Below are 72,089 nucleotides of genomic sequence, written 5' to 3' on the forward strand. Positions count from 1 at the left end.
ATACAAAAATTGAGACTGAGGAGGGTAAAGAATCCACACAACAACAAACTTGCATCTGGGGAAAAAACGGGGGAAGGATGTTGATAGTGAGCGGCAATCAAAAGTTGCTAAGGCCAAGGGAGATGTGTCTGTGGGCAGCGCAATGTTAGTGAAATCAGGGGAAGCATGTGATCTGGAGAAGAAAATGGAGACCCAGAGCAAAGAACTCTGGGATTTGAAGGATGATCTCAAAAAGCACACTACAACAACAGAGTTGAGTGAAATGCTGGAAGCCAATGGTCAAGATTCATCAGGATCAGAAATTGATTTACATGTTTTATTCCGTTTCACTTTTGTGTCTCATGTTTGATAACCATTATTGTATTACATACTATAATAACCTAGTTTACTTTGAGTCTTAAGTAGTGTTTCACTGTCCAAACTTATCATTGATACAGATTTTATAATTTTTGTTGTACAGAGCTTACCTATTTATGTTCATTGATGGTTAGTTTTTTCCCCTCATTTTGACATAAATGAAATTCAATAAATACTTGTTGCTTGTTCTTACCCCCCTCCCCCCACCCATTTTGGCATAAATAAAATTGAATAAATACTTGACTCATGGTGATGACCTCTTAATGAATCTTGACCAGTTCCTCGAATTGCATAGACTCATGGTGATGACCTCTTAATGTAATTGACTCTCTAATTCTAACTACATCAAACCTCTCCAGACCTAAGATTGGTAGCTAGATTAGCCATCCAAGGAAAAGGGTTTGGACACTTATCCTAGATGAAGATGAATATGCCACAACAGATTCAACAACCACAAATATAGTTTCACTTAACTCGCCGTAACAGACCAAGTCTTTTCTAACGTGTGTGTCATGTGCATACCTTACTTGGGGCCCTTTCTAAAATGCTAAGGTGAAATGTCCATGCCAGAATTCCCCTTTATGACTATCTATCCCCGCTAATAAAAGCTATGAGTACTAAGTACCAGCTAAGAGACAACTCTTTTTCACACAGATGTGCAATGCCTATTGCTAGTTCATATGAAATGCCCACCCAAAATTGAATTCATATAAAATTACTTGTCTTTAAAGAATAGTAATCTCTTAAACTCGTGTATACATAGCTTGAAGTATATAAACTATATAATGAATTTCCCACAGTGGGTAGATAATCCTATATTGTCACAGGAGGGGAGACTCGTTCTCATTTTTGTATCATAATTAACACTATATGATCATAATGTTGATATGCATTTAAAAAAAAGTAATTCCTCTCCATGTGCAAATCTAATTCGTTCTCATTTTCACATATCAATGAAGTTGGGTGCCTCGAATTGCATAGACTCAATTACATCACTTTTCTATAATCATATTAATTAAGAGAAGAGTTCAAAATATCTAGTTACATGTTACTTCTAAATACTGCTGAATAAGTTACTCTAATAATAAATATCTAGTTACCAGTTTAGCGTACTTACCAAAATGTCATCCCATACAAGAACTTTTAGAGTTTCTGGGACATCCTTCCAAGTTGTATGAACGATAGGGATTTTCTCCCGTGCCACTACCCCCAGGTAACTATGAAATTTTTCTTTATGAGGGCCAGATCCTCTACTAGTAGAAGGGTTGACGTGGACAGTTGGTCGTGGTTGATCTAAGCTTTTGGCAGTCAACCTTCGCATCCTGGTAGTTTGTCTAGTCTTCTTTTTTGTGGTTTCCGTAGGAGAATCTGGTCGTGGAGGGGACCTCGGGGGTGTTGCCATGCCTGCATAGAAATACGAAAATAAATTAAGCCAACTAAATTACCACAACATAAACGTATCAAATAGTAATGAAATACAAATAATAAGAAATTTAAAATGACAATGGATAAGGTAAACAAAATGGTGTTATATACCGCATTCAAGTAGATGTATTTTCCCATAAACCTTCGTCATGATCGATACGATTTGCATATACATCATCCTCCTCATTTTCATCATTTACGGGAGGCATTTCTGTGGAGAAGGTCGGCATGTCGTTAACATCAAGGGTTAAAGCATCAATATCGGGAGAGATACCAATTGTTTTCCCCTGAAGAACAACTGACCATCTTGAGTCGTTGGGATCTTCAACATAGAACACCTGTCTTGCTTGTGCTGCCAAGATGAATGGCTCGTCCTTATAACCAATCCTTTGAAGGTCAACCAAAGTAAACCCCATTTTGTCTTGTCAGACACCTGCATTTCCATTAACCCATTGGCACTTGAAAACAAGCACTCTAAATTCACCATAATCAAGCTCCCAAATTTCCTTGATTTGTCCATAATAAGGCATGGACGCTCGAATAGGATGGTTATCCACTGCACTACTAAAGTGGTCCGAATGAGCATCAATGGTGACTCCACTGTTTTGTACAACACTGTGATCATCCTGCGATTTTGTGTAAAATGAATAATTGTTGATATCATACCCCTTCCAAGTAAGGACATTAAGATTAGGCCCAACAGCTAACATTGTTAATGTCTTAGAAGCAGTGTTAATTCCAAAAATTGTTTTTCTAAACCAATTAATGAAACTCCTATTGTGCTCCTGCAACACGTGCATCATATTCATGTTTGGGTGACAAGCTGCAACATATTCCTTGTGAGCATCTAAGTATGGTATAACTTCAGCAGTGTTGTTTAGTACATATAAATGCGCTTGTGAGACCTGTTCCCGATCCATGGTTACAACATTGAATCCTCGTGTACCCCTGCCTTGTCTGGTGGACTCGTGACGGCTTTCAAGAAGACCAACAGGTGAACCATTTTCAATGTACTCAGAACAAAACTCAATGGCTTCTTCAGCCACATACCTTTCAACAATGCTTGCTTCTGGGCGATATTGATTTTTCGTATAACCTTTCAATACCTTCATGTACCGCTCAACCGGATACATCCAACGCAGATAAACGGGCCCGCACAACCGTATTTCTCGAACTAGATAAACAACCAAGTGAACCATTATGTCAAAAAATGCAGGTGGAAAATACATCTCCAATTGACAAATGATAATGGAAGCCTCATTTTCCAAATCATCCAACTGTTTTGGGTCGATTACTTTGCTGCAGATGGCATTGAAGAAAAAACACAATCTAGTTATTGCAACCCTTACTTTGTCAGGCAATATACCCCGGATGGCTATAGGCAATAATTGTTGCATTAAAACGTGACAATCATGAGACTTCAAGCCAACCAATTTCAAATCACTCATAGATACAAGGCTCTTTATATTTGAAGAGTATCCTTGTGGGACTTTGACATTTTTCAGACAATGAAAAAAGCTTTTTTTCTCAGTCTTTGACATTGTATGAGATGCGGGCGGCAAATAAGTTCGAACACCTTTTGAAACTGGGTGCAACTGTTGTCGTATGCCCATCTCTACTAAATCTTGACGGCATTTCAAACCATCTTTTGTCTTGCCTTTAATGTTTAGCAGTGTCCCAACTAGACTATCACATACATTTTTCTCAACATGTATAACATCTAAACAATGTCTCACATCTAAATGACACCAGTAAGGCAGATAAAAAAATATAGACTTTTTCTTCCAAAGCTGGTTGTGGGACCCATCCTTTTTTTGTGTTTTCCCATATATAGTGACGATGTTCTTCACCCGATCAAAAACTTCATGACCTGACAAAGGAATCGGTGCACTGTCAAACTCAGATGTGCCATTAAATGCCTTCTTCATTCGCCTGTATGGGTGAAAAGCTTTTAAAAATCTTCGATGTCTTGTATACACTGTCTTCTTCCCATGCTTTAATTGGAGGTAACTTGTGTCTTTCTCACATATAGGACATGCGTGGTGGCCTTTGATGCTATATCCACTCAAATTCCCATATGCCGGAAAGTCGTTAATGGTGCAAAAAATCATTACACGCAACTTGAATGTCTCCTGAGCATTCCTGTCATACACATCAACCCCTTCTACCCATAATTTCCTGAGGTCTTCAATCAATGGAGCAAGATACACATCAATGTCATTTCCTGGCTGTCTGGGACCGGCTATCATCATACACATCATTATGTACTTCCGTTTGATGCACAACCAAGGAGGAAGGTTGTAAATCATCAGCAAAACAGGCCAGGAACTGTGGTTGCAGCTCAAGTTCCCAAAAGGATTCATTCCATCGGAGGCGAGACCAACCCTTAGGTTTCTGGGATCTTGTCCAAATTCCGGATACAACTCATCAATTGACTTCCATTGAGGAGAATCAGCTGGATGACGGAGCAATCCATCTTTAATCCTCCCATTAGCATGCCATGTTAGGTTTTTTGCGTCTTGTGCATTAGCAAACAATCGCTTAAACCTTGGTATTACTGGAAGATACCAACACACTTTTGATGGACAATCTTTGTATGTGCCTCCATCAACACTGCTTTCATCATACTTCACTTTGTAACGTGACGCTCCACATGTAGGGCAGCTGCGCATTTCAGCAAATTGATGTCTATACAAAATACAATCATTAGGGCAAGCATGTATTTTGTGGTATTCCATACCCACAGGGCATAATATCTTCTTTGCCTCATAATGGTTCTTGGGTAATGTGTTATCTACAGGAAGCATATTCTTCAATAACAAAAGTAATTCGTTGAAGCTTTTGTCACTCCACCCAAATCTTGCTTTCAAATTCACCAAACCTAAGACCGCTGATAACCGTGTGTACTTTGTGCATCCCATATACAATGGAGTCGTAGAATCAATATCTAGGCTTTCATAGTAAGGTGAATGTGCTTGCCTAAAACCCTCTTGTCCAAGATCACGTAGCATGTCTTCTATACGATCACCAACTTCTTCGTCAACTGGAGCAGTCAGAGGGCTTGATGACATTTGTGGTAATTCACCATGCCAAATCCATTTCGTATAATTTGGACTGATACCATCACATATAAGATGTGTTCTAATGTCATCCAAAGATTGTCGTCGTCCATTCAAACAATTAACACATGGACATAAGTATAGTCCAGCAATGGGTGCTGCATTATGTTTGGCAAATTGCAAGAAATCTTCAACTCCATTGTCATACTCGTCACTTATGCGTGGTCTTGTCATCCAACTTCGATCCATTTTGGTGTACTGCCATAGCCTGCACATTAACCGATATGCATGTCAACCTCTCTTTTTCATAAAGAGGTATGACCCTACCCCATTCGGAAAGACAATTTTTTACTTCATTCAAACAAACAAGTTAAGACGGTTATGTTAATTTTGACAAAATTTCGGCAGCATTTCGCTTTGGTCTCCAAGTATACAACATGAAAGGGGTGACATCAATTCACGCCTATCATGTATGCACCCAGAGAACAAAGCAAGATGCATTGCTCGAAATTTAGTCAAAAATAACACAACATACTTAACTTATAAGTCAAAATGAAGTAAAAACAATTTGTCTTCCCAAACTGTCCAAACGGACAATTCAAGATTGAATACAACAATTAATCCAAACTGTCCGTATTAATCGTTGTATTCAATATTAAACGGGGAACTATGGCTCACTCAATGAATTACAATGTACTACTAAAGAATAGTAACATGTCAACCATTGCCTATAATACTTAAGCACATAAGTGTGAGAATCACATACATACCTTGAACGATGATAGTAAGGAAATCTTTGTTGTCGGGGATGCAACTTTCAATGAGATGACAATATGCTAAATGGAAGTGTATCAACTATATTGCTATCCTTAACAGTCGCCACACGCCTTAACAGTAACACCTGCATCATAGCAAAGCTTGTAAGACCACAGTAAGAGTAGTGTTGTAGCAGTGGAGAACATCCAACCCCTTATTGTAGCCCCACTGTATGAATTATTGCATGAATAAGAACGAAACTTATAGTGAGATTTAAGGCTTTCAAAATATGAATTACTATATATGAAAAGAAGTTAAAATATCTTTGTATTCAATAACAATTTGATTGTTTGAAAATTGATGACTGCAATACCATGCATGACTACGGAATAATTTCTCCAAAATAAGAAATAAAATAACTAAAAAAAAGGCTGAAAAGGTCTTCATTAAAGGCTTTGCACAATGCACATTAATTAATGAAATAATAATAGAATACGGTAAGAGTGAGGACTCTACCTGGAGGATTGTTAAGGTATTTAGAGTACCACTTGATACAGGACTTCTACTTTGGCACAAATACTTTATCCCGCTCAAGAGAACTAGTGTTGGAGTGGTGATGGCGATGGCTGTATTTCCATGAAAAGTATGGGACTAGGAGACCAGAGTGGAGGACAAGGACAACAATATCATCAAGCAACTGGTAGTCACTGAATGCATGGTGGCCACACTCATGGGCAATGACCCAAACTCCAGTAAGGATGCAACCTTGGACAGCCCAGTAGATTGGCCATGCCAAGAAAGAGAAAGGGCTGGGAAGGACGTGGAAGTAATGGGTGGCAACATAATAGAGGCAGAAGGCTATGGTGAGGTCGCAAATGAATCACATTTCAAACTTAGGGTGCACATTTAAACATTCCAAACCAATTCAAGACAAATAATATCATTAGCAATTTATAACTGTTGGGGAAAGATGAAACATTGTGCAGACAATTCCAAAAAAAAAAATGGAATGCTACAAAAAAAATATTACTAATAAATTGTTTAATTGACAGATATTTTCTTTCTCTCTTCTATATCAAATGACAAACGTAGTCAGCCAAAAGTATTTAACTTTTAAGTCAATTCTTATGTTACTTTCGTACAATACTCTCCCAGACGTTTAAATAAGTATTTATGTGATATGATAAACTCAAATAAGTATTTATGTGATATGATAAACTCAAATAAGTACAATACTCTCCCAGACGTTTAAATAACTATTTATGTGAAACTCTTCCCTATACACTCACATAGTCACATGCAATCCAATGCATAAGCCTTCGCTGCACTGCATATTGTAGGCCCTCCCACCCACATGATACATACCAAATTAACTCTCCTTCACACTGTTTCCAATTCTTTCCTTCTTCACTAACTTTTCAATTCGTGGGGTTCCTTTCTTTCTTTTTTACTAACAAATATCCAAAACTACCATAGGATCTCCTCTTCCTCAGCTTTATAATTATTCCCTCTATTTTTCTATCTAATCTAGTCTAGATATATATGACTACCAATCCGATTACTTGCACTTGAACCACATGCATTTTGAATTAGCTAGAGATAATTTTTTATACAATATTTTTAAATAACGAGGTTATAGTAGTACCCTTTTTATTTATTAATCTATATCTTTTTAGTTGTACTTGCAATTTTTTTTAATGAATTTGTTGCTTTCCTCAACCAGAATCAAAGATTAATAGTGCTATAGATGCAAGATAATGAATTAATGATCCTTATGAACCATTAACGTACGGCTTAACCAGACATGTTTAGTGGGAAGAAATGTTGTTGTTGGGGCAGGAATGGCTTTGCCAGCGGATGCCAACTAACTTAGTACTTTAAATGAGTATAGTTATTAGTTAATGACATTTAATCACTGATATTTTCTAACTAGTTTAAGCATGGTGCAGTCAACTACAATGATATATAACCAAAAGTGGGATAATATATATGCTAATAAAGGCTGTCATGGGCCGTGGATTAGGCGGGTCAGGTGGTTATTATGCACCAAAAAGTATAAGCACTTCATCTTGTTTATTAGAGTATTTTTAACCAGAAATCTTAAATTGAGATCTTAGATGATTTTTATTATCTATGACCCACTGTCAAATTTTGCATAAAACAATTTAATTACCAGCAACATGTAATAGAACTGACAAGCTTTTCTCACTAAGAGGCCCCCGTTTGTCAAATTAGAGGATTTTGATCAGTGTATCACTGGACCTTTACCAGCTTGTTTAAAATGCTCTAAACATATATATATTTATAAACACTTAAAATTAAAGTAAATATTGTAAGACATAAATCTTTTGAAATACTCTCATATAATCATATAGCAGACATCGTGAATTAGTTCAGAATGGAATTACTTACCGCGACACTGTTATTTTGAACTCCTCTGGTCTTCCAAGATAAAAAGCAACCTGCAAAGAGTGTAAAATATGTTCAGAAGTCAAAGCAAAAGCTTATAATTTCTTATTTCTCTAATAACAAGGGGCAATTAGACATGCAATTTATCTGTTAGGCCTTCATTTGGAAAGAATAGAAGTCCAAAAAATAAAAACAAATGGCTGGTTTTTGTAATGCATGATAAAAAAATTTGGCAAGTCTTGGTCAGACAAGTCACAGGGTTTTTTATGCATCCTAGTAAATTTAAAGTATATTATATATTCTTAATTGCATTACCAAATGGTTGCACAAGTTGCGCCTTGGTGACTTGTTGGTCATGGGTTCGAATCCGGAAACAGCCTCTTTGCATATGCAAGGGTAAGGCTGCGTACAACATCCCTCCCCCATACCTTCGCATAACGAAGAGCCTCTGGGCAATGGGGTACGAAGGACGAGGAAGGAATTGCATTACCAAATGGTTGCACAAGTTGCAGAGATATGCTAGCCACAGGAACTAATTCAAGACAAATAATATCATTAGCAATTTATAACTCTTGGGGAAAGACGAAACATTGTGCCCCTGGGGTTTAACAAAATATTTGGATAGAATGTGTATTATATCCCCTGGATTTCTTTATATATCAAAATTAGTTTTTTTTTATATTTTAAAAATAATAATCTTGATTGTTGTATTTTTTTTATAATTAATGACTTTTGTACCTCATCCTGGTATCTTAATTCTTAATTTTCATAATAAAAAATAAAAAGATCAAAAACATCATTTTTTTCTAGTATATCTCCTTCATAAGAATGAGAGAATCATCTCTAAAATATAAAAATTTATTTTAAGACTTTACTTCTCCCAACACACTATTTCATATATACAAACTTGAGAATCAAACTTTAAGAAATATTGTTATCTCCCAAGTGTCAAAATCATCATTTTTAAAGCATAATGATTGAGACTAATTTTGACTAGGAATTGAGAGACCTAAAATCTATTTTATCCAAACTATTTCCTTTTTCTGTTCCTCCACACAGACCCTCATTTATACATACTGATCCAGTGGTTAGGACTAATTAGTAGATAAGAAAGATCACAAGCTAATTAGTTATCAACAGAGAACTTTAAGTGGCCCCATTGGGTTTAAGGCACAGATATGAATGTTAATTGAAGTTAAATAAAGGCAACCAAAACACCACCAGACGTGAAAGGAATCTTGTGCTACTTTTTTTTTATTTAATACTATATATTTTCTTTTTAACAAGTTGTGATCTTAAAGAAATAAACAAGCCTATATATAAAAGAAGAAGACACCGTCTTATTTGAGTTATTTCTGGTGATGTATAATTTTTCATAGGGAAGTAGACGTACGATCCACCAATTCCATGATAGGGAATCTTAAAAATGATACACCAACAGTATGTATTATTTAAGGCTGATTTGCAAGTTGGAGAAGTGAGATTTCTAGTGCTACCAAAAATATACCATGCCAAAGTATAGAGGTGGAGCCAGAGTGTTGAAAAAAGAGACGGATAAATTTCCAAGATCACAAATCAAGCAACCAATTGGGATCAGAACTGTTATCATGTTGTGACATATTTGCTTAGTAGAGATGATGATCAGAGGGGTCCCAATACCATGCAGCTTGTAACATGTTTTGGCAGTGTGGTCACAACGACCACAATACTGGCATGCAGGGACTGAGTGAGAGACATTACCCCATTGAGTGTTGTTGTTTGGAGGGTCAGCAGAAGTAGAGGAATTGTGACTACGAGGGTTTATTTGGCCATGAGTTGAGGATGCGTGAGAACCATTAGTGTAGTTTGTAGTACTGGAGTCTAGGAATGGACTATTGCTGACATTCCTCATGTTGGAGAAAAATCTCTATCAACAAGTTTGTTGAAAATTTCTGCAAACAAGGGAGAATCACATTCTCGAATGGAGGCAGAGAATTCATGAAATGCATGGCCAAGTCCCCTCATGTTGGTGGGAAGGGATGACACTGTAGCTAGCTCAATGAGTGGATTGGTGGAAGGAGTTTCAGCAGCCATAGGAAGAAAAAGAAGGAACAATTCAACCATTGAAGCTACTGGCTATATGATATTATGTAGAAAAATTAATGAAGATAATTGTTGTAAATATGAAATTAATTTAGGACAGAATGGTTTCATATAATTAACATTGATTAAGAACAGAGATTGATTACCAGAAAATTAGGAGACTTTATTTCCCTATTTTCAGTTATTCTTGATTATCAATGGCCTATATAAGCATAGTAGCAGACTCATGATTGTATTTCAATGTCAAGCAATAATATTCAGATTATTTGCTTTAATGTTTCCTTTTCAACTTTAACATATGTTCTATATATGTCAAAGTCATGGTACAAGTACAACAATCAAGAGAGAGAATACAAGGAAACAGAATATGATAAGATTGTTATCCACTTAGGTTGTTTCAAGTGATTGAGAAGTTGACTCATGGTATGAAAGGACGGAGCTTATCTTTAGACACTGCCAGGAGAATACAAAAACAGATTTTTTTTTTTACTAATAATTACACGTTTTAATTGTAATTACATGTAAATTATTATTAAAAAAATTATTTAATAAAATGAATTAGAATCGTTATATAAAAAATCATTTTTATTAAAAAATCAGTTTTACAAGAAATGTCATTAGAAAATAACCAATTCGACCATAAACTTAATTAAATCATGAAATATCTAAGAGTTTAATCACATGACATTATAAAATACTTTTAAAACATTCTTCAATCATATTATTAATATAATTTTTGAAGTAAAGTGAAGCATAAAACATAACTAACCGTGCTTACTGTAGTTGTTTGTTCAGTGATTGTCAATGAGTTCTCTGAAGGCCTCCAGTATTCTCAGGTACTGATAGTCCAAACGTGTAAAATCTTGAATTTGAAGGGTATGAACTCTCCAGCATATATAAAAATATAAAAAATTTATGCTTTTTACTTGAATACAATGAATCTTTCTAGTAGCCTTCCATTAAAAATGAAGGAACAAAAACAAAGTTTCTGATCAAATAATGAAACACAACTACAAGTTATATGTACATTGAAAAAGAAAGAAAATAAACAAAACAATTTGTATCAAATAAAGGCTTATCTAAAAAAAAATTAAACAATGTATAGATGACACTGTTTTTGTCAGAAACCTGAGCATGTGAAGCACAAAAAGAAAATGAAGCTGAACGTTCCTAGACTAGGTGAGACCTTAAAAATATTCAATAAAGTTTCCTATTGTATTATAAGGATAATACTAGGTGAGACCTTATATTTCTTTTTCTCAGTTTGTGTCCCCTTACCCCGTACTTTTGTTTTTCTTGGTCTCCTCATGTTACTTGCATATAGTTAATGACATATAATAGTATAATACTAATACGATTATAGTATATGACATGTGTGATATGCCTTAATTTTCTACCTACAATTAATTTTCTCTGGTCTCTACAGCTGTTATTACTGAGTTTATTGTGCTTAGTTTCTCAATTTCTTTCTTCATTTGTTTTGTTTTTATTTAGTATTTATTGTCAGCGATACTATGTAACTCCAACCAATATTAACATTGCAGTAATTGCATATGAAATCAGAACCAAGAGACAAGTAAAATTAATTAATCTGTGATCTAGTTCAATCAATTGAGGCAATTCATCAAACACAAAGATGATATGCAAAAGAATTATGACTTGCAAATTCACCACGCTGGGGTGAAATTGTTATTAACAATTCATTGACTGGGTGAGATGAACAATAAATCTTAACATCCAAACTTTCCTCGTTAGAACCAACCCAGCATCGCCATCTTTCTGTGTTGTGGCTCAGTCATAGTAGTGGAGGTTAAGTAAAAACAGTTTTGGCAAGTATATTAGAAAACTGAAAATTTACTTATTTTATTAAAAAAAATTTAAAAAAAAATAAACTTAACTAAACTGACCATTGGTTTTACTTTATTGCAGTTTGAATATCTTATTTAAGTTTTTAAACATTTTTTTTTCATTTTTATCATAAACGATAAACTCAAATTTTACAAGATCTTCTTTTGGGGTTCTTTTTTTTTTTATATATTTCTGGGGATGTTTGTTCATGTTTATTCAAGATGTGAAGCCAACAAATTTAATTGAACACATTTAGTTTCCAAACCTATGCTGAAAACGGAAATGGGCCAAGACATATGATCCGGTATTATTCCCACAATCCAGTCTGCAAACAAACAAATGCACACATTGATGCTACACACACAGAGGCATCATCCTAGAAACCCCCCTTTACAAGGTTGAATTAACTTATTTTGTACTCAAAATAACTTGTTATTTCTATCGTGCGTGTAAATCAATTAGCACAAAATTATTCTAATTTAATCAATGTTCTTGAATTTAAGTTCAAAATATCCAACTGCATTAAATGATTAAGAATGCAAATACAACCGTGCATGTATTCTGGTAAGAAGAAAGCCATTATCAACCCATTAAAATTTTCATAAATTAATTGTTCTAATAGACAACAGGAAGATGTAAAAAAAAAAAGAAGGAAGTGTAATGTCAATTACTACACAAACTAATATTTCTCAGCATTTCTACCAGCCATACAATATGTAACGTGTTTTAAACATGTTTTGTGATATCTATACTATTAATAAATGAAATATTATTTGTTGGTGTTCACAAAATTTAGATAATTATATTCTGTTTTAGTTTTTAAACTTTTATTACTCTCTTTTAATAGTTACTCACTACTTTTATGTTGTTAATTACTTTTTATTAGTCTTATTTTTTAACTTCTAAATCTTTTTTTCCTTTTCTTTTATTTTATTTAAAATATGTAGAAGATGTAGGGAATACCTCTTTCCCCTAGTATGGTATAATATACTTTTATTATTTTTTCTTCGTATATTTTTTCGTAATTTTTTCCATCATACTTTTATAAGAGTTAGTTTTAAGTTAACAATAAAATGTAACATTAGTAGAAAATGACGAAGAAACAGGAAGGAAGATAAGAGAAGTCAGAAGAGAAAGGAAAAAAGAGGAAAGATGCTAGGAAAATTCTTGGTGCACTCCATTCCTCATTATCAATAATCAAACAAAAGCTCAAATTAAAATCACAAAAGAACTCAATTATGCCACTTCATAGCTAAAAATACATTTGCAAAATATCACAGCAACAATGTGTCAAATGTAATTAATTTCCTAAAAAAATGTGTCAATGGCTAAATTGAAAGGATCATACGCCTTTTTCTTCTTCTTTTAACTTCTTAGGCCCGTGTCATTACCCCATTTACAAAAGAATCTTACCCTAAACGTAGAAGTAAAAAAAAAAAATCTATATATACCAAATGGCATCCAAGGAAATTGAGAGTGCAAATGCATCAAAATTTATAGGACAAAACCCTTGGGTATAGGGACTTAAAGGACTAGCTGGGATTCATAGAACAACGTAGACACTGGAACTATATGGCCACTAATGGATCACTTATGCATTTCTTTAATAGAGAAACGTGAAAAATACTAATAATTCAACCAAATTCAGGAAATTTTCAGAGCTAAGTATACAGGTGAATGAGGTTCACTTATGCACTTCTTTTTTTATTTTTCTTTTGAGTTATTACTTGTTAATAATTGACTAACTTTAATAATATAACAAATATACTAATAAAGTGCAAAATGGGTAACAAACAAAAGTTCCAACCAAATACCAAATACCTAAATGGTACAAAAGGTCTTGTGAACTAAATATCTTAACTCTTAAGAACAAATGTCAAATATACACATAATAGTTAGCAAAAAGGAATCAGTTAGAGTTTTGAGAAGTTGTATCTCCTCTCTTGAGAGTGGGTTGGGAGCTATATACAAGGTGCAGAAGGATAAAGGTCAACTAAGGAGCTTACGGATATTCATCATAAGGCCTGGAGCTTTTGATCAGTTATCAGAATTAGCCATTAAAAATGGAACATCAGCTAGTAATTCTTTAATTGTAATTTTAGTTCATTTTTTAACTTAATATTCAATATTTGACAGAAATTACAACTTGACCCTCTATTACACATCCACATCACCATTTTGCTGTTACATCAACAGTTCCATTAAATATAACATAGTAAAGAGAGATCAAAATGAAATTAAACCAAAACACTATTAATTACTTAATTACTTGTGAGAACAATAAATACTAGTAATCAAATGCAGAGTAGAGACAAACTTACGAGTGGCCTAAGATGGTTAGAGGAAAATGGTTATGGTCTTTTGTGGTCAGCAAAAAAGATGTTCTAACTTCAATCTCTGCTACCTGATGGTTCCTTCTCCCTTCATCATCCTCATCAAAATGTTGTTAAGAAATCCCTATATATCAGTGTACGAACTTGTAATTATCCTCATCAAAATGTTGAATACAAACAGATAAAGATAAGCGAAACACAATATTTGGAAGACAATACAAATTAATTAAATGGAGTCTAATGCAAACAATTCAACTAAAGGATTGCATCCATTATCTATTAATTTAAATTAAAAAATTTTACATTCTCTAATAACTATGGAGAGCTTCACAGCATAGTCACAAAAAGGTTTGGTTCAAATTAGCTGCATACAGGGAACCAAAATCAACACAAGGCAAAATTCATGAATCTTTAATCAGCTGTACCTTTTACTTTTAATTTCATAAGTAATCATTCCATGATATATTGACATCATTAAAAAAATCATAAACCATTTTAGCAACTCTAACAACTGGTTTGCTATATAAGTTAACGATGATGTTGAGTTGGACTAATGGTCTTCAGATCAAGTCTTGTTATTGAGAAGAGTTTCTTTCACATGGTAATTTTAGCAGCTTCAACATCATTACTTCTTGCATGTAAACATATGAAGAACCACACCACGAAGGGTGTGAGGTGAACCACAGAACTAGACAAACCAAAACACTATGTTTTTGAGATAAGGCCATAAGGGTCAACTTATACTTATCCTCAATTGACTGAAACAAAAATTACAAAGCATCACATGGCAAGAGGTGCAGGCACTACTAGAAAATACATGTCTAATTATTTCACTGAACAAGTGATGATTATTTGGGCAGCAATGAAGCACACTACCATTTACTGAAGCACACTGAAGCACTGAAGCAAATAAAAATTACTCAAAATTCATGACATTCATAATTAACAATAAAAGGTCACAAGTGTCTCAAACAAAACATACAAGTAAATACCAACAAAAGTTAAATACAAGTTTCCTAGATAGGTATCATCAATCATCTTCTAAATCTGTGTCTATCATTTTCACTACATACATTTGCAGATTTCATTTTTTGGAAATTGATTATTGTTGTTATTTCTTCGTCTCAAAAGAATGGATAATTTACTATGATTTGCTAATTCTACCCACTTTTGAGTACATGGACTATGAAGGCCTCAAAAGAATATTGAAAGAGATAAAAAAAACAACAAGCAAGCTACACACAATAGGTCCTTGCATCACAGGCTCAGACTTGAAAGGGCATTCAGTGGAATACACTTGCAAGGTAGCAATCATCAGAGAGAGGGGGATATTGAGGACCAAGTTATAGAAGTAAAAACATTAGAACAAGATGGTTCCAGACCGTTATATAAGACCAACTTTCAGAAGTTCGATGAAGAAGGAGGAGAGGTTGAGGCAAGACTCTTTCAGAAGCTTGATGAAGAGCTCAACAAGGTCAATGCATTTTACAAGGATCAGGTGGAAGCAGCCCAGCATGAAGTAACCCTTTTGAGTAAACAAATGGAGGCCTTGGTTGCACTAAGGGTAAAGGTGAAAAGTCCAGATACAGGTAAATACAAAATTCAAACAGTAGTTTTATAGTTATTTAAGCACATAGTTCTACTATTGGGAGGAATTGCAAGCTTTTAGAGGCAAAATTTGAGAAATGTGCATCAACTAGATGCTTTTTATGTTGGGAGGATTGAGAAAAAAGATATAGGAATAGGATCACAATGTATTTGAGGCCACATTAAGTTAAATAAATGTACACTCATTATATGTTTTTCTATGTTGCCATGCACATGTGAATATCTGTGATTTTCATTCAAAATAACTCACTGACACTCATAGTGGCAATTTAGATGCTGTTAATCGGTAGAATTAATTTATCTATAGTAAATATTGTCTAGAAGACTGAGTTTGACTTGAAACTGTAGGATTGAAATAGATTATCTCCTCACCTGAAGAGACCATGGATGAAAGTCATCAACAAAAAGATTCTATGGTTGGACCTGAAGATAATCCTCTTCAACAGGCCAATAGAAATACTCATTATGAGGAGCAAGCAGAAGAAAACAATAATTACATCACAAAAGATCCCTTGGAAATCCTACAGCACGTAAAGGTTGATAATGTTCCTCAATCTCCAATATCAACAATTAAAAAAGCTTTTACTGATTCCAGTGATAATGAATTGAGCTTCAGCAAAGAAGAGCTGAGAAAAGTTAAAGAGCAACTGAGACTTGTGTTTGTTGAGTTCTATCAGAAACTCCTCCATCTCAAAGATTACAGGTAATAAACAAAGATTTCATGGACCTTATAATTACTAATAAAGCCAAATGTTCTTCCATTTCTAAAAGCCATTTTGCCATGTGCCTTTGTATTTATACAAATGGATGCGACAGTTTTATGAACCTCTCAGCATTTTCCAAGATCATGAAGAAGTACGAAAAGGTTAGAAGTATACCAAGTACTGCAGAAACTTCAGTTTTATTCGTTACATTCTTCACAATTTAAATTCAAATGATGGCATTTAAAAAAAAACATCGTTCTGTTCAGAAACAGAATTATGACAGTTTTGTTTAACTTCATTTTTTTCTCGGAAAAGCATACATCAAGGGCAGCATTTGCAGCATACATGACAGTAGTGGATAACTCCTATGTGGGCAGTTCTGATGAGGTTAGTTTGAATCATATGTTTTCTATATTCACAGCTTCAATCATGATTATTTCTTCCTTTTACTTCTTGTGATGGTATTTTTGTGTGTGTGTATCAAGATATATATATGTAAAAGAAGGAGATATATTACGTAGAGGAGCTTCTTTAATATTTTATTCATCTTCACATGACCCCTCTCTCAGCATGAGTGGTCAAGTGGGATAATTTTTCTCATCTCAAGAATCTCTATTTATAGACCTAGGCATTTTAATCTTAAAAAGAGGACACAAATTTATAATTTACAGATAATGTGACCATATAAAGATACTTTCTCAGAACTTCATAGATTCATTGATGCATTTTCTAAAGTTTAAAATGGATAGACAAGACAAATTTATTTCACTAAATAACCATATAAAGATGCTTTCTCTGAACTCATACTGCTCTTAAGATATCCTTGGAATTAAGTGTTCCTTTATTATGACTATTGTGCGCCTTTCTTCTTATTTGTTTGTAATTGTGATTTGTGGTTAATGTCCGGTTTCCATACTCTGATCTAGAAAAATAGCTTGCCATAATTTTAAAATGAATCTGTTATCTAAAAACTTTTGTAGTCATTCACAGTTACATATTAAGGCTTGAAATAGTGTTATCCTTCCTTAATCCTTAACATCCCCAACCATCTTTGTGATGCTATCTGTTTCATCTGATTTTAGGTTAACTTTCTATTGGAGAAAGTGGAGTCTACCTTCATCAGAAACTTTACACACTCAAATCACAAAAAGGGGAGGAAGCTATTAAGGCAAAAAACAAAAACAGAAAGGCACAGCACAACATTTTTCACGGGTAAATACTAAATCTGTATCCACTCCATTAAGTGGGTAGAATTAGCAAATCCTAGTAAATTGATTATTATTGTTATTTCTTCGTCTCATTTTTGTACTCAAAATTTGTTCTCTTTATGTTCCCTAATTTCTGAGTAAGAAGAACATTTAGGGGCAAGTGGTAACGAGAAAGAACAACTCACCAGTGACGACGACGTTGGGGTGATACTCCGGCGAAAGGCGGCGAGGGAGCTGAGGCTACGATTCCACGGCGGTGGCGGGGGAGGTTCTTCGAACCTTTAAAAGGTTCACTTTGCAGCGGAAAGAAAGTGTTCACAGGGCAAGAGGTGCTGACAGCTTAGAAGCGAGACTAGGGTGAAGCCAGAGGTCCAGCGAGAGGTTCGTGTAAGGGTTCGAAAGGGTTTGAAGCGAGACTAGGGTGAAAGGGCAAGAGGAGGAAGCGCGAAAGGATTATTAACCCAAACATTCTAAGGCGGTTTTAATAACCGTCTTAGATTTAATATCGTAAAATCCTATTATTGTTCAAATAATTACAAAAAAGCCACCGCACATCTTTTTAAGGCGGTTCCCCAATAACCGTCGTAGTGCCCGTGTCGTAAAATGCTATTTTTATAGTAGTGACTTCAGACAAGAGACTGATTCCGCAACTAGAAATGCAAATTGAGAAATGAGAACAAAAGAAATGCACAATTTCAACATGGCTGGTTGTACATAAAACATTGTCCAATCACCAATGAGTCACTTAGAAGATACTATTCTAGTCTAATCTAGCACCTAAAGCACTTAATAATAATAGAGACTGAAATTGTCGAAGGGAATTAGTTAAATTAGCTGAATAAGAATGTGAACTAACAATAAAAATGCTTGCTCAAGAAGCTGAAAAAGAGAAAGAGAAAGAAAGAATGCACAATGAACTACAAAGAGAAACACTGCTCAATGTAAGGGCTGCTGTTTTGATCTTATTATGTGTTCTTTATAGCTGAAGTTGCTTCTACCTTGATGTTGTTCTCATTGGCAGTGCAATCATGTTTTACATATGTTCAAATTGAATATTACAGTAGTTCTATATGTATATTAATTTAATTTTCTGACTTAATTCATCTAATGAAAAATTGAAAATAGATTTATGTTTTAATTATTCAAGACTTTTTTCCTTAACGCTTGATTGTTTTAGGAATCAGATTTCAAATTGTCACAAGATGAGGCAAGAAATGGTGAGAAATCTTCTGAAAAGAAAAAACAACAAAAGAAACAGGTAGATGAGGTAGAAAAGGATCAATGGCGTAGAGAGAAAGCAGAAGCTGAATTAAAAAAGAAGCGTAGTTTTCAAAAGCAAGCCTCAATTATGGAGCGTTTTCTGAAAAGAAGTAAAATTATTCCCTCATCTCCATCATCTGAGAAGGACTCAGTTCATGCCCAATGAATGCAGATAGTTCTCCTGATGCCAAGTACAGTCGGGGTAGACAATTATTGCAATTTGATAAATCTCATGGGCCTGCCTTTTATGGTGTTTGGCCTGCAAAAAGGTTAAATTATTGTATGGATTTTTTTTATTTTGACTTAATTAAAGTGTTTTACACTTGAGTTTCTTCTAAATTCTAATTATGCAGATAGTCACTACTGCCAGAGGCTCATTTGTTGATTTAATTAAATGCCTATTAATAATTATGTTAGAGCTAGTATTAATAGTAATTTTGCTTTTGTATGTTATGATACAGTATTTTGAAAATGACAATAGTTGAAATAATATACAAATACAATGGAGGCCTTCCAGCTATTAACAACAAGAATATGCGATCTTAAGCTTGGATTTAGAAGTTTCGAATGCTTAGTTAAATGAAAATGGATCTTGCAGGTTGCACAGCAAACACCAACAACCGTGACAGAGAATGAAGCAACCGAGGTAACCAAGATTGAGGAAACTACCCCAGAACAACCAGCTACCCGGGTTACTACCACCGAAGAACCAAAGGAAGAAACCACCAAAGAAGCAAAAGAGGAAGAAGCCCCAGTTGAGACTAATGAGGCAACAGAAGTGATAGAGGAAGTGAAGCCTGAGGTAGAAGAGAACCCAGCACCAGAGAGAACAGAAGAAGAAGAAGTGAAAGAGGAGACTAAAGAAACCGAATCAGCACCAGTGGAGGAACAGAAGCAAGAGGAGAACAAACCAGCTGAAACCGTTGAGGAAACCAAAACAGAACAAGTTTCTGTTGAGAAGACTGAAGCTTAAGCCCATGGATACGATATTATTGAAGTAGATGAAGTTTCTTGCATTTTTATTTTATTTATTTTTAATGTTATTATTGTAATGCTAAGTCTTTGGGTATGGCTTTACGATATATATATATATATATATATATATATATATATATATATATATATATATATATATATATATATATAAGCACTGTTGATTTGGCTCCATGTCAGCATGCATGCATGCCAAGCGGAGGATACGAGAATTCTATGGGTTATGTTATGTTTGGGGGCGAGGCCGAAAAATAAAAGATTAATAAATATGGTGTGAACTGTATCTGGTTACGTGACACTAGTGTCACATTCTTTTATTCTTAATGGAAACAAATAAGTAATGGAATTAAGTATAACAGAAGAGACTCGTCTTTAATAAAACATTCAATTGTACTTAACTTTATATTAAGTGTTCAATTCTACTTAAAAAAGATTATGTTCTATGAAAGATACAACAACAACAACAACAATCACGCCTTATCCCACTAGGTGGGGTCGGCTACATGGATCAACTTCCGCCATAATGTTCTATCAAGTACCATACTTCTATCCAAATCATTAAGTTCGAGATCCTTTTTTATAACCTCTCTTATAGTCTTTTTGGGTCTTCCTCTGCCTCGAATTGTTTGTCTTCTCTCCATCTGGTCTACTCTCCTCACTACAGAGTCTACCGGTCTTCTCTCTACATGCCCAAACCACCTAAGTCTATTTTCCACCATCTTCTCTACAATAGGCGCTACTCCAACCCTCTCTCTAATAGCTTCGTTTCTAATTTTATCCTGTCGAGTCTTACCACACATCCACCGCAACATCCTCATCTCTGCTACACCTACTTTATTCTCATGTTGGCTCTTGACCGCCCAACATTCTGTTCCGTACAAAATCGCCGGTCTTACCGCAGTCCGATAAAACTTTCCCTTTAGCTTGATCGGTACCTTTGCATCACATAACACCCCCGATGCTTTTCTCCATTTCATCCATCCTGCTTGAATGCGATGATTCACATCCCCTTCAATTTCCCCATCATCCTGTATTACAGACCCAAGATATTTAAACCGTGTGACTTGAGGGATAATATGGTCTCCTATTTTCACCTCTGAGTTAGAAACCCTCCTTCTTTTGTTGAACTTACATTCCATATACTCCGATTTGCTTCTGCTTAGGCGAAAGCCATGTGTTTCTAGAGCTCGTCTCCAAGTTTCCAACCTCTCATTCAACTCCTCCCTCGACTCTCCAAGGAGGACTATGTCATCTGCAAAAAGCATGCATCTCGGCGCTATCTCTTGGATTTGTTCCGTGAGGACATCCAGAATTAAGGTAAAAAGGAGAAAAAATATTTTTTGAAGATACCTGTGAAAAAATGGAGAAAAAGTAGAAAACAATATTTTTTTACCCTTCGGATTTATCAAGGAAAGAAGAGTTCACCCATATGATGATCTGAAAACAATTTCTGGAAGTAGGTTATGATAAGAGACAACATAATTATAGAGCAACTAAAAGCCCAAAAATCTCTGTTACTTGTCATTGATTATACTACAACACAATCAATGACAAGTTTTTTTTACATATCGAATCGAAGACATAGACATTGGAGAATTTACAATAACTTTCAACCAATTGAGTTAAACCTCCTTCATATCAATCCAAAACTTATGACAAACTAGTCATTATCTATTATTTGTATAGCTAAACAAGTACAAATCATAACAAAATAGTAACCACAAAATCAAATAGTCGTTAGACCTGAAAATAGTTATAGATGAAGACAGTTGGCTTAAATTTTGTTGTTTCTACTTGGGGAGGGAGCAAGTAAGCAGCAAGCCATAATTTTCTTACTAAGCAAGCCGTAATTGGCTTAAATAGAGACCAGAATTATCCCAAATCCAAAGTATAATCCCCATGCCCATGACATGACAAAATAAGCTACTTACTAGCACATCAAAGCTAGATCACAAAAGAGATCGATTTTTCTTTCTTTAAAGCCTGTTTTATTTATAATTTGTCCCTATAAACATTTGACAAAGACCGATGCCACTGCAACCCTTGACTACTTTGGAAAACAGACTAGTGAATTTTTTCACATTATCAAATTAGAGGACAGATGGAATACTCCTATAATATGTACAACGATAATTTTATGTCCAGTCAAAACCACTTCTATTCAGATTGCAGGTGTGCTCATTCACCAAGTACCAATACTGCAGCCAATGTGTTCTTGAGTGATGACTTAATATGAAAAATTAATACCATTGAGCCTTAATATGAAAAATTAGTGGACACAGGTTGGAAATTTCATGATACCTTAATATAATAGTATGTGATATCAGTTATAGGGATGTTTTGGAGCTGCAGCAGTCGACTGACAGAAGTATAATATAATGTTGCAGTGACAGAAACAATAAAAATTGATTGCTTTTATGGAAAAGCTTTGGAGTTTTTGTCTTGGTGAATAAGCTGATAAATAGGTTTTGATATGTATTATGTGGTGTTTTGATCAGACTTACTCTCTTGGGAGGCATTGTATTAGGGGGGGGGGGTGTTTTCTTTATTCTCATAAATACTTAACCTCTGTTGGTGATTTGGAACACAACTTGTGCTTACTATTCTGTTTCAATAAAAAATTAGTGGACAGAGGTTGGAAAGTTCAGCTTCAACCTTATATGGTGTTTTGATCAGACTTACTCCCTTTAGCTCTTTTCTATTTTGTGATATTTCCTACCAAAATTTAAATAATTGTAGTGTAGTTCTTTTTCTAATTTTTGACCTAAAATGTAAATATTAATTTTCTAAATTCCACATCATTATAATCTAATTAAATTAACCTTTATCAAATTATTTGATTAATATATCACTCTAGAATTAATTTCTGGAAATTTTCTCACTTATACATGTAAATAAAACAATATGGATATTAAACCCTTCAGTTTATTTTTAACTACCATAAACACATATATTTATTGCAATGTAAGTCATGTCATGAGCATTAAGAATTAAATGCAATTGTCTGGAATTAAATCACACAAATAAAACTATAAACTGTGTTGTAGGATTTTTAGAGTGATTATTTTATAAGCCTTTGATTTCTTTCTCTCTCTCTCTCCTAAAGAAGATCCATGTGACCTACTGCCAAAATCAAAAGCAAAAGAAAAAGCCAAGCCAAACTACAATATTGCACTAGCAAAAAGGAATATAATTCAGCATGGCAAAGCTTGTGTAGGTGAGTACCTTATCAAGAGCCCAGCTTGCTTGTGACAACTAATAAGCCAGAATTGAAGAAATTTCTGCATATAAAATTCAACAAAATTGTTATTAAACAAATGAAGTTGATATGAAATTTCTGCATATATAATTCAAAAAATTTGTTATGCAAAATCAAATATAAAAATAGAAAATTACATTAGATGATGTTAATTAATTCTCCTTCATCATGATCATTATGATTAGCATGAACGTCGTCAGCTTCTTCTTCTTCTCCGACAATGTTAGGAGTGATTTGTGTGGACAAAGGACTAACATAGGTGTCCATGTATGAATCATCATCTTCTACATTAACACCAATTGTTTTGCCCTGTAGAACCACGCACCACCTTTCATCACAAGGGTCTTGGACGTAAAATACTTGTCTAGCTTGTTCTACCATTATGAAAGGGTCATTGTGGTAACCAAGTTTCTTTAGGTCTACCAACGTAAATCCTATATCATCGGTGCGCACACCGGTGTTGCTGTCAACCCATTTACATTTGAAAACACAAACAGTAAATTTCACATAGTTAAGCTCCCAAATTTCATCAATGAACCCAAAGTAAGGGATGGAAGCTACACAGGGATTGGCGTCATGCACACTTGCGAAGTGTTGAGATTCATCCCTTAGGGTGACCCCGCTATTCTGCATTGTACTTTTGTCGTCTTGTGCTTTTGTGTAAAATGAATACTTGTTTATGTCGTATCCTTGCCAAGTTATAACATTTCTTTTAGGCTCATCTGCTAGCTTTCTTAAAGTTTTTGAAACATTTTCATCAGCAAAGATTGTATCTTTAAACCAATCACAAAAGGTCTTGTTATGCTTTTTCAACACCAAATTCTTTGACATTTTTGGATTATTCTATTTGACTAAAGCTTCATGCTTAACTATGTATGGCAAAACTTCATTACTGTTGTTCAAGAAATACAAGTGAGCTTGTAACAAATCTTCTAGACTTGGAGTGATCACATGTAGTCCTCTTGACCCTTACCAACCACTCTATCATCATGCTGAGACTCAGGAAGGCCAACAGGTTTAGCCTTCTCAATGTATTCTGAAAAAATTTCAATGGCTTCTTCTGCAATGTACCTCTCAATAATAGATGCTTCTGAATGATATAGATTATTTGTATACCCTTTTAAGATCTTCATGTATCGCTCAATCGGGTACATCCACCACAAATAAACAGGACCACAACATTTGATTTCTCTGACCAGATGCACAATCAAGTGAATCATGATGTCAAAGAAAGCAGGGGGAAAATACATCTCCAACTGGCACAGTATAATTGCGGCCTCATTTTCCAGCTCATCAAACTTGACAGGATCAATGACTTTGCTACATATAGCATGGAAGAAAAAGCACAGGCGAGTTATGGCTAAGTTGACTTTGTTTGGCAAGATGTCTCGTATAGCCACGGCTAACAATTGTTGCATGAGCACGTGACAATCATGAGACTTTAACCCTACAAGCTTAAGCTCCTTCAACTGCACAAGGCTCTTAATATTTGAAGAGTATCCTTGTGGAACCTTCACCCGTCGAAGACACTGACAAAAACTTATCTTCTCTTATTTGGACAAAGTATGGCAAGCTGGGGGCAAGTAAATTTTCTTCCCATCAGACCTTGGATGAAACTGTGATCGTATCCCCATATCAGCTAGATCTTGATGAGTATTCAAGCCATCCTTTGTCTTGTCTTGAATGTTAAGGAGTGTCCCAATCACACTGTCACAAACATTTTTCTCCACATGCATAACATCAATACAATGTCTAACGTCTAGATCAGACCAGTACGGAAGATCAAAGAAAATGGACCTCTTCTTCCATATGCAACTCTTACTTTTATCCTTCTTTTGGGTCTTTCCAAATATAGTATTCAGGTGTTGAACCCGCTGATATACCTGCTCACTAGTCAACGGTATTGGTGCAATATCGTGCTCTTGACTTCCATTAAAAGATTTTTTCAGTCGTCTGTAAGGATGATTGGGTGTTAGAAAACGGCGATGCCTACTGTAGACTATTTTTCTTCCATGTTTTAGTTGTATGTAGCTTGTGTTTTCTTCACAGATGGGGCATGCATGATGACCCTTAATACTGTAACCGTTGAGATTCCCATATGCTGGAAAGTCATTAATGGTACAAAATAGCATTGCACACATTTCAAACATCTTCTTGCGAAATGCATCAAACACTACAACCCCCTCATCCCATAACTTTCTCAGGTCTTCAACCAACGGACTTAGATAAACATCAATGTCATTTCCAGGCTGTCTTGGGCCCGATATCATCATAGACAACATCATGTATTTTCGCTTCATGCACAACCAAGGAGGCAAATTGTAAATTACTAGGAGAACTGGCCATGAACTGTGTTGAGTGCTTAAGGTGCCATATGGATTCATTCCATCACTGGCTAGTCCAAATCTAAGATTTCTTGGCTCTTTCTCAAAAACTGGATACAAACCATCAATCTTCTTCCACTGCGAGCAATCAGCCAGATGACAGACCATTCCATCAGAAATCCTTCCATTTGCATGCCATGTAAGGTCTTTTGCATCGTCCTCATTAGAAAAAAGACGCTTAAACCTTGGAATGATTGGAAGATACCACAAAACCTTTGTTGGGGGCCCTTGTTGGAGTTTTCATCAGAACTGCTTTCCTCTTCATCCTTCACTTTGTACCGTGAAGTCCCACAGATAGGGCATTTTGACATTTCTTGGAATTCATGTCTGCACAATATGCAATCATTAGGGCAAGCATGAATCTTCTGATACTCCATACCCATCGGACACAATATCTTTTTTGCCTTATAGTAAGTTTTAGGCAACGTGTTGTCCTCTGGAAGCAGATTGTGCACTACCTCAAGCAGTAAGGTGAAACTTTTGTCACTCCACCCATATCTGACCTTTACATTAACCAGACTTAACACCGCAGACAACAGGGTTAAGGAATTCTTGCACCCCATACACAAAGGCTTCTTTGAATCACTCTACAATCCTTCATACACAAGGGCATGTGCTTGCTGGAAAGACTCTTGTCCAAGGTCACGAATCATGTCCTCCAAGCGATATCCCATTTCTACATCAAATGGTTCAGATTGGGACCCACTCTACATGTCTGTCACTTCACCATGCCATATCCACGTCGTGTAATTCTTCATAATCCCATCTCACAATAGATGGTCCCGTATGTCATCCAATAGTTGTCGTCTTCCATTCAAACAGTTGATGCAAGGACAATAATATTTTCCTTCTTCATTCGGTCGAGCTTTTTCTGAAGCAAATTGCAAGAACTGCTCGATGCCATCTTCATATTTTGGGCTCATGCAACTTTCATTCATCCAACTTTGATCCATCTAAGCAATTCCATGCATAAAAATCTCACTTTTTTATTTATAGATATGGCCCTATCCCATTTAGGAAGATTGTCTTTTGTGTTAGCTTCAAACGTCAGCGTTAGCATTATTTTGAAAAATTTGACTAAATTTCGGCATCATTTCGAATTGGTCTCCAAGTACACGACATGACATCAGTGAAATGAATTTCCCGATAATCAAGTATGCACTCAGAGAACAACTTGAAATGCATTGAACCGAAATTTCATCAAATTAATCAAAATAATAATAACCTTAACGAATGAATCTAACATAAAAATACCAGTCTCCCCAAACTGTCCAAACGGACAATTCAAGACTAAATACAATGACTAATGCAAACTGTCCGCAAGAATCATTGCATTTAGTCTCAAACGGGAATCTAAGGTTCACTTAGCATGAACAATTGTTTATATAGCAAATTACATTGATGACGTACAAGAACATACAAAATCTAACTTTCAATTACAAACAAATATCGACATCAACATTTCTTTATGTAACTAATTTCAAATTCTGGGTTTGTAGGGTGCTTATGCTTTATTATTGTAGTTGGGTATGTGTCTTCTATTGTGAATATGTTAGAGGTACGACAGAGGTGGATGGAATATGTGACAACCAAGAAGGATTAGGTTGTGAGTACACCAGTCAACCTACTGCTTCCGCAACCAGTAGACCTGACCTCTTGAGTGGACCTCATGTGCCAGCAAAGGTTACTAAACTCTGCCTTTCAATTTTTAGATGAGGGTGTGTGTGTGTGTGTGTGATGAGGGTGTGTCTGTCTATGATGAAGGAGTGTTTGATGTAAGCTCCATTGGAGCTTGTAGGCCTAGGATCTTCTTCATCAATGGATTCCTTTGCTTCTTGGAAGATGAATGGCAACGGAATGGAGAAGGAAGAGAGAGAGGAGACGCCACTTCAAGGAGAATATGAGTCTAGAAGAAGTTCACCACCATAGGAGGCCATGGATAAGAGCTAGAAGAAAGAAGGAGATGAATGAAGGGAGAGGGAGAAAAGAGCACGAAATTTTGTGCTCTAAGAGAGCTCTGAACTTTGAAGTTTAATTTTCAAATTATCAAAGTTGAAAAAATACACACACATGACCTCTATTTGTAGCCTAAGTGTCACACAAAATTGGAGGGAAATTTGAATTGCAATTCAAATTTCACTTGAATTTGAAATTGAATTTGTGGAGCCAAACTTCGGAGCCAAAATTTTACTAATTATGATTAGTGAATTTTAGTTATGGTTCAGCCCACTAATCCATAATCAATTCCAAGATTCTCCACTAAGTGTGCTTAGGTGTCATGAGGCATGTGAAGCATGAAGGACATGCACAAAGTGTGACTATATGATGTGGCAATGGGGTGTAGTAAGAAAATGCTCACCTCCCCCTCTAAAATTTAATTGGATTGGGCTTCTACCAATTCAATTAAATTTATTTCCAACCACACACATCAAATATTCACTTAGTGCATGTGAAATTACAAAACTACCCCTAATACAAAAACTAGTCTAGGTGCCCTAAATACAGGGCTGAAAAATCCTATATTTCTAGGGTACCCTACCCTACCTACCTTAATCTAATATGTACAAAGATAAGTGGGCTCATAGTTAGCCCATTGGCCTGAAATCTACCCTAAGGCTTATGAGAACCCTAAGGCCTTCTCTTGCATCTCTGGCCCAATCTTCTTGGAGTCTTCTATTCGATGCCCTTGCGGGGTAAGATTGCATCATTCCCTCCCCCTTGAAAAGGATTTGACCTCAAATCCCGAGGTTCTTGAAACTCTAGGCTTTTTTCCTCAACAACTGTAAAAAGAACAAAAACATATGTATTAGTGGTGTTTGGTATGTTGATGTAAGGTAAGGTCTGAAAACCCATTTCCTGGGCATCTTCCCATGAAGGAACATGGTTCCTCACCAACTCAATGAGTGGTGCCACAAGTATAGAGAAATATGGGACAAACATTTTGTAAAAGTTTGTTAAGTCATCGAAGCCCCAAATTTCCCTTATACATGGTGGAGTAGGCCACTCAGGAATGACCTTTATTCTCTTAGGATTCATGGGAACCCCTTGATCACTATTTAAAAAATTAAGAAAAGTAATGCAATAAAACATACCTTTTTCTGTATTTTCATGCTGATTATTCCTACCAAAAAGTATGACAAACCTAAGGTGTCCTATATGAGTACCTAAGTTTGTATTGAAACTAAAAATAAGAACAAACCTACCTAATGAGTCCCTATGTACACAAATCATGAAGGTGTTCGGTGCATGAGTGATTTTACAAAAGAGTGTTGCATCACTCAACACATTCATCATACCACCTATCATAGGGATTTGGTGCCTAATAATACCTATTTTAGGCACCAACAAAGCACAAGGATTTAAGCTCTTGCGAACCAAACTCTCATCCAACAACTCCTTTACTTGAGGAATAACCTCAAGCTCAAGAGGTATGGCGGTGCTAAGGGATGTTTCCCTTGATAGGAGAAGGTAGACAGATTGTTTAAGAAGGAGTGCTCTTTTAATATCACATTTTTTTGCAAAATGATTTTCCTTATTAACAATCTTCTTGGAGGAATCCTTTTCCTCCTTTTCCTTCCCCTTGGCCTTTGAAGACAAGACTTTACTATCCTTCTTTTTCTTTTGTTTTTCTAGTTTTTCTTCCTCATCCTTCTTATCTTTCATAGTTAGTTGATCTTTGGCCACCTGTGAAGGTGCTTGAGGATGCAACACAAATTTAGTGCCAAGATGGGTGAGGGTAATTTCATTAGTTAGGCCATTGTAAATGATCTTCCTATCAAATTTCCATGGCCTTCCTAAAAGAATATGTCCTGCCTCCATGGGAACTATATCACAATTAACTTCATCCTTATATGTCCCAATGGAGAAAGGTACCTTCACTTATTGGTTAACTATCATTTCCCCTTGCTCATTGAGCCATTGAAGTTTATAAGGTTTTGGGTGGGGAATGATAGTGAGGTTCAACTTAGAAACTAATCTTGTGCTACAACAATTGCAACAAGATCCACTATCCACAATGAGAGAACAAGTTTTATCTAAAATTTTGCATCTTGTATGAAAGATGTTCTCTCTTTGGGATTGAGATAGATCAAAAGATTGACCTCCAAGGAGCTTTCTAACCATTAAGAGATCACCTTCTTCATGGGGGTAGACTTCCTCACTAGACTATTCACCCCTTACTTCATCTTCACTTCCGCTAGAGGAAGGGGCAGAAGTAGTCTCCTCTTGACTACTATAAATGTCTTGACCCCTCATAATCACGGTTTTCTTTGTGGGGCATTGAGAGGCAATGTGACCTCTCCCAAGACATTTGAAGCATTTAATGTTGCTAGTCCTTTCTTGGGAACTAGTCTTAGGGGTGGATTTCTCTATGGTCTTACCCTTATCTTCCTTGGGTTTTGAAGGTGCAGCCCCCAAAATTCCTTGGGCTTGGTCCTTCCTTGGATAAGAGTGAAAGCCATAAGATTTTGAAGAAGACTTTCTTTTAAGTTGTTGCTCCACTCTTATACAAAGTTGGACTAGCTCATCTAGGTCCCTATATGGAAGGAGTTCAACCTTATCCCTCACTTCCATATTAAGCCGACTAAGGAACCTAGCTATGCTTGTTCTTTCCTCCTCCCTAAGTCCAACTCTTAAAAGGAGTAGTTCCATTTGTTGTCTATATTCTTCAACACTCATACTCCCTTGTCTAAGCCTTTGGAGCTTGTCCATAAGCTCCCTTTCATAGTAGGAGGGAATGTGCCTCTTCCTAAGGGCACTCTTTAGATCATTCCAATACTCTACTGGAGGATCCCCATGAATCCTTCGTTCCCTAACAAGGGAAGTCCACCAATAGAGGGCATACCTTTGAAAGCTAAGGGTAGCCAATGGAACTTTTCTCTCTTCACTAATATGATGGCAAGCAAAGAGTTGTTCAACCTTCATTTCCCAATCTAAGTAGGCCTCAACATTATCTTTTCCATGGAAATATGGGAGGCTAATGTTAACCTCTTGAGGCCTTTTATCCTTTTCTTTTCTTTGGGAGTGATGTTTGGTATGTGAACTATGACACCCTCTATAATAGTCACTAAGTTCTTCACTTAAACTCTTGCAAGAGTCATGACTACTATAGGAGGCATGTTTTTCTCTTTTCATTTCTTTCATTATTTTTCTTCTTTCTTCCTCTCTTATTTTCTCTCTTGTATCTTGACTTATTTCTTCCACTCTTTTTTTTCCTTTTTCTTTTCTCTCTTTTTTTTCTTTCCACAACTTAAGGGATCTCAACTCATCTAATATCTTATACAAAGGGTCCTTAGGAGTAGAACCCTCACCATTAACACTAGATGAAGAATGAAGACACATGTTAGTTCCTAAATTATGGTTCTTTCTTGTTGGGGGTTTGAAAACAAAAGGTAAAAGAAACTATGGTTGAAACTAGCCAAAATAAACACTAAAAGAGGTGTGAAAGATAAGGTAAAAACTAATTGGTAAAAGGCAAGCTATCTAGGCGGTTTGACAATGGAGGGTAAAGGAAATAAGCTATGAAAGTAAGCAAGAAATTAAAGTGCAAGAAATGAAAACTAGGCGGATCCTAAGAGTGTTTGGATGACCTCATTTAAGGTTCCCAACAAAACACTCACTATCCTAAGGGAAAATAGCCAAAAATTATTACACACAAATGGAAGTAGGGTGACCTATTGGAGGCTCCCTACTTACTTCCAATGAAAGGCCTTTTTGTTACAAAGTTTGAAAGTAAAGAAAATTGCCAACTACAAATTACAAAAAAAAAAAAAGAAGAAGTCCTCAATTTTGGTGGCTATTCTCTCTTTTGTGTTTCACTCAATTGGAGTTCTTCTTATTTCAATAGCTCTTAAGGTGGTTGGCCCCTTGCTTCTTGACTCAAATTCTTCAAGGGATGACACCAATCCTCCTTTCCAATTCCCTATATGGCAACTCACAAACAAGGAAACAAAGAGACAAGCAATAACCAAAGACCAAAAAATGAGATGAAAGCTAAACCAAAAGAGTTTTGACAAGACAAATTTTCAAGGATGATTCAACAATTAAAGCAATGAAAAGCACATAAAAGCAAGGTAGGACTCAAAGAGAAACTTAGAATGGCTCTAGAGTATAGTAAAATAAACTATAAAAAAAAGACTCAAGAAACCTCTAGTTTTGACACGTTTTTCACAATAATTTTCAATTGAAGTTTCAGAACTAGGTTTGGTATAAAATAGTCACCAATTATAGAACAAATTTTGAGCCAAAACAACAAGCACACTTCCCTTTCACTTTTTTTTTCTATTCCTGGACACAGATTTTTCTGCTAACTTGTGTGATTTTTCTTATTTTTTCCTTTAATCTAAACCGATTGGTTCTTTTTTCATAATTTTGGTCCAGATATCTAGAAAATTCAGTAAAAATTTTAGCTCGAAAAACGTAGTTACCAATTCCCATTAATTTATACAAGTTTGTATGTTCAAGCTGCCAACACCAGCGATTTCAACCTAGAAATCAAGAGTAGTGTTTATGTTGCTTAAAGCTTGGATAGTTTCAATTTGTATTTGCTTATTCTCAATTATCTTGAATAAAACAATTCAAGAGAGCTTATGACTTATTTGATTCACAAATCCAGCCACAACTCAGCACCACAACTCAACTTCATCATAGGCATCATGTAGGAATCTTAGAAAACAAAAAAGAGTTCAACAACAAGACTACTTCTAGGAATTGATTTAGAACATGTTATGAACTAAATAACATGCATGAATTAGACTCAAAATTCAAAAGATAGGCTAAGAATGACAAGAATACATGAACAAATGTATCTAGAATTCAATAAACAAAATAAAAATTCAACACAAACTTAGAGCATAATGTGACAATTACTATGACTAAACATGACTCTAAGACAACATGGATTAAGTGATTTACACTTAGATTTTTGTGTTTTTTTTTCTAATCAATATTTTTGGAAGAAAATTTAGATCTAAAGGTTCAGCACAAGAATATTATGAATGAAAATTGATAGAACCTAAAATCAACATTAAAACAAGATTCAAGAGTAGATCTACAAAATTTGAACCATAGAAATGCAAGAACAAGTGTAGATCTAAGATTTAATCGGTTTATTTTTTTTAATCTACTCTAAACAGCACCAAAAGACAAGACAATGGAGGATATACATGGAGAATAAGATGAAGAACAAGGAATTAAAGAGAATTCACCGAACAAAAAGATAGAGGAAGCAAAAGAACATCACCTAGATGAAGATGCTCTTGATACCACATGATGTAAGCTCCATTCGAGCTTGTAGGCCTAGGATCTTCTTCATCAATGGATTCCTTTGCTTCTTGGAAGATGAATGGAAGTGGAATGGAGAAGGAAGAGAGAGAGGTGACGCCACTTCAAGGAAAAGATGAGTCTAGAAGAAGCTCACCACCATAGGAGGCCATGGATAAGAGCTTGGAGGAAGAAGGAGATGAATGAAGGGAGAGGGAGAGAAGAGCACGAAATTTTGTGCTCTAAGAGAGCTCTGAACTTTGAAGTTTAATTTTCAAATTATCAAAGTTGAAAAAATACACACACATGACCTCTATTGAATTGCAATTCAAATTTCACTTGAATTTGAAATTGAATTTGTGGAGCCAAACTTTGGAGCCAAAATTTCACTAATTATGATTAGTGAATTTTAGTTATGGTTCAGCCAACTAATCCAAGATCAATTCCAAGATTCTCCACTAAGTGTGCTTAGGTGTCATGAGGCATGTAAAGCATGAAGGACATGCACAAAGTGGGACTATATGATGTGGCAATGGGGTGTTGTAAGAAAATGCTCACCTCCCCCTATAAAATTTAATTGGATTGGGCTTCTACCAATTCAATTAAATTTATTTCCAACCACACACATCAAATATTCACTTAGTGCATGTGAAATTACAAAACTACCCCTAATACAAGGGCTGAAAAATCCTATATTTCTAGGGTACCCTACCTACATTATGGAGCCCTAAATACAAGGCCCAAAAATAATGAAACCTTAATCTAATATGTACAAAGATAAGCGGGCTCATACTTAGCCCATGGGCCCGAAATCTACCCTAAGGCCTTCTCTTGCATCTCTGGCCCAATCTTCTTGGAGTCTTCTATCTGATGCCCTTGCGGGGTAGGATTGCATCAGTGCTTGTGTGTGTGTGTGTGTGTGTGTGTGTGTGTGTGTGTGTGTGTGTGTGTGTGTGTGTGTGTGTGTGTGTGTGTGTGTGTGTGTGTGTGTGTGTGTGTGTGTGTGTGTGTGTGTGTGTGTGTGTGTCATGAAGGTGTGTGTGTGTGTGTCATGAAGGTGTGTGTGTGTGTCTTTGTGTGTGATGAGGGTGTGTGTGTATTTGAAAATTCCTATCGAAGATGATGCAAGCTGGAAAGAGAGACACACCAAGAAAATGGAGGAACTGAAGAACACACAATTCTCAGGTCAAGATGCAGTTTCAGACCCTGGACTACTGCATAAGGAGCTTGTTGGAGAGAAAACTATTCTGATTTCTGAGTTGTATAAGGCTATTGATGAAAAAGGAAATATGGATAACTTTGTTGATGTGTTGGAGCAAGAATGTAGACAAAGGAAATTGAATTTGTCTGATATCTTTGAACAAGTCACTGAAACAGGACATACATTGCTCATGTGGCAGCAGTTAAGGGGAGAGAAAAGATTGTAGAGTTGATTTCTTGTCACTTTCATGAACTTCTTATTAGGGGAAATGTAAGAGGTCACACTCCACTTCATGTTGTGTGGAGTTCCAAGAACACTACTATGGTCAACCTCATTCTTTCCCAATATGCATTAGTGAAGTCAACACATGATGATGTGATGAAAGATAAAAAGATAACAATAGAGAAGAATGAACTTGGGGACACTCCTTTGCATGAGGCTGTCCATAGTGGAGATCTTAATGTGGTTGAAGTCATTTTACAAAGAGATAAAGATATGGTCCATGAATTGAACAAGTCTAGGTGTTCACCACTGTTTTTGGCAGCTGCTAGTGAGAAGGTGGAAATTCTGAATCTTCCGTTGCAAATTCCATTCCCTGCAGATCAGAAGCTTCCTCGGTTCTTTGGAAACTCTCCACTCCATGCAGCCATACTGAAACGGAATCCTGGTACTCCTTCACTCCAAATTACTTGATTTTTTCCCTCACATTAATGATGTTTATGGTATATTTTAACTAAGCACTTAGTTCATAAACTTAGAATTGGATTTATAACCAAGAGAGAATCTAACTCAAACTCAGTTAATTAAATAGGATGTGTGAGTTGTTATAAACTTCATGCTACATATTTATGTATATATATATATATATAACTGGGTTTATAAGTTTAACTAGACCATAAAAATAATGAGTTTGGATCCTCTCCCATTGATGTATCCGCATCCTCTCTCCAGCAGCAAGTATCAGTACATAACCATCGGATACATGCATCCAATGGTTTAAAAAAAGTCATACAACTTTATTGTGGTTGTTATATTCATGAAGTAATCTTTCTATTCCTTACCTAGTTTTGACTGGGTTTTTGGTTTTCATATAAAATCACTAAATCAATTTCACCATATGACAATTGCAATTCTCACCAACAAAATCATCACCAAGCAAACCATACAAAGCATACATATGAATCACAGACCAAAAAGTGTAGCAAACAAACCTCAGTATCTGCAAGATTACGTCAAGGAAGTCCAGCCAAGACAATGATTACGTGGCAAGAGGATATTGGCTCTAGAAGATTATCCTATATGCTATTTTGTAATTCTGTTACAATCAAATCCAAGGGCAATCAATTAAGTTATTGAAACTGAATTGAGCTCGATTGTAGAACTTACAAGCTCTTGGACAATATGATGAAGGAAGCTTTAGTTCAGTTCTGCAAATTCAGTTGCTGCAAAGAGATAATAAGTAAGCATTTTGACAAGAATTTATACCTACTTAGTAATATGAAGACTAGAAAAAAGAAAAATGAAAAGGGAATTCTAATGCAAACTATGAACAATGTATAGATGTCATGCCATGACTAGTAATTTATCGAATTACTAGTCAAAATTGAATTGAGAGAAGCTAGGCAACAAAATTCTATAAATCCAACTTCCTCCATTTCAAAACAGACAATGGCCAGCCATTCTACATCTCTTATTAATGGCATTCCCATCAATGAGTCATCTAACCTTGGGTGGCAGCAGCCTCAAGTTATGGCAAAACCCATCAAGTGATAAAAGAAATAGCAAAATTGAATATTGAATATTGAAATAAAAAATTCTTACCAATTCCAACTAAATGTGTAGTTGTAAATTATCATCTAAAGTTCAAGCATTTATGACATGTTTGATTCTCATTCTAGATGTAAATTGAGGAATTGAAAAATATGGAAAATTTAAACAAGAAATTTGAGGCAACAACAAAATCAAAATGGCATAATAATTGTCTCGTCATTGGTCAATATTAATTAGTTCCAAAACTTTTATTTGTCGTACGCCGTTTCTTACGCAGCTCCATAATGACCTGGATACAAGCAAAAAAAGACCACTAGTTACAAACAAGATATATTAACAATTTATTACATGGTATCTCAAACTCATAAGTAAACTATAAGTTCAGGTTATAAAAAAGTAAATATACACTAATTAAGAATAAAAAAGTAGCTTATCATACATCAATGTCATCAGAAGCTCTAATTAGTAAAGTTTTTCTTTTCTTCCTTGTAGATGTTGAACTCTCTCCTGCTACTGTCTCTTTATTTTTTACAAAAGTAGTCTTCTTAGAGCTATTAATGCAAAAGTTAAAGATATATAGTTGATTAGAAATTAAATATACACTAAAAAAGTATAAAAATGACTAAATTTATTAGTAGTACTCTAGTAAATAAATAGGAGGATTATTAAAAAAAAATTATACCTTGTTTTTAATGCTTCTTGAACCTTGTTTATGTCTCTTTGTTTTGCCTTGTTTTTTAAAACCTCCTCTTTCTCCAAATCTTCAAATTCAACACATCCAAATCATCTTCACTGAGCAAATTAACATATTCTAAAAGTGAAATACATTCAATATTATAAAAAAATTTATAAGATAGTAATCAATTATGGTCCCATATTCGTTGAATTTGTAAGGATTATAATTTATCGAGAATAAAGAGCAATATTTAGCAAGACCAATATAAAAGGAATGTGGATGTTATCTTAATTAACAATTTGGGAAATAACATGTATAAAGGAAGGTATACATTTGTTCTGTAATCAACGCTCACTCAAACAAAATTACTCACACCTACATAAGATCGTGAGAACACAACAAAGATTACATCGTAAGAAAAATAATAACAAACACAATAATTTAACGTGGTTCAACACCTCTTACCTACGTCCATGGAATTGTCTCCACAATATTTCCCTATCACAAAATTGATTAGAAGATTGTAATCCACTCCAAATAGTGTATCACTTTACAATCCTAAGTACCCCACTCAACGGTTCCAAGAAATGATAACACTCTCACACAAAGATAATTTTATCTCAACAAAGTGACTTTGTTTCACAATCTCTCTTTTCACACACTATCTTCATGTGTGTCTTCTCCATTAATTCTCTTCTCTATTTATAGTGAAGATTTGTTGGAACACACACTGTTCCTCACTCAATTGCAAGAGATGCAATTCACTCTCTCACACATTCACTCGTGTATCACTCACTGTTTTCAAGCAAAGAATAGCACACCTACACACTAGGAATAACACTAAAGACTGAGAAAATGATAGAATGAATAATCCTCATTATTAAGATGCATGTATGTCCTTTTATACAAGCAAAACAGAGTAACAACCCTTCACACTTAGGCTAGGCACTTATAACAGAATTTTAAAATTCTGTTACTCTCTTATATCCAATGTACAATTAAATCTACACCACTCAAAAACAGAATTAAGCTTTCACACCCTCCCTTAATTCTGATCTCCTAAGTTCATCAAGCCAATTCTATCCCTTAACATTTTAAACTTCTCCCCTTTGAGGGGTTTGGTTAAAATATTAGCAAGTTGATCAAATGTGCAGCAGTACTCCACTTTTAGTTTCTCTTTGTTCACTTGATCCCTAAGATAGTGAAACCTTGTTTCTATGTGTTTGCTTCTACCATGAGAGGTTGGATTCTTTGACAAGCTTATAGCTGACTTATTATCCGCAAAAAGCTTCACTCCATCACTCTCCTTGATTTTCAATTCCTGTAATAATGTGTCCAACCAGATAGCATGACAAGCACTCATTACAGCTACAACATACTCAGCTTCACATGTTGATAAAGCCACTATGGATTGCTTCTTAGAACACCACGATATTGGTGCTACCCCATACATGAATATGTAACCTGTAGTGCTCTTTCTGTCATCTCTGTCTCCCCAATCCGCATTAGTATATCCCACTAATTCCTCTGAGTTGCTATTGTCTTTATTTGGAAATAGAATTCTAGTATTGATGGTCCCTTTTATGAACCTTAGAATCCTCTTAGCAGCTAGGAGATGAGGAATTGGTCTTTTAGTATATCTACTTACTAGTCCAACAACAAATTCCAAATATGCTCTTGAATGACACAAGTACCTGAGAGAACCAACAATATGTTTGAACTCAGTTTCAACGACTTTGTCTTCCTTGCCCTCCCTTTCAAGTACAAGACCTGCCTCAATTGGTGTTGCTGCTGAATTACATTCAACCATGTTGAATCTCTTCAATATTTCTATTGCATACTTGCTCTGGTGCATCAAAATACCTCTCTCGGTCTTCTTGAATTCAAGTCCAAGGAAATAGGATAGAACCCCCATATCAGTCATTTCAAACTCACTCATCAATTCCCTTTTCAGTTTTGCTATTTCACTTTCATTACCACCAGTGATCAACAAATCATCCACATAGAGGCATACAATAATGATATTACCTACTGATTTGGATCTTACATAGACTCCAAACTCACAGCTACACTTATCAAAGTCGATTTTCATCATAAAACTGTCAATTTTCTTGTTCCAAGCTCTTGGGGCTTGCTTAAGTCCATAAAGAGCTTTTCTTAACCTGGGAACCTTTGACTCTTGGCTAGCTATAGAGAATCCAGGTGGCTGAGTCACATAGACCTCCTCATCAAGAGGACCATTTAAGAAAGCACACTTCACATCTAGTTGGTGCATTGTCCAATTCTTTAGGCTAGCAATTGCCACTACTGTTCTAATAGTCTCAATTCTAGCAACTGGTGCAAACACCTCTCTATAGTCAATCCCAGCTTTCTGTAAAAATCCTCTAGCCAAAAGTCTAGCTTTATACTTGACCACCTTCCCTTCTGGATTTGTCTTAATCTTATAGATCCACTTTACATTAATGGGCTTCTTCGATTTTGGTTGAGATACCAGCTCCCACACTTGATTTTTCTCAATAGATTTAAGCTCTTCTGTCATAGCTCCAACCCACCTCTGTTCAGTCATAGCATCTTCAAAGTTTATTGGTTCTGCTTCAGAAAATAGAGCAAAATGTACAAGATTCCCATCTGCACTTACATCAACATCAGACAACATCTCAAAATCTTGAAATCTAGCTGGTTTGGGTGCATTTCTCTGGGGTCTCACTTCTCTTTGGGTGGTTTTGACATTCCCTTCACTTGTTTCTTCCTCTTCTGACCTTATTATTATTGAAGGTCCCTTCATTTCAGTATTCAGCTCCCAGTCTCAGCTTCTAGATTCATCAAATACCACATCCCTACTGATTATTATCTCCTTACTCTTCGGATCAAATAGCTTATAGCCTCCAGTTGAGTGATATCCGAGTAAGATCATTTGTTCACCTTTATCATCTAGCTTCCTTCTTAACTGATCTGGGATATGCCTATAACAAAGTGATCCAAAGATTCTGAAATGACTCACATTTTGTTTTGCACCACTCCAAGCTTCTTCAGGTGTTATTCCTTCCAATCTCTTTGAAGGGCTCCTATTCAAGATGAAGACAGCTGCAGACATTGCCTCTCCCCACAAGTACTTGGGTAGACTATTGCCTTTCAACATGCTCCTTACCATATTCATTATGGTTCTGTTTTTTCTTTTTGCAGCTCCATTATGTTGAGGTGTGTAGGGAGGAGTCACTTCAAGAATTATGCCTTCTTGATCACAAAATTCTTGAAATTATGTAGAAACATATTCACCACCACCATCTGTTCTCAATATCTTGATCAATGAGCCACTTTGCTTTTCTGCCATATTTTTGAACTTCTCAAAGACTTCAAAGACATCACTCTTCCTTCTTATTAGGTAAACCCATACTTTCCTAGTCAATTCATCAATAAAGGATATGAAGTATCTGTTTCCACCCAGAGATTCAATTTGCATAGGGCCACACACATCAGAGTAAATCACCTCAAGTTTCTCCTTTGCCCTGATTGGTACATTTTGTTTTAAAGTACTTCTTGATTGCTTACACTGTAAACAACCATTACATACTTCACTAGGAGGCTTGATCTGAGGCAAACCCAGCACCATTTCTCTTGAGTTTAGCTTAATCAGATCTATAAAATTTAAATGGCCAAATCTGTAATGCCATAACCACTCTTCACTGTTTACTGTAGTGGTAAAACACTTCTGTTCTATCACATCAATCTCAATTTTAAATGTTCTATTTTTTGAAAGAGGGGACTTCAAAATGAGCTTGTGATTCCTGTCAAACACTCTCAACATCTTGTTTTCAAGCTTAGTCATAAATCCCTTTTCTAATAATTGACCTAAGCTTAGGAGATTACTTTTCATACCTGGTACAAAGAGTACATCAGTGATGCAAGACTGACCTCCATCCTTTGTTTTGATAAGGATCTTCCAAATTCCTTCAGCACTCAAGGTTCTATCATCAGCAAATTTGACTTGGCTCTTCACAGATTGATCAAGATTGAGAAACCACTCTCTTCTTCCTTTCATATGAGTTGAGCAACCTGTGTCTAGGTACCAACAATTATCACTTGCCCCTTCAATTTGAGTAGTTACCATTAGCAGTACCTGTTCAGTGTCATCATCTTCTTCCTGAGCCAATTTTGCATCATCACCTTTAGGTTCTCTTTTGTTATTGGGTTTGTTGTAACACTCATCAGCAAAGTGCCCAAACTTTTGACAGTTAAAGCATTGAATACTTCTTTTGTCGAACTTCTTTCTATTTGAAGAGTTTTGGGAATTGGATCCCCCTCCTTTCTTGTGGTCCTTATCACTGTTCTGATTTCCCCTCCATTTATTGCTCTTCCCTTTAGTTTTCTCTTTCTTCCATCTATCACCATGCTTCTTTGGATTAGACCGTGCTTGCAAGGCTTGTTCACTTTTCTTCTCATTGATCCTTTCATTCATTCTCTGCTCATGAGATTCCAAAGATCCTTGCGATTCCTCTAGGCTAAGCTCTTCAAGATTTTTGGATTCCTCGATGGCTACCACAATATGGTCAAACTTGGGTGGCATGGTTCTAAGCACCTTCTCTACAACTGATTGCACAATTATCTTTTCTCCATAGCCCTTCATTGAATTCACCACTATCTGCACTTTTGTGATGTACTCAGCAACTGATTCATTCTTTTCCATTTGTAGTAGTTCATATTGTCTCCTCAGAGTTTGCAGCTTGATCTTCTTGGTTTTTGTGGCTCCATCATGAGATTTCTGCAGAATGTCCCATGCTTCTTTGGAGGTTTGAGCCATTGCTATCTTTTCAAAATTAGCAGCATCTACACTTAGGTGCAAAATGAAAAGTGCCTTGGAATCTTTCTTTTCCTTTTCTCTGTCAAAAACCTTTTGTTCATTTGTTGCTCTCTCTCCCACAGGTATATAACCTTCTTCTACGAACTCCCAAACCCCTTGGAATCGCATCACCACCCTAATCTGAATCTTCCAATTTTCATAGTTCTTTCCTGTGAGAATTGGTAGATTTGAAGGAATAGAGCCAGATATTGCAGCCATCAAAGAACTCCTTCAAGAACACCTCCAAGAACCTTTTTTTCTTTTTCTTGTTAGCGATTCTTGCCCCTTCTATCGAAACCAATGCTCTAGATACCAATTGTTGGAACACACATTGTTCCTCACTCAATTGCAAGAGATGCAATTCACTCTCTCACACATTCACTCGTGTATCACTCACTGTTTTCAAGCAAAGAATTGCACACCTACACACTAGGAATAACACTAAAGACTGAGAAAATGATAGAATGAATAATCCTTATTATTAAGATGCATGTATGTCCTTTTATACAAGCAAAACAGAGTAACAACCCTTCACACTTAGGCTAGGCACTTATAATAGAATTTTAAAATTCTGTTACTCTCTTATATCCAATGTACAATTAAATCTACACCACTCAAAAATAGAATTAAACTCTCACAAGATTGACACCAACAATAATAAATAAGTTCTCTTGGAAGTTGAAACAAAAACAACTTCCAATGCATCCATTCAAATACGTTTCATCTAGTAAAATGCAATCTTTCACTTTGTATTTAAATCACCTAAACCTTAGTGATAAAAATTAAATTTCCACTATGCATTAAATCTACCTTATCTTTTTGGCTTGAAACACTACAATTCCCCCCCTCAAGCCAAAAGATAAATATCATTCGATCAATTTGAAAGTGAACAAACTTCTCCTCCAACGGAAGTATCTCCCAACATTTCTACACTATTAGAAAACTTCATTTTCTTCTTCACTTTGCTATCATGGTTTCTCTTCAAGGCTTGTCCATCCAAATAGAAAAGGTTACCTTTATTTTTCTGTCCTTGCAACACCAAGTATCTCCCCTTGTACACCTCATCCAAATTCAAAGTTTATCTTCCCACATAATAGAGTAATTCTACACCATAGTTAGCCAAATGATCAGCGCATACATTACTATCTCAGAAAATATGGGAGACACGAAACTCCATTTGGGCCACAGTAGAATAGAGTATTCATCTAGACATTTCTTAAATCCTAAGGAGCCACACTGATAACATTAACAGCCTTGAGGACTAAAAGAGAATCCACCTCCAGCTAAAGCTTGCCTCAACCTTTGGAATGAGCTATAGAAATAGACAAAACAACTCCCTCTAGTTCAACTGAAAAGAAAAAAAGATACCCACATATAAAACATATCCTCCTAAGAAAGCACTAGAGTAATCACGAAATAACCTACCATAGTGAAGGGAACCACAAAATGATTTTACCAGCCTTGGGTGCATGAATATTGATGTTAAAAGATTTGATGACCTAAAACTCACTCAAAGAGGATCTCATACCGCTTGAAGTAAGATAACCGGCCCACAAGCTGCTATGAGACAAACAGATTATGAAAGCAGGTCTAAATGTGGCAATTTAAGATCGCCCAAACCACAAAGATAAAACTAGCAAGAACAACATCTTTAGCTTGCGGGTGAACAACTAATTTGCCAACATCGAGGATAAGATCCATAGGAGAAGCAAGATTAAAACCATGACCAGTTAAGTTATAGATGATAACCAAGACCAAATCTAATCTCCAACCCAACTTCTTCTAAAAGAGAGCATACTTTGGATTAAGATTTGGATAACATGTAGGGATTCCCTAGTTCTATTATAGTGAATTCAGCTAGATTTCTATGGAACCCACAATACCTTTCAGAGGTATCATTAGGGGCCATTGTTTTTCCATCAAAATTAATTAATTACCTACCAAAGATTGTAGGACCATGTGATTTGTCAGGCAACTGATCTTCTGGCAACTCGATACTATGTTCAGTAGGAAAATTGTTTTATCTATATGAATCAATATCCATGTTAGTGTTTGAGCATTCACCTAGGTTAAGGATTCTCTTGTGAATTGCATCACTTGCTCCAATGACAGTAGAATTCAAATCAACAAATATTTTTTTATTTGAATTCTACTATCAAAACATTTGTACATGAACTTTTCATGCTACCATGTTTCATATTTTCACAAAGAAATGAGTAAGCAAAACATTTCCTACCTTTGTTTTTCCCTTTAGCCTAACTAGTATCCCATTGTGCATAGTGATGCAATCCTACCCCGCAAGGGCATTAGATAGAAGACTCCAAGAAGATTGGACCGGAGATGCAAGAGAAGGCCCTAGGGTTCTCATGAGCCTTAGGGTAGATTTCTGGCCCATGGGCAAAATATGAGTCCGCTTATCTTTGTACATATTAGGTTGAGGTTTCATTAATTTTTGGCCTTGTATTTAGGGCTCCATAATATAGGTAAGGTACTCTAAAAATGTAGGATTTTTAAGCCCTTGTATTTTAGGGCACCTAGACTAGTTTTTGTATTAGGGGTAGTTTTGTAATTTCATATTCATTAAGTGAATATTTGATGTGTGTGGTTGGAAATAAATTTAATTGAATTGGGAGAAGCCCAATCCAATTAAATTTTAGAGGGGGAGGGGAGCATTTGCTTGCTACACCCCATTGCCACATCATATAGTCACACTTTGTGCATGTCCTTCATGCTTTACATGCCTCATGACACCTAAGCACACTTAGTGGAGAATCTTGGACTTGATATTGGATTAGTGGGCTGAACCATAGCTAAAATTCACTAATCATAATTAGTGAAATTTTGGCTCCAAAATTTGGCTCCACAAATTCAATTTCAAATTCAAGTGAAATTTGAATAGAAATTCAAATTTCCCTCCAATTTTGTGTGACACTTAGGCTATAAATAGAGGCCATGTGTGTGCATTTTTTTTAACTTTGATCATTTGAAAATTAAACTTCAGATTTTAGATCTCTTTTAGAGCACAAAATTTTGTGCTCTTCTCTTCCTCTCCCTTCATTCATCTCCTTCTTCCTCCAAGCTCTTATCCATGGCCTCCTATGGTGGTGAGCATCTTCTAGACTCATCTTCTCCTTGAAGTGGCGTCTCCTATCTCTCTTCCTTTGTCCATTCTGCTGCCATTCATCTTCCAAGAAGCAAAGGAATCCATTAATGAAGAAGATCCTAGGCCTACAAGCTCCAATGGAGCTTACATCATGTGGTATCAAAGCATCTCCATCTAGGTGATTTTTTTTCCTTCCTCTATCTTTTTGTTCGGCGAATTCTCTTTAATTCCTTGTTCTTCATTTTATTCTCCATGTATATCCTCCATTGTCTTGTGGTTTGGTGCTGTTTAGAGTAGATTAAAAAAAATAAACCGATTAAATCTTAGATCTATACTTGTTCTTGCATTTCTATGGTTCAAATTTTGTAGACCTACTCTTGAATCATGTTTTTGTGTTGATTTTAGGTTCTATCATTTTTCATTCATAATATTCTTGTGATGAACCTTAGATCTAAATTTTCTTCCGAAATACTGATTAGAAAAAAAAACACAAAAATCTAAGTGTAAATCACTTAAAAGTATTCTTGTTATGAACTAAATAACATGCATGAATTAGACTACTTCTAGAATGTTTTGTATACATGAACAAAACATTCCCAGACAAGAATACATGAACAAAACATTCCCTAACAAGTAGATTTACTCATTTTAAAATGAATGGTTGAATTTTTTTTTCACTTTATTGAGTGTTCCCCCTGGACATTCCAACATCTTTAATTATGTAATTTTTGAAACTTATGTTATTCTTTGTATCGTAAATTTAATTTTTCTACTCTTCCTTCACATCCTCTTGCCAATAAATATATGGAACACTTTTTCTTGAACATATACATGTTCATGATTTCCATTATGCATAAGAATCATATCAAGAGAGGAAAGATGACATAAAATAATTAAGTAAATCAACATATTATATCCAAGCAACATATTTAAAATATGCTAGTTAAAGATCATAATTATATATTAGAGGCTAAGGACTAACTCACCTCCAATGTCCAACTTTTGGGTATTCTCATTCTCACTCATTTTCAGATTGATGCTCTTGAAAACCCTGTATCAAATCCAACCAAGCATTACAAAATCAAAAATAGATTACTTGGGCATATAGAGATATGGTCAACAAGAAGAAAAGAAAATCTGAGAATTTCAATCAAGGAAAACATAATTTCAAAATTCTCTCTAGATTCACATCTTGACAGTCCTACTTCCACGGATAGACACTTGTAACCTTCAACATAAATATATATGAATGTAATGGTTTATTTCAATTAGATACGTTTTGCTCTAAGGACTTTTCCACCATTAATGTATTATTTAATTTAATAAAAAACACAATTAATGTCTAAAATTTAATGATATATTTTAATTAATAAATTCATATAATTAATTTTAATTAATTTCACATTAATGTTGGGACATGTGTTAAAAAAGAAAAAGAAAATCATTTAAAAGGTTCAAGCCCCCTTTTGTTGTATTACCTCCAAAACATTTGATTATTTTTTAAAATCTCTCTCAATAGACTCACTACGTTAAGCACTACATGAAATTATCAAGTATGTCATACAAAAAAGGGAAAGAGACATTAAATTAGCTATGATAGCATTCAATATATTTTATTACCAATATTAAATATTATAAAAACATTCGTTTTGTTCTAGGACTTTTCCTTCATTAATGTATTATTTAATTTAATACAAAAATAAAATTAACGTATAGAATTTAATGATTTAGTAAATGATATATTTTATATTATTCAATTCATATAATTAAATTCTAATAAATTTCACGTTAAATAAGTAAATAAAAAAGTATGTAAAATAATTATAGTTATAAATTGAATATAGCTATCAATCTCAACAGATCTCATTCATAAGCTACAATTGTGATGGGGTGTACATCTACCACTCAAGTATTTCATGAAGACAAATAGTGTCTAATACAAACAATTTTATACACAATATATAAAGGATGTATATTGAATTCAACCGTATCAATCATAGGTTCTCTTCACTATCGTTTCACAATGTCTGGGAAAAAATCACATAGTTAAATTAACATGAAGACAAATATTGTCTAATAAATACAATCTTACATACAATATAGGGTATATATTGAATTGGTGTGTATCAATTACAAGTACATCTTGACTATTGTTTAACAGAAAGGTCAAGAAAAAAATTACATAGTTGAATCAACATCATTACCCATGTGATTAGAATGATAAAAAAACCTAAAAAATGAAATCAGAGACACACATTATAATTAGAAAAATACAATAACAATAAAGAATAGAAATATTAAAAATTAGATATACATAAATTAATATCATATACAAACAAAAAAATGTACAAACAACAACCTTTTAGTTGATCAAGAAAATATCATAATTTGTGTCTAAATCAGAACCTATCTAAATCCAAATGTGATTGAAAAATTACAATGCTGTAAAAGAAGAAATTATTCTGCATGGTGAAACATTTTCAATGATCTAGCCCAAAAATACAATGGTATCCTCGATAAAAAATGTTAGCTATCAACAATAAAAACTAAACAAAAGAATCCGTTAACTTTCTCTTAATTTAAGAAATTTCAGTGATTATGGTAAGTTGATAGTAGAAGATTAGTTCCCAATTCAATATTTTTTTTTTTATCAAATCAACACAATAACTCATGCTTGCATGTATTCCTTTGCAAAAAGAAGAGAAATAAAAAAAAAATCAAGCTATGGTTTAGAGGAGAAAGATGACGAAATAGTTTTTGTACCTCGCTAACGCCCCTATCATCAATTCAGGTAGAGGATGTCAAGCTTTTTCATACCTTGTCCATGGTGGTACTAGAGGTGTCATTATCATCAGTCATGATTTATTGTTTTTAACTTGCAATGACCAATAGCCCTAAGAACTAGAGAAGGTAGTGTTTTGTTTTTTGGATCAAACGATAAAATAAACAAAGGGCTTTAATGGAACAGTGTACAAAATGTTTTGATTAATTTTAAAAATCTTTCACAATATAAGTTAGGAAGGGTTGAAAGAGAATGTGGTTTTGGAGATGAAGAGGGATTGAGAGAAAAACATCAACGATTTTGTTAAGATTTTTCTTTTTATTTGTAGTTTTGGATACTTTATATTTAATATTTATTAGGTGACACGATATGTCACCTCAATAAGAATTGTAAGTGATATGTCGGGGTGCCAAAAAAGAAAAAAGAAAAATATTTAAAGGAATCAAATGTACATTATAAAACAGCTGAAATATATGTCTAATTAAGATTTTTAAGGTAGTTCGTTATGATTCCCAATAAAAGACCCTTTTTTAGTGTTACTACAAAATGTTTGATTAATTTTAAAAATCTCTCACAATATAAGTACTAAAAGTATGATATAGAATATAGGAAAAAGAGGGATTAAATCAGCTTTGATAATATGAAATATATTATATTAACAATATTAAATGTTATAATCATAATTTTGTAACTGTAATTTTTTATATATGTTTAAATTTTTATTTTTTTAAAATGTTTTAAACCTAATTTTCTTAAAATTTTAATCAAATAAAAAAATTGTGTCATACTATACATTATCTTATTCTAATACTTTTTTCATATCTAATTTTCTAATATATACATTTGACTTTTATTTTTCAAAATGATATATAAAATAAATATTTATATTTTTAATTAAATAACAAAATTGCGTCATGGAATAGATTTTGCTATACTAATACCTTTCCTCGAATATATTTTTCTTAAATACTTTTTTGACTTTTACTCATTTACTTATTTTGACTTTTACTCATTTACTAAATAGCTTATTTACTCATTTTTTAAAATTTTAATAAAATAACAAAGAAGAAAAATTTATCTATTTATAAATATTATATTAATGACATTAAAACTATTCTAAAAAGCCATTTAACACTATAAGAGTATTTTATTACAACTATAAATTATTAAAAAAAACCATCGGCATAAACAACTCTTGAACTCAAAGATGGGTCATCAATAGGGATGACAATGGGCAGTTGTAGGATGGGTACTACTGTACCCATTCCGATTCATGCAATAAAAACAATGCATGTACCTATCTCAAACCTATGCGAGCTGAAACTTTAATATGAAAGGAATGATTGATTTAAAAGAGATATGTCTTACTCGAGCAACTTTTTTTCCATTAATGTATTATTTAATTTATTACAAAAATATAATTAATGTATAAGATTTAATGATATATTTTATATTATTAAATTCTTATTAATTTCACATTAGTTGCTTTTTTTGCATAAAATAAGTAAATAAAAAATATGTAATATAATAATAGTTATAAATTAGTTATCAATGTGAATAGATCTTGTTCATAAGCTTCAATTGTGATGGGTGTACATCCACCACTCAAGTATTTCATGAAGACAAATATTGTCTAATAAATACAATCTTATATACAATATAGGGTATATATTGAATTGGTGTGTATCAATCACAAGTACATCTTGACTATTGTTTAAGAGAAAGGTCAGAAAAAAATTATGTAGTTAAATCAACATCATTACCAATGTGATTAGAATGATAAAAAAACCTAACAAATGAAATCCAAGACATCACATGATAATTAGAAAAATACTATAACAATAAAGAATAAAAATATTAAAAATTAGATATACATAAATTAATATTACGTATAGAAAAAAAAATGTCCAAACAACAACATTTTTGTTGATCCAGAAAATATCATAATTTGTGCCTAAATCAAGACCAGTCTAGATCTAAGTGTGATTTAAAAATCACAATTCTTAAGAAGAATAAATTATTATGCATTGTGAAACATATTTAATGATCTAGCATGAAAATACATTGCAGCCATAAATAAATAATGTTAGCTATCAACAATAAAAGCTCAAAACAAAAAAAATCTGTCAAGTTGCTCTTAGTTTAAGCAATTTAAATGTTTCTTGTAATTAAGTTGATAGAAAAAGATTAGTTCCCAATTCAATATTTTTTTTATCAAATCAACACTGTAACTTGTGTTTGCATTCTTTATCAAGTGAAGAGAAATAAAACTACAAGAAAAATGACATATACCTACGGACAAAAACTGTCACTATAAATAAAAAATTCGTAGGTAAATGTATGATAGACTTTGTCCTACGAACATTTCTTCCGTCAACTTTGAGGGGGCATATAATGACAGCTAATTGTCTGTCACTATAGGTTTTACCTACTATGTATAGTGTGTAGGTAAAAGTCATTAACTTCTACTTGCATCTCCTAATTGTAGGTAAAAGTCTTTAATATGTACCTATCATCTTCAACTGTAGGTAAACATGTTTAACATGAACACCTCTAACAAGAAGCCAATCACTCCCCAAAATTATCTCATGCTATCTTTTCAATTCCCTGACTGAATGAAATAATATAAGATAACTAATAACCACTTAGTTTAAATTTTCCAACAACAACAAAAATCAAGATCTGCAACCCCACTTTAATTCAAGCATACGAATCAGAATTGTATTATTATAGACCAAGAGGAGAAAAGACTAAAACCTCTGGTGATGAAAAATGCATGTTACTACAGTCCTAAGAAACTGATCAGAAGAAATTTAAAATAATGATAAGACTTTAGGATCACATACATTCAAAGAAATTTAAAGTTTGTGTAACAAGGACCAGAGGGACCCAAAAATGCTTTGTACAGGGGCTAGAAGGGGTGGTTTTTAAGTACAAGGCAATGATAATGAACATATGTAAAGAAAATATCCATAAAATATTAGCAGCCTACCGCTCTTCAGAATCAATGTTCCACTGACAAAGGCCAACGACAGATGCAGATAGGATGGTTTTAACACCAGAAGACAAACTTGAAGTTTGTGCAAGAGCATGTACAGTATGCACAGGGTTGCTAGTGAAACCAACTAGAGATTTCATGGGTCCTGCAGTTTTCCGCATATCAAACACCAAGACAGAACCATTCTGTAGGGAAGTTATATGAAGATTAGCATTTGAAGTTCCCACATCAAATAAATACAAAACCAAAGTGTTAACCTGTAGTCCAGCATATATGTAATGTGAATTGTTGAGATCCCATGAACAAGACCATGCAGGAACCTGGAATACAATTCTAGTAAAGGTGAAACCCCCCAAAGAGGGACTAGTAAACTCAGCTTGTGACAGATCACAATCTTTGAGCAATAAATTAGTAGAACAAGGGGAAAGGGGGCATGAAAAAAAAAAACTATTTTAATAATTTATATCTAATTTTCTACATGTAGTTTGGAGGATTTTCTCTTATGTCATTTGAGGTTTTGGAATCAGGGGAACTAATGGCGATTGATGGCCTTGCCCTCCTGCCGTATGCTATTTGCAGTTAGTTCATGCCTAAGGTTGGAGAAAAAAGCTAGACTTTCTAGATATCTACTTGCAACACTACATCCTTTATGGAAATGAGTGGTTTTTTTATCTTCTTCATGGTGTTTAGTTAATGGTTACTTTAAAAGGCCGTCTTTGGAAAAACATGCAAAGAGACTGAAAACCTTTACAGACTTGCTGTCTTTTTGGCTAGTCCTTATGAATTTATATTACTCAACTCAAGGAGGATAAAAAGTTAAATATACAAGCAATGCCAATCTTAAAAACCACAAAACATAGCAATTACAAACTATTTCCCACAGCTTTATTACTACTAAATTACCAAATCAAAATATTGAATCAAACTTCACCTATAGGTCATAATTGACAACAAGGTTGCCGCTGTCCAAGCGGTAACAAAAGGAAATACATCAATGACCAAATTTTTACTACATCAGACAAGATGAATTAGTACTTAATGCAACCATACCTGAGCACTAATAATTTCTATCCTAGAGAAGCAAAGAGAGCCAAGCTACTACTATGAGAAGCAGAAATGTGTAGGTCTTTAACACCATTTGTGCCGGAAGGCAGTAAGATGTCTTGCATCTCAAATGGAGAAATCAAGCTCATCTACAAAGCCGAGTTCCCATTGTGACATCCTGGAAGTTCTACCCAGAATTTTGTAAGTATTACATTTAAATAATTATATACATACATACATACATACATACATATATATATATATATATATATATATATATATATATATATATATGCTGGTAGAAGTATGTACATCGGAGGAGAAATACGCAGGTTAGACTAATTAACGAAGAGTAACCCATAACTGGACGGTTATAGATTAATTCGCAATTAATTAGTCTAAAAATTATCGTTTTACATACAACTTATAATTAAACAAAACCAACCTCTGAACCACGCTCAAGGTCTCATTCTGAGCGTTTTGATATATATATTGCCTACCTTTGAAAACGGGCCCCGACGGGTGCAGAGAAACGCGAAGAACTGGAACCAGAGAGGCGGCACGCAAACCGAGGCAGGATTTTAGCATCCAAAAAGGTCCAATTTTTTTCTTCTTTTATGGCTGAGTATGTGGTCAAATCAAAGGTAAAGGTGGGCCCTTTTTTCTCCAATTAAAAAAGGACATGTGGAATTGCTTTTGAAAAGAAAACGAAAAAGAAAAGAAAAACCATTTTTTTAAAAGCCAAATCTTCTCTCTCTTTCTCCAGAAACTTCCAGCACTGCCCTCTCATTCTTCCTCCATGTTTCTTTTTCATTTTCTTCACCACCATTGTTGTCTCTCTTCAAGCTCCAAATCCCCCTTCATTTCCACACCAAATTGCAAGATAAAGTTGTTTTTGGTGTCTAGGAGTCTACCTCTACCTCGTGGGACCTTCAATTTCAGGTAAGGGTGGACTTCTCGTCACTTGAAATCTGGGGGGTTGGGTTCTTGGGAGCTATAATGGGTAGTTCTACTAAGTTATTGCTTTAGGGTAGTTGTTTGTGAAGGAAATTGTTGTAACTATGCTAAACTTGACATGTTTAATGTAAGCAAAACTACCCATGTTGATTTAGGGTTCAATAATGATGTTTTGATATATATGTGTGCTTAAAATGTAGATAGAGAACTGGTAGAGAGGATGGGGAGAGTTAGCTTAGAGTTAAATGTGACAATGGTAGTGTTGTAAGTGGAAAAGTGTGAGATTTTGAGGTTTAGAAATCCAAATTTGGTGTTAGTGGAAATTTGAGTTTAAAGTGAGTTGATTCTAGTTTAGAATGTCAATTAGGACTTGTAGGAAAGCTTGGTGAGAGCAAATGAGGAAAATTAGTGGCAAATGTGAAAGAAAAGAGTCATTTATAGTGTAAATTGAGTGTTGAGAGGTCCAATTTTGAATAGGTGGAGATTTTACCTTAAAATTAGTTTGAGCAAGTCTAATTCAATGTTATAGACTTGATGAAGATGAGAGTCTATCCCAAAATTGTTAGACAAGTGGCCTCAGATATCTAAAGAAGGGGGGGTTGAATTAAGATATTCCAAACTATTTCCCCTAATTAAAAATATATTTCACTTTTTAACCAAGTTATGAATTCCCTTAATGACAATCTTCTTAAATATTAATTCAAATGAAACAATTTGAATATGAATATAAAGCGATAATAAATAAAGGAGATTAAGGGAAGAGAAAATGCAAACTCAGTTTTATACTGGTTCGGCCACACCCTTGTGCCTACGTCCAGTCCCCAAGCAATCCGCTTGAGAGTTCCACTATCTTGTAAATTCTTTTTACAAGTTCTAAACACACAAGGACAATCCTTCCTTTGTGTTTAGAATTCCTTTACAACAAGAGACTCACAGTCTCTTAATCCCTTAGAGAATGAGAAGAAGAAGAAGAACAAATCTCTCTAGAAAGAGATGGATTTTACAGATTGAGCACTCAAATAATTCCTTAATGAATTGCAATTGAATTGGCCAAGGAATTCTTAAGAGGATAAAATGAATTTGCTTTTAGATAGGATAAACACTTGTTGTTCTTAAAATCTCTAAGCAATTTCGTGTTTGAGTCACATATATATAGACCATTGGTGGTCATGAATAAAGCCTTTGAAAAGTTGTGACTCTTAAAATTATTTTTCTGAAAATCCTGTCTGGTAATCGATTACAGTATTTGTGTAATCGATTACAGCTTTTAAAAAGTTGAATTAAAACGTTCAAAAACTGCTGGTAATCGATTACCATATATGTGTAATCGATTACACAGTGCAAATTTTGAATTCAAATTTTAATAGCTGTGTTAAATCAGTTTTGGCCACTGGTAATCGATTACATCCTCTGGTAATCGATTACCAGAGAGTAATTTTGTTGAAAAACACTTTTTAGCTTAAAATTCTTGGCCAAACCTTTTGCTAATCCAATTGGAATACCCTTCTATTTTAATATCCTTTCTAAGACTCTATAGACTATCTTGATTATCCATCTTGATTAACTCTAATTGCTTTGTCTTGAGTAAATCTTTGAGAAGCATATGATTCATGTAATCCTTTGGCATCATCAAAACTTTCAGCTTGATCCTTTGTCTACAATCTCCCTCTTTTTGATGATGACAATACCTGAAATCAAGACAAGCTATATACAAGAAGATAGCACGTTCACACAACCCTTACTCCCCCTATCTTTTGGCATGTATGCCTAACTTTTCTTAACGATAAATTTCTAAATTTCTAATTGATTTCTAACCCATGTTCTCTCCCAAGTTCTCTCCCCCTTTGGCAACATCAAAAAGAACTAGAGCAAGGCAATCAATAGCCAAACATTAACACAATAAGAATCCAAACAAAGACAACCATGGAACCAAAATAAAACCATACATGTGCATAATCAACAAAAGCAATGTCTAGAAATATAATTATAGTGCAAGACTACGATAACTAGAGCAATAAAAAGCCAAATACACGGCGTTAAAACAGAGTACTAATAATACTTAACCACTAATAATACTTAGTCTTAATAATAACTTATAAGCTAAGAGGATGATGGAGGCGGTGGTGGTGGATCAAAGCAAGTACGGATGAAGGAGACATATTCTTCAACTTTGGTGATCCTTGATTCCATGGCATCAAACCGCATGTCGACTTGCAATTCCATATTATCAAACTTGTCACCAACAAAAGTTTGAAGACCATCGAACTTTTCCAAAAGCTTTCGAAGAAGAGAGGAATTATCTTCAACTGGTTGGTTGCCTTCATCATCCGCGGGTGGAGCACCCTTTTTGACCCAAGAGCCATCATGCTCTTTGCGGTAACCAAAAGAAGCAATCACAGCAGCACCAATTAAAAAGGATCTCTTGATTGGAACGTAAGGTTCAGAATCAAGAGGAATTTGAAAATGGTGGAAAAAGAGAGTGACAAGCTGTGGATATGGTAGTGGAGCATTTAATCGCAATGCCTTATGCATGCGATATCTGACTAAGTGTGCCCAGTCAAGTTGACGCCCTGTATGAAAGGCCCACATGATAATTAGATCTTCCTCAGAAACCTGGGCAAGGTTGGAAGACCGTGGAAGCAAAATACGCACAATTAAATAGTGAAGGATGCGGCTTTCAAAAGCCAATGACCCGGCAAGAAGACGTCCGGTCATATCCGCATTGTTGGTGCAAACCAACTGGCGGGCATCATGGGCAGAGAAATCAAATTTCCAGTCGTCATTCAGTGTACCTTCAAATGGTACACCGTCACTGGGTAATTTGGTTAAGTCATGGAAAAGGGACTGGTCAATGACCATTTTTATCCCAAAAATTTCAGAAATTAGAGTGCTGTCCTGAATTTCAAGATTACAATAAAAAGCTTTAACCAATTCAGGATAAATAGGCAATTGTAATGACATAAAAGGTAGAAGACCTAAGTTCTGAAAGGCTTGAATGCAATCAAAGGTTTCAGCAGAAAAGAATTCCATATCAATAAACTTAGGGTCGATAATGGAACGAGATGAGAAAAGATTGGAGTACCGTTTCTGCTGTTCATCGGAAGAAAACACTGAGGAAGAGGACAATGATGGTGGAATTGGTGCTGTGGATGCGCTAGTGGCTCCGGAACGATGAGCTCTTGAAGCCGAAGCGGAGGCGGAAGAACCCTTTCATTTCTTTGACGATTCTGCCATTTGAAGGAGTTTTTGCAGATTTTAATCGGTGAAAGCAAAAGAGAAATGAAAAAGAAGAAGATCGCAATTTACGGGAGTTGATTTGATGAAGAAATGAGTGAGATACGAAGATTTGGAGGTTTGGGAATGGAGGAACGTCGTGAGAGAAAAGGGGCTGCGCAGGGATTTCTGGAAAATGTGATATTTATAGAGCAGGACGCGTGGTAATCGATTACAAGTAATGGTAATCGATTACAGGAGGAGGCAGCCTACTGGTAATCGATTACATGAATACTGTAATCGATTACAGGCTATCTGTTCTAGTGTAATCGATTACAGTATTCATGTAATCGATTACCAGAACAAGGAATAGCCTTTTTCTAAAAGAAAAACTTATTTCTAAGTCTAAAAACTTATACTATCTTAATAAATAATTATACTAACAAAAAGTAAATTAAATTAAACAACACAAGCGTTATACTCAATCAAAACACAATCAATCATTCATAAAAAAATAATTCAAACAAGATCAAACAAACAAAATAATCTATACACAATAAATAAGAGTAAATCAACCAATCATTCAATCAATCATCCAATCAATTCCTATTTTTCTAAATCTCTTATGTCTAAGAGACCTAACTCTCTTCTAATAGAGAAGAACACTTCCTTGGGGTGAGGTTTTGTAAAAATATCAGCAAGTTGATTCTTAGTATCAACAAACTCTAATACACAATCTCCCTTTAGGACATGATCTCTAAGAAAGTGGTGTCTAATCTCTATATGTTTAGTTCTAGAGTGTTGAACTGGGTTTTTGGATAGATTTATGGCACTAGTATTATCACACTTAATAGGTATACGATCAATAATGATGCCATAGTCAGATAATTGTTGCTTCATCCATAAAATCTGTGCACAACAACTACCGGCAGAGATATACTCTGCTTCAGCAGTAGATAAAACAACATTGTTTTGTTTCTTACTATGCCATGAGACAAGAGCCGATCCAATAAATTGACAAGTTCCACTTGTACTTTTTCTATCAGTTTTAGATCCGGCAAAATCAGAATCAGAATATCCTATTAAGTTACATGTTGAATTCTTAGGATACCATAATCCTAAATTGATTGTTCCTAGTAGATATCTCATGATTCTCTTTACTACACTTAAATGTGATTGTTTGGGGTTGGATTGAAACCTAGCACACATGCATACACTAAACATAATATCAGGTCTATTAGCAGATAAATAAAGAAGAGATCCGATCATACCTCGATATTGTTTTATGTCTATAGACTGACCAGATTCATCTTTATCTAAGTAACAATTAGTGCTCATCGGTGTAGACATGTGTTTTGCACTATCCATCCCAAATCTTTTGATCAATTCCTTGCAGTACTTGGATTGATTGATGAATATTCCTTCTTGAGTTTGCTTGATTTGTAATCCCAGAAAGTACTTTAGTTCTCCCATCATTGACATTTCAAATTCACTTTGCATATCAAGGGAAAACTCCTTGCACAATGAGTCGTTAGTGGATCCAAAAATTATATCATCAACATATATTTGAACCAATAAAATATCATTATGCCTTCTCTTTATGAACAATGTGGTATCCACTTTACCTCTGGAGAAATCTTTTTCTAGAAGAAAATTGCTTAAACGTTCATACCATGCCCTAGGGGCTTGTTTCAAACCATAAAGAGCCTTTTGTAATTTATAAACATGGTTTGGTTTATCAGGAATTTCAAAACCAGGGGGTTGTTCAACATATACCTCTTCTTGAATTAAACCATTTAGAAAGGCACTCTTAACATCCATTTGATAAAGTTTAAAGTCCATTATGGATGCATATGCCAAAAGCATTCTAATGGCTTCTAATCTTGCAACAGGAGCATATGTTTCTTCATAGTCTATTCCCTCTTCTTGATTATACCCTTTTGCTACTAACCTTGCTTTATTTCTAATAATTATACCATGTTCATCTAATTTATTTCTAAAAACCCATTTTGTTCCTATGACAGGATAATTTTCAGGTTTTTCTACTAATTTCCACACATTGTTTCTTTCAAATTGGTTTAGTTCTTCTTGCATGGCAATGATCCAATTATCATCTATTATGGCTTCTTTTATATTTTTAGGTTCAATCATGGATACAAAAGCCATATTATTGCATAAATCTTTAAGAGAGTGTCTAGTTGTTACCCCTTTTGAGATATCACCAATAATGTTGTCGAGGGGATGATCTCTTGAAGTTTTCCATTCTCTTGGGAGTGCATCATTGGATTTGACTTCTTCTGGAGGATCTTCATTGTTTCCTTTGTCATTTCCTTTGGAATCTTGTTCATGAATGTTCATATGTTCTAAAGAATCTGCAATGTCATCTAGCATATTCTTTCTTGACAATATAGCATTAGATTCATCAAAGGTAACATGAATGGATTCCTCTATATTCATAGTTCTCTTATTATATATCCTATATACTTTGCTTTGTAATGAATATCCAAGAAAAATGCCTTCATCAGATTTTGCATCGAATTTTCCTAGATTATCTTTACCATTATTAAGTACAAAGCACTTGCAACCAAAAACATGTAGATGAGAGATATTAGGTTTTCTACCATTAAATAACTCATATGGGGTTTTCTTTAAAATAGGTCTTATCAAGGTCCTATTCATGATGTAACATGCAGTATTGACAGCTTCAGCCCAAAAATACTTTGGAAGAGAAGTATCATTTAATAAAGTTCTTGCAATTTCTTCCAATGACCTATTTTTCCTCTCAACAACTCCATTTTGTTGAGGGGTTCTTGGTGCAGAAAAATTATGTTCAATACCATGTTCATCACAAAATAATTCAAAATCTTTATTTTCAAATTCACCCCCATGATCACTTCTAATGGATGCAATCTTGAGATTTTTCTTGTTTTGTATGACTTTAGCAAGTTTCCTAAATGCTTGGAATGAATCACTTTTATGTGTAATAAATAGTGTCCAAGTATATCTAGAGAAATCATCAACTATAACTAGAGCATAGTAATTTCCTCCAAAACTCAAGGTTCTAGATGGACCAAATAGATCCATATGCAATAACTGTAATGGCCGAGTGGTTGAAACAACATTTTTAGGTTTGAATGAGACTCTTGTTTGTTTGCCCTTTTGACATGCATCGCATAGTTTATCTTTTTCAAATTTCAATTTAGGCAAACCAACTACTAAATCTTTTGAAATTAACTTATTTAAGTGATCCATGTCTATGTGAGCAATTCTTTTATGCCATAACCATGGATCATCATCTTTACTAAGAAAGCAATGATTGTTTTCTTGTTTTATGTTTAAGTCTATCATGTAAACATTATTGACTCTATGTCCTACATGCTTTATATTAATGTCATGCTTATGTTCTATAAGACATTTCTGAGAATCAAATGATACTAGATAGCCTTTGTCACATAGTTGACTAACGCTAAGCAGGCTGTGCTTAAGGCCTTCAACAAGTAGAACATTTTCAATGGAGTTTGAAGAATTTGTACCTATTTTACCCACTCCAAGAATTCTACCTTTGTTGTTGTCACCATATGTTACATGCCCGCTTTTCTTTGGAGATATATATGTAAAATTTGATGCATCTCCAGTCATATGTTTTGAGCATCCGCTATCTATGTACCACTTCTTTCTCAAAGATACCTGCATAATCAAGTTTTTGACTTAGGTACCCAGATTTTATTGGGTCCTTGCATGTTAGTATAAACTGAGGATCCTTTTGGGACCCATATCATTTTAATGTTACTGTAATTTTTCTTGAAGTAGCAAGTTGATATGCCATGTCCTCTTCTTCCACAGTAAAAACAAGTGATAGGATTAGAATTACATTTTTGTGTGGAAGTGGAAAAGTTTTTATGAACCTTTTGTTGTTTTTCAGATTTATACCCTAGTCCATTTTTATTAGGCACATATCTTTGTTTACTTAATATAACATCTAAATTATTTCTACTATATGAAAATTTTGCAAGTGAATTTTTCAACTCTTTAATTTCTTCTACATATTTATCACAACAACTACAAGAATCTGTTATTTTCTTGTCATTAATAGTGGAGATATTAACTTTTTCATTTGTTCTAGAGATTGAGACTTCATTTCTAAGAAGATCTAATTCTTTGTTTAATTTCGAAACTTCATTTTCTAAATTTGAAATTGTTTTCTTTGATGATGAAACTAATTTTGCAAGTTTAATTGATTCTTTATGCAAATCAGCAAATGCATCTTGCAATTCATCAAAAGAAATAGATAAGTTGTTTGAAGATGTTACCTCTTCATCACTTTCGTAACTTTTGGCCATAAGGCAGAGATTTATCTCTTCATTTTCAGAATCTTCAGAGGATTCCAAATCATTTTCATCCCATGTGATGTATGCTTTCTTCAGTTTCTTTTCACTATGATTTTTCTTTTCAGATTTTTCCATCTTTTTCTTGAAGATGGGACAATCAACCCTCAGATGTCTAGATTGATTGCATTCAAAGCATTTTAGAATAGAGGATGAATTTTCTGTCCTTCTCTTTGATTTAAAATTTGGTCGCCTCTGATTTCCTCTTACTTTAAGAAACTTGTTGAATCTTTTTACAAAGAGACTTAGATCATCATCATCATCATCTGGATCATTATCCTGATCACTTTCTTCTTGAATTGAGGATGATGCTTTAAGAGCAATTCCTTTCTTTTTCTTGTCATTTTCTTCATTTTGGTGCAATCTCAATAGTTCCATCTCGTGTTCCTGCAACTTACCAAATAAAGTGGCAAGAGACATGTTAGACAAATCTCTTGATTCAAAAATGGCCGTTACTTTGGGTTGCCATTCTCTACTTAAACATCTTAACACCTTGTTTATAAGATCCTCTTTTGAAATTCTTTGCCTAAGGCTGCTAGATGATTTACTATATGTGTAAATCTCTTTTGCATTCTCTGAATATTTTCATTTGCATTCATTCTAAATAATTCATACTCATGAGTTAGTGCATTTATCCTAGATCTTTTAACATCTGTAGTTCCTTCATGTGTTAATCGAAGAGTGTCCCACATTTCCTTAGCACTCTTACAATTTGAAACCCTGAAATATTCATCCATTCCTAGGGCAGATGTTATTATGTTTTTGGCTTTTAAGTTGTATTGTACTCGTTTTCTATCCTCTTCAGACCATCTATCTCTAGGTTTTTCTATGGTTATGCTTTCACTTGATGAACTACCATCTATTGAAACTCTTTCTACTGTGGTGGGTATATAAGACCCTATTTCTATGGCTTCCCAGATATTTAGATCTATTGCCTCGATAAAAATTTGCATTCGGGTTTTCCAGTAGTGGTAACCCTCTCCATTAAAGATTGGAGGTCTATTGATAGAATTCCCTTCCGGAAATAAGGAATTTGTTGAGGCCATCTTTTTCTTGAAGCTTCTAAACTTTATACAAGAATGAAGCTCTGATACCACTTGTTAGACAAGTGGCCTCAGATATCTTAAGAAGGGGGGGTTGAATTAAGATATTCCAAACTATTTCCCCTAATTAAAAATCTATTTCACTTTTTAACCAAGTTATGAATTCCCTTAATGACAATCTTCTTAAATATTAATTCAAATGAAACAATTTGAATATGAATATAAAGCGATAATAAATAAAGGAGATTAAGGGAAGAGAAAATGCAAACTCGGTTTTATACTGGTTCGGCCACACCCTTGTGCCTACGTCCAGTCCCCAAGCAACCCGCTTGAGAGTTCCACTATCTTGTAAATTCTTTTTACAAGTTCTAAACACACAAGGACAATCCTTCCTTTGTGTTTAGAATTCCTTTACAACAAGAGACTCACAGTCTCTTAATCCCTTAGAGAATGAGAAGAAGAAGAAGAACAAATCTCTCTAGAAAGAGATGGATTTTACAGATTGAGCACTCAAATAATTCCTTAATGAATTGCAATTGAATTGGCCAAGGAATTCTTAAGAGGATAAAATGAATTTGCTTTTAGAGATGATAAACACTAGTTGTTCTTAAAATCTCTAAGCAATTTCGTGTTTGAGTCACATATATATAGACCATTGGTGGTCATGAATAAAGCCTTTGAAAAGTTGTGACTCTTAAAATTATTTTTCTGAAAATCTTGTCTGGTAATCGATTACAGTAATTGTGTAATCGATTACAACTTTTAAAATTTGAATTAAAACGTTCAAAAACTGCTGGTAATCGATTACCATATATGTGTAATCGATTACACAGTGCAAATTTTGAATTCAAATTTTAATAGCTGTTGTAAATCAGTTTTGGCCACTGGTAATCGATTACATCCTCTGGTAATCGATTACCAGAGAGTAATTTTGTTGAAAAACACTTTTTAGCTTAAAATTCTTGGCCAAACCTTTTGCTAATCCAATTGGAATACCCTTCTATTTTAATATCCTTTCTAAGACTCTATAGACTGTCTTGATCATCCATCTTGATTAACTCTAATTGCTTTGTCTTGAGTAAATCTTTGAGAAGCATATGATTCATGTAATCCTTTGGCATCATCAAAACTTTCAGTTTGATCCTTTGTCTACAAAAATTACCCAATTTTCATTTTCACCTTTTAAACCTTGAAAATTCACTAAATTTGGTGGGTTTTGGATACCTATAATTTGCTTTACCTTGGTTTGGAATTTGTTTATGGCTTGAACATGATTTATACATGGTTTAGGACCTGTAGGATCCAATTTGAGTGGAATTGGATGCATGCAAGCTAGATTTTGAAAATCTGCAAAATTATGCAGAAAAGCTGCCCAATTATGCAGCAAATCTGCCAATTATGCAGGAAAAAAAATGGTTGTGCAGTGCTAATATCTGCTGTCACGAGAAAGGTAGTATATCTCGTGTTCTAGATATTCGTTAGTAGATCCCAACGGTCAAAACTTAGAATTTTGTATTAGGAACCCCCAGTTAAATTTTCAAGGCTATCCAATGGTTAACGAATCGGGGACGAGGACATGACTAAGGTATGCTGCTAGTAAAAACTCTGTGGAATTCGAATGAATCTTGTGTAAAGATTTCTGCCTCCACTTTGTTTTTTTCCAAGGTAGTTTCATGTCAAATGGAATTGAATTGATTTGACATTGTGAAGGCTTGGAGGGGTTGATGGGGACCCGGTGCTGAGAGGAACGAGGAGAAGGGCTACGTACGTGTACGTGAGCTCAATTTAAAGGTGGGCAACTGGGGATGGTGTGCTTATGCCTGGGCTTGGGGAAATGGGATATTTGTTTTGCGCCATCACCCGATCGCCACCTAGTACCACATATGACGGGTGCCCCATAACCCAATAAGCCATGTGTGAGAAAGCGAGGAAGAGTCAGTCTTCCAACTTTTATTAGTTGACCACAGAGTGGTACCTGAGGATATGTCGTGGGGGTCAGGAGACCTTGGGGACGTCAGGTGGGGTGCTATCGCCCAAAACCAAGCTTGGCCAATCCCGACCCAACCCAGACATAGTCAGCCAGTGAGAACCTGTGACGTACCTCAACAGGCAAGCTCCTGGCAGTCAACCAATAAAGGAACAAAAGTCCACGAAGCAGGGAGGCTTGTGTTGTGACTGGCAAGCTATCTATCTTGTGTTGTTATCTGAAAAATTCCATTTATTAATCGATTACCATTTGTGTGTAATCGATTACAGGGTTTAAAAATTGAAACAGAACGTTCAGTAGCTACTGGTAATCGATTACCATTTGTGTGTAATCGATTACACAATGTTATATGCTACTGGTAATCGATTACCAATTGTGTGTAATCGATTATATAGTGTTATAACCATTTATGTGTAATCGATTACACAGTGTAACTTCTAGGCTCCAATGTACAATGGTTGTTGTAATTTGTTTTTGGGCACTGGTAATCGATTACATATTTTGGTAATCGATTATCGGAGAGGAAATCTCTTGAAAAAGACATTTTGACTGTGCGTAGCCGTTATGGGATGCATTGTATTGTTACCCGTGTAGTTAGATTTCTTGTGAAAGAGTCTACCCTCTTTCTTTTAACTCTTGTAGATCGCGATGGCAACGCAGTTGATCCATGATCGCGTCGTGATGGAGTGCCTATAGGGTGTTTGGGAGACCCTCGAAGGCAATCAGAGGTGCCAATTCCGTGGCACAGTTCGACTCACTGCTACTTCGCTAGCACATTCGGAGTAACCCGCACGCACACTTCAACAGCCTGTGGAGTGGATACTACCTATGCCTACTCCATATCGACTAGTTGAGCCTGTTCAATTCATAGAGGTGTCATCCTCTGAAGAGGATCCTGAAGAGGACCCAGAGGAGTTACCTCCTGAACCAGCTATGGATGCCCCTGACTTACCAGAGGATGATGAGGACTCGCTCCCTGATGTTGATTCTCCAGAGGATATTATGTCAACATCTGAGGCAGACTCTACAGAGGAGAGTGGCTCTGGAGGGACAACGAATAGTGACGACCCTTCATCATAGCAGACGGCTCCTTAGATTAAGCGTACATACTTTTTGTGGGTGGGTGTATCTAGTTTAGACTGCTAGGTTTACTCTTTTGATTTTTGGGTGGGTAGACCTCTTGTATAGAAATTTTGATGATTGTATATATTTTGTGGCTGAACCCACCACAGTTATTACCTTTGCTCTGGATGTCACTATGCTATTTTGCAAACTCCCATATTTTGGATAGTTTTTGATGATGAAAAAAATTATGTTTATCTTGTTATTTTAAAAAGAAATGTTAACGAACTTTATTTGAAAAGAGTTTACCGGCCGCACCTTATTATTTCTCACGTGATGACCCAAAATGATGGCTGGTATTTTTTTCCGAAAAAGAAAAATAGTTTGGAAGTTATAAGTGATCAGAAAGAAATGAATCTAACTAGTGTTGTGAACTGTCCACTCAGGACTCTATAGTGATAATTTTCCTTCTGAAATTAATTACCGTGAAATAAATAACAATGCGAAAAAAAAATTCCCATGGTTTCTGTCATTTAATTTATTACTATTAATCCAGTCATTATTTAGGGATGCCACAATTGGTGGTATCAAAGCAAAAGTTGGATTCTAGTGAACCTGTCCATGGTCTTACTGTGTGAATGTTGTGTATCTCTGAAACGTGGAAGTAGGTTTCAGGGAGTGACGTTAAGTCACAAATTGTGTGTAATTCTACCCTCTTGTCTTAAGCAGGAAAGTGCAATTGATTTAGTAGAATTGTTGTGTGTGTGTGTGTATATATATATATATATATATATATATATATATATATATATATATATATAGAGAGAGAGAGAGAGAGAGAGAGAGATATTGTTATAACTGTCAGAGCCTATATGGTACACTCTTTCAGTAGAATTTCTTGGATACTAATAGCTTCCCTACAGGTTAGGTATGGCAGGACGTGGTAGGGATCATAACCGTGATGTCCTCGACCGCATCACAGCTGTGCTGGAAACTCTAGTGCAGGAACGTGATGTGGAGCCAATAGAGTATCGGGGACTCATGGCTTTCTGTAAGAACCACCCGTCGAAGTTCAGTGGGGACTATGATCCAGAGAGTGCTAGGTTATGGTTAGTTGAGACTGAAAAGACTTTCGTGGCGATGGGTTGCCTCGAGGAGCATAAGGTCCCTTATGCGACATTCATGCTCCAGGGAGAAGCTGAGAACTGGTGGAAGTTCGTGAAACCTACATCAGCAGCACCTGGAGGCGTGATTCCTTGGAATGCCTTCAAGGACAAATTACTAGACAACTATTTTCCACGAGATCTCAGAAAACGAAAGGCGAGGGAATTTCTGGATTTGAAGCAGGGAAACATGTCCGTTGGAGAATACACGACCAAATTTAATGAACTTCTACAGTACTGGCCTCAATACCAAGATGCTCAGAACAAAGAGGACTTATGTGCTCAGTTTGAGGATGGGCTTCGACTGGAGATTCAACAGGCAGTTAGCTACATGCAGATTACCGATTTCAATCAACTGGTGACAAAGTGCCGAATATTTGAGGACAAGATGAAAGAGAGGCAAGCTCGAGGCTTTGGAGGACCACAAAGAAGCCACCCTTTTAGAGGAAACAGTAATAAGAGGATGAAGCCATATTCCAGTAACAAGGGGAAACAACCTATGGATACATCCAACATGAGCCAGTCAAAGGGGACTGGGGTACAGTGCTTTCAGTGCGGAGGACTGCATCTTAGGAGAAATTGCCCACAACTCCAACAGACATAGGAAGATCGTTGCTATATTTGTGGCAAGGTAGGCCATTATGCTCGGGAGTGTAGAATGGCTGGGAGACCGACGGTAACTGCCAATTCTAACATAGTCAACCGCGGATCTACTAACCCCATGAGGAGCGGTAATGTTAGCAACAACAATAACACTAGTGGTGGAAGACAGAAGGTACCCTCCTGGGTATTTGCTATGAGTGGATCAGAAGCTGCTGCCTCCGACTATTTGATACAGGGTAAATGTTTAATTGCTGATAAATTGCTAGATGTACTCTATGATTCGGGTGCCACGCATTCGTTCATATCCCATGCATGTGTGGAGAGGTTGGGGTTATGTACGACGGAGTTACCATATAATATCGTGGTGTCTACTCCGACTAACGAGCCTGTAACCACCTCTTGGATGTGTTTGAAATGTCCTATAACTGTTGAGGGTCGATCTTTTATGGCGGATTTGATTTGCCTACCCTTAGCTCATCTAGATGTGATCTTGGGAATGGACTGGTTATCTACTAACCATATCTTTCTAAACTGCAAAGAGAAGATGCTAGTATTTGGTGGAAATGTAATTCCAAATGAACCATTGAAGGAGAATGCTGCCAACGATGGAGTGGGGGACGTTCGAACCTACATGGTGCTGTTCTCCATGAATGTGGAGGAGGTCTCTGAAGTTAGCAGTATACCGGTGGTGTCAGAATTCCCAAAGGTCTTTCCTGATGACATTTGTGAATTACCACCTGTGAGAGAAGTGGAATTCATTATTGACTTGGTGCCTGGGGCGAATCCAGTGTCGATCGCGCCCTATAGGATGTCTCCAGTAGAACTAGCAGAGGTGAAGGCACAAGTGCAGGATCTCTTAAGTAAACAATTTGTTCACCCAAGCGTATCACCGTGGGGAGCGCCGGTCTTATTGGTTAAAAAGAAGGATGGAAGCATGAGGATGTGCATAGACTACCGGTAGCTGAACAAAGTCACTATCAAGAACAAATATCCCTTACCGAGGATAGATCATTTGACTGATCAATTGAGGGGAGCGACGGTATTTTCGAAGATCGATTTGCGATCGGGGTAACATCAAATCCGAGTTAAGAAGGAAGATATTCCAAAGACTGTGTTTCGGACTCGGTATGGACATTATGAGTATTTAGTCATGCCATTTGGAGTGACTAATGCTCTGGCTATCTTCATGGACTATATGAACCGTATATTCCATGATTACTTAGATCAGTTCGTGGTTGTGTTTATTGATGATATCCTAGTGTATTCGAAGAATAAGAAGGAGCATGAAAAGCACTTGAGAATTGTGTTGCATATTCTGAGGGATAGGAAATTGTTCGTCAAACTGTCGAAATGTGAATTTTGGTTAGAGAAAGTGCAGTTCCTCGGGCACGTGATTTCTAAAGATGGGGTTGCGGTGGACCCGGTTAAAGTGGAATCGATTATGGATTGGCGACAACCGACAACTCCAACAGAAGTTCGAAGTTTCTTGGGGTTGGCCGGCTATTATAGAAAATTCATTGAGGGATTTTCTAAATTAGCACTACCCCTAACTAAACTAACTTGTAAGAATGAGAAGTTTGTCTGGAATGAGAAATGTGAGCAAAGCTTTCAAGAGTTGAAGAGGCGATTGACAACAACTCCAGTGTTGACTTTGCCCGACCCTAAGAGACCATTTGAAGTGTATTGCGATGCGAGCGGGCAAGGCTTAGGGTGCGTATTGATGCAGGAGGGAAGGGTAGTGGCTTATGCTTCACGCCAATTGCGTCCTCATGAAGTTAACTATCCGACCCATGACTTGGAACTAGTAGTTGTGGTCTTTGCCTTAAAGATTTGGATGCACTATTTATATGACACTCGTTTTGAAGTTTTCAGCAATCACAAGAGCCTCAAATACTTGTTCGATCAGAAGGAACTCAATATGAGGCAACGAAGATGGATGGAGTTCCTCAAGGATTATGACTTTGGTCTTTCCTACCATCCAGGAAAGGCTAATGTAGTAGCCGACGCGCTGAGCCTGAAGTCCTTATATGTTGCGACCATGATGATTCTGGAACAAAGATTGATAGAAGAATTCTGATATCTAAATCTAGCAATCGAGATGCGACCCAAGAGCTTATTTGTGGGAGCGTTGCAAATCACCAATGAATTTGTAAATCACATACGCGAGGCTCAAAAGGATGACCAGTTTCTACAAGACAAAGTGTTAGATGCAATGGGAGATAAGGATGTGGAGTTTAAAAAAGATACAGCCGGGTTAATTAGATTCAAGGGGAGGATATGTGTACCGCCATTAGATGATTTGAAAGTTAAGATCTTGGAAGAAGCACATAAAAGTCGTCTTAGTTTCCATCCAGGGATGACTAAGATGTACCAAGATTTGAAGAGAAGTTTTTGGTGGCATGGCATAAAGAAAGATGTAGCTGAATATGTAGCAAAATGTTTGACATGTCAAAAGGCCAAAGCTGAGCACCAGCGACCATCAGGAGAATTAAAGCCGCTAGAAATTCCAGAATGGAAATGGGAGAGCATATCTATGGATTTTGTATCTAGTTTACCCAAGACGAGTCGTGGACACGATGCTGTGTGGGTCATAGTAGATCGACTCACCAAATCTGCTCATTTTATTCCGGTAAATATGAAATATAAAATGGAGAAGTTAGTAGAGTTGTACATCAAAGAAGTAGTAAGGTTACATGGAATTCCTTCCAGTATCGTATCAGACAGGGACCCGAGGTTTACCTCGCGATTTTGGACAAGTCTGCATGAAGCATTGGGGACAAAGCTGAAGCTCAGTTCAGCTTATCATCCCCAAACAGATGGTCAGACTGAGCGAACCATTCAGACTCTAGAAGATCTACTCCGGGTGTGTATTATAGAGCAACAAGGCAGTTGGATGGAATGTTTGCCATTGATTGAATTTACTTACAACAACAGCTACCAAGCCAGCATTGGTATGGCTCCTTTTGAAGCTCTATATGGGCGGAAGTGCAAAACTCCTCTTTGTTGGTACGATGATGGGGAAGCAGTACTTCTTGGGCCTGAAATGCTACAACAAATTACCAAACAAGTGAAATTGATTCGAGAGAAAATAAAAGCATCCTAGGATAAGCAGAAGAGCTATTATGACAGAAGGAGAAAGCCATTAGATTTTCAAGAAGGAGAACATGTGTTTTTGAAGGTTTCTCCTGTAACTGGAGTCGGAAGAGCTCTCAAATCTAGGAAGCTAACGCCCAAATATCTGGGTCCGTATCAAATTTTAAAGAAGGTTGGGCCTGTAGCCTATCAAATCGCTCTACCTCCGAGCTTATCGAATCTGCACCCTGTGTTTCATGTCTCTCAACTGAGACGATACAACCCGTATCCATCACATGTACTTGCACTGGACGAAGTACAAGTGAAGGATAACCTCACCTATAAAGCACAACCTCATAAGATTACTGATCGAAGAATGAAGTCACTGAGAGGTAAAGAGATTGCGTTGGTGAAAGTGCAGTGGGGACCCGACGAGGGTGATTCAACCTGGGAGTTAGAGGATAGGGTGAGAGAGTTGTACCCAAGTTTGTTCCTAGAGTAGTTAATTTCGAGGAAGAAATTCCTTAAAGGGTGGGAGTATTGTGACATCCTAGAATTTCTACCCGGAATTTTGTAAGTATTACATTTAAATAATTATATATATATATATATATATATATATATATATATATATATATATATATATATATTATTCAGTGTATATATATATAATCTTGGTAGAAGTATGTACATTGGGGGAGAAATACGCGGGTTAGACTAATTAACGAAGAGTAACCCATAACTGGACGGTTATAGATTAATTCACAATTAATTAGTCTAAAAATTATCGTTTTACGTGTAACTTATAATTAAAAAAAACCAACCTCTGAACCTCGCTCAGGGCCTCCTTCTGAGCATTTTGATATATATATTGCCTACCTTTGAAAACAGGCCCCGACAGGTGCAGAGAAACGCAAAGAACTGGAACAGGAGAGGCGACACGCAAACTGAGGCAAGATTTTAGCATCCAAAAAGGTCCAGTTTTTTTCTTGTTTTATGGCTGAGTATGTGGTCAAATAAAAGGTAAAGGTGGGCCCTTTTTGCTCCAATTAAAAAGGACATGTGGAATTGCTTTTGAAAAGAAAACGAAAAAGAAAAGAAAAACCAGTTTTTTAAAAGCCAAATCTTCTCTCTCTTTCTCCAGAAACTTCCAGCACAACCCTCTCATTATTCCTCCACGTTTCTTTTTCATTTTCTTCACCACCATTGTTGTGTGTCTTCAAGCTCCAAATCCCCCTTCATTTCCACACCAAATTGCAAGATAAAGTTGTTTTTGGAGTCTAGGTGATGGAAACTTGCTTGTGGGGCTTCTATGGAGGCTGGATCTTTGAGCTTCAATGAGGTCCTTTAATGGTAATTTTCCACCATGGAGATGCAGCGGAAGACAATGGAGAAGAGGTGAGAGGAGGCGCCATCCACTAGGGAATAAGCCATGGAAGAAAGAGCTTCACCACCAAGATGAGCCTTGGATAATAAGCTTGGAAGGATGCTTCAATGGAGGAAAAGAAAGAGGGAGAGAAAGAGAGAGGGGGGAGCACGAAATTGAAGGAATAAAAGAGGGAGAGAAGTGGAACTTTGAAGTATGTCTCACAAGACTCTCAATCATCAAAGTTACAACAAGTGTTACACATGCTTCTATTTATAGACTAGGTAGCTTCCTTGAGAAGCTTTCTTAAGAAAACTTCCTTGAGAAGCTTCTTTGAGAAAACTTCCTTGAGAAGCTAGAGCTTAGCTGCACACACCCATCTAAAAACTAAGCTCACCTCCTTGAGAAGCTTCCTTGAGAAGCTAGAGCTTAGCTACACACACTCATCTAAAAACTAAGCTCACCTCCTTGACAAAATACATGAAAATAAAAAAAAAAAATCCCTACTACTAAGACTACTCAAAATGCCTGAAATACAAGGCTAAAACTCTATACTACTAGAATTGCCAAAATAAAAGGCCCAAAAGAAGGAAAAACCTATTCTAATATTTACAAAGAAGAGTGGATCCAACCTTGACCCATGGGCTCAAAAATCTACCCTAAGGTTCATGAGAACCCTAGGGCCTTCTTTAGTAGCTCTAGCCCAAGCCTCTTGGAGTCTTCTATCCAATACCCTTGGGGGGTAGGATTGCATCATGCCCTCCACCTTGGAAAGGATTTGACCTCAAATCCTGAGGTTCTTCATACTCTGGGCTCCTTCCCTCAACACCTGTAAAAAGAATAAAAACATATGTATTAGTGGTGTTGGGTATGTTAGAGTAGGGTAAGGTCTTAAAACTCCTTTCATGGACATCTTCCCATGAGGGAACATGGTTCCTCACCAACTCAATGTGAGGTGCTACAAGTATAGAAAAATATGGGACAAACCTTTTGTAAAAGTTTGTTAAGTCATGGCAGCCCCAGATTTCCCTTATACTTGGTGGAGTGGGCAAATCAAGAATGACCTTTATTCTCTTAGGGTCCGTGGGAACCCCTTGACCACTATTTGAAAAATTAAGGAATGTAATGCAATAAAGCGTACCTTTTTCTGTATTTTTATGTTGATTATTCCTACAAAAAAATATGACAAACCTAACGTGTCTCATATGAGCACCTAAGTTTGTATTAAAACCAAAAATAAGAACAAACCTACCTAATGAGTCCCTATGTACATGAATCATGAAGACGTTGGGTGCATGATGGATTTTACAAAAGAGGGTTGCAACACTCAACAAATTCATCATATCCCTTATTGTAGGGATTTGGTGCCTAATAATACCTATTTTGGGCACCAACAAAGCACAAGGATTTAAGCTCTTACAAACCAAACCCTCATCCAACAACTCTTTTACATGAGGAATAACCTCAAGCCCAAGAGGTGTGACAATGCTAGCAAGTGCCTTCTTAGCTAACCTCTTGGAGGAGACACTTACCTCCTTACACTTCTCTTTAACCACTAATGGTTGTCCATCTTCTTGGGGGTAGATTTCTTCACTAAATTCTTCCCCTTTTGCTTCTTCACCTTCACTAGAGGAAGGTGAAGTAGTAGCCTTATCTTGGCTACTATAAATGTCTTGGCCCCTCATAATCATGGTTTTTGTGGTGGGGCATTGAGAAGTAAAGTGTCCTCTTCCAAGACATTTAAAGCACTTTATAGAATTAGTTTTCTCTTGCATACTAGCCTTAGGGGCTAGCTTTTCTATTTCCTTCCCCTTATCATCTTTGGACTTAGAAGATGTCACCCCTAAGATGCCTTGACCATGGTCTTTCTTTAGATAAGAGT

The 72,089-nt window shown here is 35.5% G+C and overlaps 4 protein-coding genes and 1 pseudogene across 4 annotated transcripts; 3 read left to right on the plus strand and 2 right to left on the minus strand.

Annotated features, from left to right (window-relative positions):
- Positions 1-2,207: 2,207 nt before the first annotated feature.
- On the minus strand, positions 2,208-5,090 carry LOC100786982 (uncharacterized). Its single transcript, XM_006589968.1, has one exon. The coding sequence runs from the start codon at positions 5,088-5,090 to the stop codon at positions 2,208-2,210; it is 2,883 nt and encodes a 960-aa protein (XP_006590031.1).
- A 568-nt stretch (positions 5,091-5,658) lies between these two features.
- Positions 5,659-9,897, minus strand: LOC102662570 (uncharacterized). The gene is made up of 4 exons (XM_006589969.1): positions 9,514-9,897; positions 8,010-8,059; positions 6,178-6,406; positions 5,659-5,742 (listed from the first exon to the last, which is right to left on the minus strand). Exons 1-4 carry the CDS (start codon positions 9,895-9,897, stop codon positions 5,659-5,661), a joined length of 747 nt encoding a protein of 248 aa, XP_006590032.1.
- Positions 9,898-15,447: 5,550 nt separating this feature from the next.
- LOC100787524 (phosphate transporter PHO1 homolog 10-like) lies at positions 15,448-18,074 on the plus strand (annotated as a pseudogene).
- Positions 18,075-18,652: 578 nt separating this feature from the next.
- Positions 18,653-20,175, plus strand: LOC102662840 (major latex allergen Hev b 5). The gene is made up of 3 exons (XM_014762663.2): positions 18,653-18,730; positions 18,967-19,047; positions 19,648-20,175. The coding sequence occupies exons 1-3, from the start codon at positions 18,653-18,655 to the stop codon at positions 20,020-20,022; spliced, it is 534 nt and encodes a 177-aa protein (XP_014618149.2). The 3' UTR covers positions 20,023-20,175.
- Positions 20,176-65,044: 44,869 nt separating this feature from the next.
- LOC102663385 (uncharacterized) lies at positions 65,045-65,770 on the plus strand. Its single transcript, XM_006589972.1, has one exon. The coding sequence runs from the start codon at positions 65,045-65,047 to the stop codon at positions 65,768-65,770; it is 726 nt and encodes a 241-aa protein (XP_006590035.1).
- Positions 65,771-72,089: the final 6,319 nt, after the last annotated feature.

The sequence above is a fragment of the Glycine max genome, chromosome 10 (genome assembly GCF_000004515.6).
Source record: "Glycine max cultivar Williams 82 chromosome 10, Glycine_max_v4.0, whole genome shotgun sequence".
Lineage (NCBI taxonomy): Eukaryota > Viridiplantae > Streptophyta > Magnoliopsida > Fabales > Fabaceae > Glycine > Glycine max.

Coding starts and splice junctions, on each gene's coding strand:
- LOC100786982 (XM_006589968.1), bottom strand. CDS start 5,090: ATGGATCGAAGTTGGATGACAAGACCACGCATAAGTGACGAGTATGAC.
- LOC102662570 (XM_006589969.1), bottom strand. CDS start 9,897: ATGAGGAATGTCAGCAATAGTCCATTCCTAGACTCCAGTACTACAAAC. Junction 6,407..8,009: donor TTCAAAATAACAGTGTCGCG/GTAAGTAATTCC, acceptor CGTCCTTCCCAG/CCCTTTCTCTTTCTTGGCAT. Junction 5,743..6,177: donor GTTCTCTTGAGCGGGATAAA/GTATTTGTGCCA, acceptor GCTATGATGCAG/GTGTTACTGTTAAGGCGTGT.
- LOC102662840 (XM_014762663.2), top strand. CDS start 18,653: ATGCTTGCTCAAGAAGCTGAAAAAGAGAAAGAGAAAGAAAGAATGCAC. Junction 18,731..18,966: donor AAAGAGAAACACTGCTCAAT/GTAAGGGCTGCT, acceptor TGATTGTTTTAG/GAATCAGATTTCAAATTGTC. Junction 19,048..19,647: donor AAAAACAACAAAAGAAACAG/GTAGATGAGGTA, acceptor TGGATCTTGCAG/GTTGCACAGCAAACACCAAC.
- LOC102663385 (XM_006589972.1), top strand. CDS start 65,045: ATGGCTTTCTGTAAGAACCACCCGTCGAAGTTCAGTGGGGACTATGAT.